This window comes from Thermobia domestica, chromosome 10, assembly GCF_964235325.1.
Source record: "Thermobia domestica chromosome 10, izTheDome1.hap1.1, whole genome shotgun sequence".
Lineage (NCBI taxonomy): Eukaryota > Metazoa > Arthropoda > Insecta > Zygentoma > Lepismatidae > Thermobia > Thermobia domestica.
The window spans coordinates 170,687,084-170,759,172 of record NC_137463.1 but is presented as its reverse complement, the minus strand read 5'-3'; the positions used below and the strand labels follow the sequence as shown (position 1 = coordinate 170,759,172).

Below are 72,089 nucleotides of genomic sequence, written 5' to 3'. Positions count from 1 at the left end.
TTGTTGCAGCTTTCGGATGTTGAGTCGAAATTATCTTCTGCACACCATTCATTCGTCCTGACATAATAGCTGCACCATCATGACACTATTCGCGTATATTTTCTGCATTCAGGTTGTTTTGTTAGAATATCTTTGATCGTGAATTCTGTTTGTGTTATGTGGGGTGATCATTCCCATAAATATTTTGTTGGGTTTGATGAATCAGAGTCAATACAGCGCACACAGAAACAACTGTTCTTTCTTTGAAATATCAGTCGTTTAGTCGGCTATGATTGCAGAAAATGGAGACTCTTTAACTTCTGCTACCAAGTCTCTATATTGCATGTCCCATAATCTTTAAAATTTCATTCTGTAAATCAGCACTAAGCCAGTTATCCCGTTGATTAATCCATTGATTGAGAACAGGCACATCCATTTTTCTTTAAGCCAGGAGCGACATCAAATTATCCGTACTATGCAAATGTTCACTGATTGCTTGACCACTGCGATATTATAAGCAGTGACTGTCTTCCTTATTCTTGTTTATGAACTTGGTCTGAAAGGAGAGCTAAAACAGGTGTTCTGTTTCTACACTCATATCTTAACCCTTTCACTCCACTGGGACATATGTGTCCCACGATACATTCTCAGAGGACCCGTGGTAATTTACCGCATGTTATTGCTATGAATCGATGTTCCACTAGTAAAGAGAAGCCTACTAATGGTTCACAGAATTGTTATGTATCATACATGATCAAATAGACAATAGTGAAAGTGAACGTGAACAATGAAAGTGAGGAACAATGTGCTAGTGATAAAGCAGTGGTTGCATGTACTGTCATTTGGAAAAGGACGCCGAAATGTAAAATATTTGTAATCATAAATACGACCGATTTTTTTTTTTTTTTTTTTTTGACAATATACGTATCATAATTGAAAATACAAGATGATCATTCATGTCTCTACCACTGGGACATATAGGTCCCACGTAAAAATATCAGCGGGATACATAATGTTCCACGTCGAAAAACGAAACGGTGGAAAATGTTTTTATATATATTTATACGTTTGAAAACAACTTAAAATAGCCATATATTAATGTTTCTCACTTCGAAAAAAATGGTAGTAAAAGGGTTAAACGAACGGAACGACAATGGAGTTCGCATTTTTTATGTGCTCTGAATTATTAATCCTACCTTATACATTTTTCCTCCTCACTATAAAACTTACTGCACTCTGCATATTGATTGTAAGAACATTAATTTAACTTTATGAATAATGTATTTAGGCCCTAAATGTCCTGTTATTAATACTCATTTAAACTGTTATATTTTTCAAGCTTCAAAATCTTGCTCGACGATTCGTTTCATATTCTAGACTTACGATTACTTAAACAACATTTTTTAAAAGAATTTACAGTGTTTTGAGAATGTACACCAATGGAAATAAAGAGAATTTTCAATTCTTTTTCCCAACTCTTTCTAACATGGAGGCAGAAAAAGCGCCCGGTCCCTTGTTTCAAAGAGAAAGATGAATCTGTATTAGATAATTTTTTCACATTACCATAAAAAGCAAAATTTAGTTCTTATAATCAGTGTTGTGTGATGTTTTTACAATCTGAAAGTGAGGGGGCAAAACGAGTATCTTGCCCCATATGAAAATTTCAGGAGGGGCAACTACCCCCTTGACCCCCCCACGGTTCCGGCGCCCCTGAGCAACAGGCAGGTAACAATGTGCCTAACAACGGAAAATCTAAGTTCACTTTATACTTGGGGGTGACTTATTGGGGGCGCGGCGGCTCAGTGGTAGAGCGTTCTCCTCCAGTGCTTGGGGTCCCTGGTTCGACCCCAGCTCACGCCGTGTGGACTTTGTGGTGGACAAACACCGTGCTCGTGTGTTTTCTCGGGTTCTCCCGTATCCTCCCACTTTCTTCATTCCACCATTTCACTCATCTCTCATCATCACCGTTTCCTTTAGCCTAATCGGCATAACCGTGGAACGTAAAACTTAAAGATCTCACTTTTTTTTTTATCGAGGCAGCAACAAGTAACCAGAAATACGCATCAGTACTAGAGCCGGGAGTAGCAGAAGTTCAAGCAAGAATGACAACAAACTATACTCGTGGCTATGTGGATAGTGTACGCGCCTTAGGATTGGAAGACCTGGCTTCGATTACCGGCAATAGCTCATTTGATTTAGATCCCACGTGAAGATGTAGTCCATGTCTCGTATAGTCTTACTGCTGAAAGGGATGCTAAACTCAAGCCTAACTAACTAACAAACGGTACTGTTCCTACGACAAAAATTATATTAAAGTATTGGGGATAGTTATATATTATATATATATATATATATATATATATATATATATATATATATATATATATATATATATATATATATATATAGAGAGAGAGAGAGAGAGAGAGAGAGAGAGAGAGAGAGATAGGGTGTTTTAAAACGGATAGGTTCTGATTGCCACGGGTGCTGACTGCCACAGCTAATTATTGGTGCTGATTGCCACGAGTGTCGCTGATTGCAAATATGAAGGTGCTGACTGCCACGAACCTGGGAGAAACTGTATTTGGAAAGAGCGGAATGAATCCCTCATACTAAATTTATGATTATTAATTAATTTAGTAGAGATTAATTAGGGATTAATTTAGTAATTATCACAGCAAATCTAAGTAACATCCTATAAGTTACAAAGTTGCTCACTAAGTGGAACGACATACACTTGGATGTTTATAAAGGGATTGTCTTTTTTGTTATATGTACAATTTGCACATTTCGTTGTTTATATTAATTGCTTTATTGTATTATTTAAGCGATATGATGGTCTGAAGCCAGCTGACAAGGGAAGTTTGGGAGAAGCACTCGCCTGCAGAGAAATAAGCATGTCATTTGAAGGACCAATTCATGCTGAGTACAACAGGTATTAAAACTCCTGTACGTTGAGAACTGTTCGAGATATTCAGCTTGGAAGTTTATATGAGAAAATGAGTGGATGCACGTTTCAATGCGTTAAGTATTCTCTCCCATGACGAAGCCTGATGGTTTGAACTTACTATTGCTTGATCGCTGGAGTCCATTCACATACAAATTGTCCATTACAAGTTGCATGACGGATGGCAAAGACGTAATGGTTGAGAAAATACCAAAGAATTGCACACGATTTGTGCAACCATTTGATGTGTTTTGATTCCGATCAATCAAAGATTATGGCAGGAGATTTGTACATAGTATGAATCTTCATCTGGACGTTATAATGTACCAACGAAAAAGTCAAATAAGGTTCGTGTCCATACGAATCACTTCCGATCACCGCGATACATTGGATTGTTTCAGTTTGCGTTCTACAAGGCAGGTTACGAACAAATTATAGACCTATAACTTTTGAATCACTTGTCGAATTTGCTTTTTGCTTTGGTTCTGCGAACTGTTCCCTTGACGGATGCAACGCAATTGCACATATAAAATGTTCATGGTGCAAGGGAGTCTTTTGCCTGCGTCATTTCCTCAGTGATCAATTTTAATCTCTAACCTATGATTATTATGAACAATGTAATGACTAATTGTATCTAACAAACCCGTTAGTTATTGTGAAACCTTTTTTTTTTTTTTTTTTTTGTTACTTCCGATAGCTTTCAATTCGTATGTCAATGTTCGTTACTAATTATGTTGTACTTAACGCGTATAAATGCGTATATACTCATTTTCTCATATAAACTTCCAAGTTGAATATGTCGAACCGTTCTCAACCGTACAGGAATTTTATTAGCTTGTTGTAATCAACATGAATTGGGACTTTAAATGGCATGCTTAGTTTCTCTGCAGGCGAGTGCTTTCTCCTGAACTTCCTTTGTGAGGGACAACCAGCAGTGCTTTTTTGATGGAACTTTCAAGAGCTGCTCGAAACAATTTACGCAGCTGTACACAGTTCATGCTGACATAGGGAGTTCAAGTGAGAATACATAAATCGTACCAATTTTGTACGCACCGCTCCCTGACAAAACTAAAAGTACACTCATGTCCAAAATTATTGTCGCATATCTATAACTTCTTGTAAGAATATAATTTGATAATTTTGCAGAGTACTTTTAATACTGATATTATGTGTATAATCAGGAAATGTATATTTGTGGTAAATTTCATAGGAAAAGAATTATAAACACGAAAATTATAATGAGTAAAATAAAATGTAACTAAATGGGCAAGAAATTTTATTTTCGTTTTATTGTTCTTATTTACTGCTCTTTCGACATGAAATTTACCACATACTTGTCTTTGCCGATTATAAAAATACTAACATTATAAGAAATACCAGGCGAATTCGTTATCAAATTATATTACTAGAACAACATATTTATAGTCATGCGACAATAATTTTGGACATGAGTGTACATACAGAGACATGTTTATGTTTACCTTTATTAGGTGTTGGTCTGAACAACACGACCCTAAGGTTCATCTAGTTTCATTCATGCTTCTTGGGGTCCGGTAATGTTACGTCTAGCAACTTTCTCTCAGACTCGTGGCAGTCAGCACGCCATCGTGGCAGTCAGCACCTTGATATTGGCAATCAGCGCCAGTCGTGGCAATCAGCACCAATAATTGGCTGTGGCAGTCAGCACCCCACCTTTTAAAACAACGCCGACAACGTTTGGGAGATTATTCCTGACACCAAGATAAGACAAAATGTATAGGCCAACCTGTGTGTACAAGGGCTTCCCTTTGGAAGGCTGCCGAAAACATGAAAAAATCAATTTTAAATTTCCATAGCTCCAACATTATGGGATCTACTGTAGTCGGGCCAAGACGTCACTTAGGAACTAGTATATGTGCCTATATAAATATCCAAGTTTCACAATCCGGCGCTACTTCCCCAACAATTTTTATAGAGGTTCGTTAATACTTCAAATTAGAAAGGCAACCAAGAACGTTCTGTCGCTTTTTGTGGAGGTCTGTGTTCCATTGGCCCTCACACCGTGAGTTGAATGCAAATGGAGATAAGGCGAAGATTAGTTATTGGTGTGGGTATATCCAACATACTGCCTGGTTGCGGCAGTTCAGTTACACCGTGAACTTGCGTAGGGACAGAAGTTGGAAGAGTTTGGTTGGTTACCGATGAGGTAATAGTTTGAACCATTTGGTGAAGTCTAATTGGATGGGGATGATCTCATAGGACGCAGGATAGGCTTGCCTCAATTCCAGTGACTGATAATTTTCCAATGCTCACACCCTCACAAATATAACGCATAGTAAAAATAAAAAATACAGACATGGGTACCAACTACAACCAGTTAATATTGTACATTACATCAGAGAGGATGACGCATAGTCGCTACCAGTGTTCAATTCAAAGCTCAGACTCAACAGCTGTACAAGCGTATTGAGTCAGCGTTAAATATATTCTTATTTAATACTAGGTGTAATACTCTAAAAGAGATTGGTAAAATTGGTATGAGATATGGTGAGTAATAGCGACATATAAGGAATGGAGTAAACCAAGTGTTAAAGTCAGTAGGTTGCACCAACGGTTGTGCATGGCGAGATGATTTATAGTAAAACGGAGAAGTTCTTTTAAAAGAGGAAAATATCATGTCATGGTTGTAAGGGTTGGGAAGAATGTCTGAAACGGAAGGGAGCCAGACACTTCTTAACATCTGTGTTCTTTCTAAGTTTCGAAGAAATAGAGCTATTCCACAGAATTTGTAAAAGGGGGAAAATTAGGAATAAGTCTTGATAGAACTCGTGTAATAACTGATTTGAGTAAATTTTAGAAACGTACGTAGATGAGAACTCGTCGTGGATGTACAGGTTATTTGCAAAACACCTAAACAAGTTGGGTCAAAATTTTACCCGCGACAATATATATATATATATATATATATATATATATATATATATATATATATATATATATATATATATATAGGGTCATCTAGGGAGACATTGATACTCAGGAGATTTTGACACTTCTAAAGTCTGGCAAAGCTAGTAGTCCTGCGCGCACACGAGAAAAAACATTCATACGTGGAAGGTTAGTGTCGATTCTCAGTGACAAGTTTCATATGCAGAGAAGTTAATTTAGCCTGTTACAACAAAAACAGAAGCCTCTAAAATAGGCATATAAAGCTTTATTTAACAAAAATTATCCATGTTGTAAGTTTCAGTGTTTCAGTAAGTCAAAAATAAGGTATAGCGGTAATATATGTTGATGAAAGGAGACAGAGGATTGGTATTATGATAAAGTATACCGTCTGTTTTCATTTGTGTCAGGCTGACATATATTGCTTGTTACAGTGACAACTCGTGCCAGCTTTCGTTGATAAATGCATTAAGGAGATAAGTCAACAGTGATTGTAGGGAGATTTCGACATGTAGTTTCTTTGTTATAAGAAAAGTCAGACAAAAGGACTCAGTCTGATTCATCTTAGTGTATACATCATAGGTTTAGGTTACATAACAAACACACTTTCTAAGCTTCTGGGTCATTTAGGCCGATATAAACCTAATCATGCGCACCGACTACGTGGGTGCTCCAGGGCTCCGGCACCCACAAGATTTTTAATTTGGACCTGTGTTTGAACCCGTTTCTCTTGCGTTTAAGTCAGCCGTATTACCGACTGAGCTAAGGCATCCCCAACTTATCCTTATAGGACTGGTATATTTTACTTTATCATTACGCTGGCCTTTATGACATTGTTCATAAAAGATTTTAACTAAAAATATATCGGTCAAATATCAAGAATTTTCTGAAAACATATCGGCTAACATGGCCCGCCATTGATATGCACCCACATATTTTCGGTAAGTCGACGCTCTTGAACCTAATGGTAAAGTACCTTTGGTTTTAAATGAGCACAGTACATGGGTCAAAGATCATGATGTATTAAAGAAAGCCTCTAATACTCGTATAGAAATGTTCTCTGCCACAACACAGTACTCAAAATTATCAATCTTTAATATATCTTTCTTCCACAGTTTGAAAAACAATTTCAACTTATCTTATGGCAACTGTTCTTAGGAACCGTGCCGAAATGTTGTGAAGGAAGACTATGAGAAAGTCAGTTTCAGTTGGAAGAAATCAGCCTCTGTAGAATTCTTCGCATATGGATTCCGAAAATTATTGTGTTAAATTGTGATTTTCGATTATTGATTATTAGAGTAACTCATATTATGCTTTATTTTTGTTTAATTATGCTTTATCTTTTTCCAAATTATGCTTTATTATGCTTTATTGTTAATTTCAATCATTGTTTTACATTAATCATGTAAAATGTGTAATATTTACTATACATTAAATATTCTAAATATCTTGATCTTTTTATTAAGATTTTTTGCAACTAGTTTCTTTCATATTTAATGAACTTTCTACTTAATACACTATAAAGAGATATGCTTTACTCGAGTCAGTTTTTTAAATCATTTGTATGAGTCTTAGAGGTGCATATATACTAAAAAGGAAAGTAAAAATGCCACCAAAAAGTACAGAAAGTTCAAGAGGTACACATAACAATATAGTGTGGAGTTTTTGTGTGCTATTCATTGTTGGCGGAAAGTTTTCTTCTTCTTTTCCTTTTTTTCTCCACATCAAAGAATTATACCGAAATAAAAATAAGCTTTTCATTGTTGCATTCTTATATTGTGAATAATTTTGCATTGTAAATATTGGTTTTTAAAAATATTAATACAGTATGTTAAACTTGAAGTTAAACAAAATTTTCCAAGAATTCTGCTATATATTTATTTTAAATTATACATTATGCTTTATTTTCTAAAATTATGCTTTATTATGCTCTTAAAATTAGTTTCTTCTAGACCCTTAGATAACCACAACCATGTTCCAGATACCAACCGTATGTGTAAATTGCTGTTATGCTTTTTTTATGGTTTTTATACCTTTGGGTTGCCCTATTGATCACTATGGGTAGCAAATACTGAAAGCAACATGTTGGAAAACAGGTGTAAAACAAAGGTCATTTTTCACGAACTTACATTGTTTCAGTGCTCTTGTATTTCAACTCAGGTTGCATTTGTAAATGAGCCATACGTAGATAGTAGCAACCTTAGATCTAGTATTGCATTGCGTTTTGTTTTTTGTGCTCCAAACATGTGAAGAAATTTATTGTTTATTTCTTTATATACAATTATGCTATTCTAATTTTTTAACGACTGGTTCTCCATTATATACCTAGGAGATATATATATATATATATATATATATATATATATATATATATATATATATATATATATATATATATATATATATATATATATATATATATAACTGTATACCTTTCGGGTCCTCACTTGGAGACGCGGATTGCACTATGTGGCAACGTGTAAACATCCTCTTTACTCCAGACTATGGATGGCCAAAATTTTCCGGAATCGAATTTTCCGGATTTTCCGGCCAAAATTTCACTTTCCGGATTTCGGAAAAAATCCGAAATTAGGGAAAATTCTGGAAATTTTCGTAATTCCGGATTTTTTCTGAAATCGGATCATCTAAATTCTGGACTTTTTCCGAAATCCGGAATTTTTCTGCATTCCGGAATTTTTTGACGTCGGAATGTTTCCGTTTTCCGGTCTTTTCCGAATTCTGGAATTTTTCCGATTTTACTTTCCGGATTCCGGAAAGTAAAAATTCCGGAATTGACCATCCGGACCAGACATGTCTTGTTTGCAGCTTTCTCTTGCTGAAAAATGTGTCCGGAACCGGGCAGCTTTTTAAAATATGGTAATATGTCCTGGCTTTTAAATAAAAATAATCAGAACAAGGTTATTTATTACAAGAAATCTAAATGAGCTTGAGCATATGCCAAACGGAATCAGCTGCGTGTTTAAACGGCTAACGGTCTTGTGTTTTGAGGTTGGTACCGCTAATGACTTCATTGACTTCATTTGTTTCATCTTTCAGTTCCGTATTGAATTCAATGTTTCCTATTGAGGGATGAATCTCATGGCGTAGGATGTTTATTCTTTTCTTTTTGTTTTGTTTTTCTTGGAGAGAGGTTTGTGCCAAATATGGAAACAGCTATTTTGTTCTGTAATTACTTAGAAACTATCCGGAATCATTTGCTACACGAACACTATTCACATCGTCGGACCAAATAAACTGATAGTATGCACCATAACAGTCAGATGTCAAGCGACGAAGTGAAAATCAGTCAGTAATTTTCACACCACACTTGCTCACATGAAATTCTGACGTAATGGTCAGTGCTCGAAACATTCATCATTTTATATATAAACAATCAGTAACATGTGGCAGAGAATACAACTGGTCTCATAAATAGGTGTCCTATTATGTAATCACAGTTACTATAATATATATATATATCATTACTATTATTATTACTCATTTATATTCATTAACATTTTATTAGCTATATTCATTTTTAGACACCCTATTCTACAATTACGCCCAAGACTGTTCAAAGTAGTCTCATTCTATATATATTAAAATCAACAAGTCACTACATAAACTATCGTACACTGATCAATACGTGGGAATCCGTATGAACCAACACTCAATCCACAACATAAACCGAACAAATCACTGACATTATCACTTATTGAATCAGCTCTGAGAACTGAGAAAGGAGGGAAGGGATCAGAACTAAGTGGCCCTTCTATTAAGCTAATCCATGTTTCAATTATAGGATTACTGTTAATGCCCCGGGAGGGACATATTGAAACTATTAAGAAAAAGATTCCTTTCCTGAGGGGAAAAGAACCTTACTGAAATTATTTAACCCATGGTGCGTTGGAAATTGTGGTCAATTTAGGGGTAAATGGCGAGTCCCAATTAGAGTTTACACTGACATAAGGAAAATAACTTAACTTCCAAATAACCTACATACGCCGTCATTTAAAAAAAAATCACATATATTACACACAAAACTATATATGGACAGGTTACCGCACCCTAATTGACTTTGGGAGGGTAAAAAGGGATTTTTAAAGGGAAGCACTAATCAAAACTTAGTTTGGAGAGATCACAAACCACTATGAATCCTGTCCATAATTATCAATGTTCACCAACATGGCGTCTACTGAGCCGAATTCCAAACTATAGCTCTTCTGAATAATTTTACTGGCAGATTCTTAAAGTTTCAGAACTCCACAAGCTTCCGACATGGTTATTTACTATTTAACTTATTGTTACCTGAATATTCAGTCGCATTCCTCTGTGTAAATTTTGGTGGAGCGATGATGCGTGCACTTATATCTACGATGATCACGTCAAAAATAAGGTGAAGACACGCTATAATACTAAGGCGGAAATATAGTTCCCAATCAGAGCAAGGAATTTTCGCGGCGGAAAATACAAAGCGAATAAAAATTGGTAGGAACTGAATTAAACCGGATTTTAGCAGGGTATGGGCATCTCAGAGGGACGAAGGGGGTCTAAATTAAAGAAAGAAATTATTCCTCAAATATAATTTACCCTAGATTACTCTGAGACCCCTACATTAATTTTGGTTTAAATAAAAAAGAAAATGGATTTAATACATAAACCGAAAATTATGTGCTAAAAATTTACAACACGTGGTACGGTCGAAAAATATTGGTCCCCTTCCTCCCCCCCCAAAAAAAAAACAATTATACAATCTTAACTGTAATGGCACATTACAGATTTAGGAATTATATAATGCATCATTATCCCCAAATACTATTGACCTTTCCTTAACAACCTTCGTCAAGAAGCAGTATGGTTTGTCTTCTCCATCCTTATACACCATTGTTAGAATGATTGAGAATAGGAAAACAGACTAAATACCGTATTTACGCGTGTATGCCGCGTCCCCGTGAAAGCCACGCACTCCCAATTTCTGGAACGTTAAAATTAAAAAAAAAAAAAAAAAAAAAAAAAAACTAGTGTAAGCAACGCACATCAATTTTAAAAAAAAAGAAAAAAAAGAAAAGAAAAAACGGTACAATATATTTTTCACCCTACTTTTAATCATTAAAATCGTTATACAAAGAGACAATCCAACAAATACTGTGATTATTAACAGAAATCACTCCCGTGTCTGGCTTTCTTCGTCGCCGTCGTCTCCCGAGGAGCTGGAGCACGTATCACCATCGGACTGATTCAAGTCTTCGCTCCCCTCGCTGGCATTGGAAATGCAGTATTTTTTAAAGCTGCGGACGACAAGATCCTCTGGAATTGAATTCCATGCTTCAATAATCCATTCACACAAAAGGCGAAGTGCAAGTTTCTTAATTCGGCTAGTTAGCGTAGTTTCGTGTACTGCAGTCGCCATCCATTCAGTGTACAGTCGCCGCAAGTGGTTCTTGAAAGGCCGGTTGATGCATACATCCAAAGGTTGCAGTAGAGATGTACCGGGAATAACAACCAAATCTGTGTTCCCTTTCTGAAGATGTTACTTAACCACATAAGTTAAGTGTCCACGAAAGCTATCGAGAACCAACGTAGAAGGCAAACGATGGAGAGCACCACGACGTCTCTCCCAAACACACTGCAACCAGTCTACTACCAACTCGTTATCCATAAAACCTTTCTCTGTTACACTGCGTACCCAAATTGTCTTTTGCTCATTATAAAGTTACGCAACTGCTCTTCTAGTGCGGGGTACTTTGCCTTTTTACCTCGAAAAGCCATACGATCACGCGAACAATTTTTAAGTTTGTCTTTATTTTTTCTCCAATCCCGAATGCACAATTCAAATACGCCATATTTTCTACCAACTAGCTTCAGTTTATTCCCATCAGCTTCAGCTTCTGTTATCAGTTTGTTTTTCTCCCGCTGTAAATGAACTTATCTTCCTCGCGGCACACATGTTTATGTTCTTAACAACAGCACGTGAAACCACACAAATCACAGACTTTCATGTATGGTATATCGGTACTCACCATCGTAACACTGGGTACTTGAATGTTAATAGTACTTGCTTCACAGAATAACAAATCCGACTGGGCTTCAAATACCACTAGTGCCATGAATTTACAAAAGGATGCCCGAGAGCCAAAAGTGGCCATAGTAAGAATTTCCAAGTACGCTGCAAGCTAGTCAATTGTCATCAGCTGCAATAGCCATACATTGATCCTTATTGGAAACTAGTGCATGGTGGAAGACTTGGCCAATAGATGGTGGTACATGTACGGTATTTTTGTGATAGGCCGATCATGTAGATGTAAGTGGAAAGATGAGCTGTAACTTGCTATTTTATATTAAAACTTTTCTACTCTTGTAAAATTACTCACAATATTCCAGTATTAGGTTAATAAAAACTTCCCGTGATTTTAAATGCTTGGTGGCTCAGTCAATTCTACATTTCCTCGTGTATGCCGCGCACCCTGTTTTTTGACTTCGTTTTTGTACAGAAAAGGTGCGTGGCATACACGGATAAATGCAGTATTTCGGAGCTATTGAATAAAACTTGATCATCTGAAAAAAAAAAAAATAATAAACATTGCTTATCAGCAGGAGCAACTGGAGCATCAAAGTACAAGACAAAAGTAATAATTTTATTTTCTACGTATATAAATTTATGCATTGAGCTAATAAATTTGTAGTCTTAATGAGGTGTTAAGATATTTAACATTTATAGGCCTACATATAGATCATTTCCTAGAGACTTTTGTTTCAAAAATCAACACTTGAAATGAAGTGTCGTTTTAAGTTGCATAAAATTTGGTAATAATATTTATAAGACTATACAGTCATTCATAAAGTTCTCTAATTCTGTATATAAAACTTCACAATCATTATCAGGTATGTACCAATAATTATTGACAATTGACTGATTTTTAACTTTTTCTTCCATAAATTGAATTTAATCCCAAAACTATTTTAAAGCATTTTAAAGTAATAGACTACATGTAAAACATGTTTTCTATCAGGAGAGGTAAATTGTCTAATTTAATTGTCCCATGCAAAATCATTATTTACTTGGCATTTAAGGGGCACGACAGGTGACTGACAATACGACATTATATTTTCTAGCCTAGTTTGTCGAGAAGTGGAAGTGCCGTTGAGTATGACGTCATAGCCATGGCAGTTGCAAAAAGGTCATGAGAATAGTGAACAGTTGAAAAGCATACTTTTGGGGGGGGGGGAATCACATATTGTGGGACAAGTGGAGTTTCGATGCCAGCACATTACAAATGAATTAACTATTGAAGTTATGAATCTCCAGAAATTAATGAATTTTATTTTAACTTGGTATACTTCCTCCTAAACTTTTATCCTCATTATCCACTTGGTTTTGTTGTCTCTTGGTTTATAAATAGAATAATAATGGTATTTTTCTAAAGAGGGGAAAAAATCTTCGAAACTTCTGTAAAATAAAAAAAAAAAATATTTTAGTTTATTTATGAAATTAGCAATTACATCAAGAACTCTGTAATGAAACATTATGAAGTACAAAATATATCCAATGAATAACAAATACACTTTTAGTTATTTGTAATATAAACATTTCATGAAATAAACATGTGTTTACGTTCTTTTAGTTGGATGAATAGGATGGTTTAAATGCGACAAATCTGGAGGATTCTTCTCAAATTGTGCAATTAAATCAATAGCTTCTTTCGTAATGGACCACAAATCCGCATTCTCCTTTTTAAAGGTAAGATACCAGGCATTGATAGTAGGGTAAGGGAGTAAGTCAAATCCCACTGCTTCCAAGCACATGACTGCTGTAGCCAGATGAAAATCTGCAATTGTCACTCTATCTGAAGAAACAAACAAAAAAGTACACTAACTTTATTATCCTCTGAAAATGAGAGTGTAAAGATCTTAGATTAATTGAAATACATATGTACGATATTTTAAAAATTGTATTAAACTGTGGGATATAATACAGGAGGATAAACTGTAGGGTGACTAAGGTTCAAAGAGCCTATCCGGTTTGCCATAAGGACCAGATTGTGTCACGTGATCAGGTCAAAAGTCACGTTGCGTGCTAAATCGAAAAAATGAAATGAAATATTTGAGTTTTACGTCCCACGGTTATGCCGGTTAGGCTAAAGGAGACGGTGATAATGAGAGATGAGTGAAATGGTGGAATGAAGAAAGTGGGAGGAAACGGGAGTACCCCGAGAAAACCCACGAGCACGGTGTTTGTCCACCACAAAGTTCACTTGGCGGGGGCTGGGATCGAACCCGGGACCCCAAGCACCAGAGGTGAACGCTCTACCACTGAGCCACCGCGCCCCCCTGCGTGCTAAATCGAGTCTGGAGATTCCAAATCCAGATGTGAGATATTTCAAGCACGTAAACTCCGCGTGGACTTCCCTCGGTAATTCACATATGCACATACTTTATCATTATTATTGATTTACTCAAACAACTTGACTTTTGACAATGTTCTATCCAGGGGCGTCATTTCAGACTTCGCTTCAGGGAGGCAAAAGTACCACCGACATAAGATTTTCACGTTTTGTACTAGTATATTAGTAGACAATCAATTAAAGTATATGTATTCCTTAAACTCTTGGGGGGGGGGTGACTGCCCCCTCCTGCCCCCCCTAAATGACGCCCCTGGTTCTATCCATATTTAATTTACGTGCTGTACATCGTTTTTAAGCTTTTCATTATGTCTTTGCAATAAGCTTTCAATTAGCCATCTGCTGATTATAATTTTTGAGATATTTAACGACTTAATTTTTTCAATGATCTTCCATTGATATTAATGTTAATGTTTTGTGCTTTTCGACTATGTTCCATCTTTTTTAGGACAATTTGCTTTTGAAGATAGAATTTACATAGTCCCCTCTATATTCAAGCTGAATTTCAGCCATCTCCCTCTTTTGTTTTTTAAGATAAATGGAGAAATTATTTTTCATTGATTTTCTATTGACATTAATGTTAATGTTTTGTGTGTGTGTTTTTCTTAATGTTCCATCCATTTTAGTGAAATTTAAAATACAGAATTTACATAGTCTCTTTTGCATTTGAGCTGAATTTCAGCCATCTCCCTTCTTTTTTGGTTCTTGAGATAAGTGCAGTAATTGTTTTTCATTGATTTTTCGTTGGCATTAATATTAATATTTCGTGTTTTTGACTATGTTCCATCCATTTTAGGACAATTTGCTTTTGGAATATTGAATCTACATAGTCTCTTCTACGTTTGAGGTTAATTTCAGTCATTTCTCCCAAAGTCTGTTCACATCATTGGAACCGGATAAACCCTTTGCTCTGGATTGTTCAGATTTTGACTCGATTAATTCTGCGACTCGGTTAAGCCCACCCTGGGATGCCGAATTTGAAATTGTGGGAAAACGGTATTACAAGTTATAATAGTTTTAAAAATGCAAAATTAACTGACATATGCATGTTATGTTGTACCCACGACAGCTCTTTATTATTAATGATAAAATAGATATAGGTCTAACCAGAGTTCCGTATATTTCTGATTTTACTGAAATTATTGAAATCATTAAATTAACGGAAAACTACTTACTACAGTATATCTACATACGTAATACGATTAATATTGAAATTAAAACTCTGCATTCGATAAAATAGTATCCTGAAAGTTAAAACAGCTGGACCAATCTGCTTATGTTATTTAAACACATATAACACTGATATGCTTTTTTCTTTTTATTCTTTTTTTTTGTAAACTTAAATATTATTTATTTTATTACATGTTATATTTTCAAAGGTATAAGGCAGTGAAACATTCATGGGAGCTAAGGGGCCTCAAGTATATGTCTGCGATTTGGTTTGCAAAGCGAGACTTCTTGCCGAGAGATTGAAACAACATACAGGGTGTCCGGGAAGTCCTTCTCTGATTACAGAAATTGATAACTCAGGCTAGAAATACGATAGAAATATAAAACTGGTGTTGAATTGTTTACAAACTATAAAAGTTTTGGTCACATCAGTACACTTCCACATGAGCACCCTTGGTAGCACGTAGCACATCTAGGCGATATTCAATTTCCATCCACACATTAGCCAACATCACTGGAGGGATCGATGCAACGACTGTGGTTATTCGTTGCTGCAGGGTTTCAAGATCTGGTACATGTGTTCGGTAGACCTCATCCTTGACATAACCCCATAAAAAGAAGTCTAATGGGGTTATGTCAGGAGAGCGTGGAGGCCAAGCTGTTGGTCCATCACGACCAATCCATCGCCCAGGAAATGTCCTATCGAGATAGGCACGGACGTCCAAACCCCAATGAGGTGGTGCACCGTCTTGCTGAAAAACGACATCGGGGCGATACTGAAGCAGCTGAGGAACAGCATACAGCTGCAACATATCCAGGTACACTGCAGATGTAATGGTATCCTCAGCGAAGAAGAATGGCCCGATAATTCGATCGTGCAATAACGCGCACCAAACATTCACCTTTGGACTGCCTCTGGTGAACTCCCTGACCTCCCTGGGGGGTTCTGAACCCCAAATGCGTACATTATGGCGATTCACTACTCCACTGACAAAGAATGTCGCTTCGTCGGAAAAGGCAATTCGTCTGAGATAACCATTATCGTCCTCAATACGTGATAGCATTTCGGCTTCTTGGGCTTCTTACTTACGTACAAACAAAATTGAGACTTGGTAAAACAGAACAAACCTAACACAGACAAAAACTTATATAGTTTGTAAACAATTCAACACCAGTTTCATATTTCTATCTTATTTCTAGCCTGAGTTATCAATTTCTGTAATCAGGGAAGGACTTCTCGGACACCCTGTATTTTAAGTTTTACTAACAAGGAAAGCTATCCAACTCCTCGACGAGTATCGCATTGAAACTTGCACAAGAAGAAGGACATATTGAAAGATGGAAGTATGCTTACTCTTACGATTCGCAACGTCGTCGAACCGGAAGTAGAATGATCGTTCCCCCATAACCCCTGAAAGTTATGTACTCTGGTTATACACGCCAGAATGTGATACACTGGAACCTGTTTTCTCACGAAGACAAATATTGCAAACTCAAGATGATAACAGTTGGTGGTGATTGGGATCTCTAGTACCTCATTGATGCGAAGCGATGTCAAATGGAACACGATACGATACACTCATAGTAAGTTCCAAACGAACACGTTTATCCACTGGAGAAAAGGATCAGACTGAAAACACAACACAAAATGACTTTCTGTTATTATTATTATTATTATTATTATTATTATTATTATTATTATTATTATTATTATTATTATTATTATTACTAGTAGTAGTAGTAGTGGTGGTGGTGGTGGTAGTAGCAGCAGCAGTAGTAGTAGTATCATTAGTATTATGAGCAGTATGATGAGTAAAGATAATAATAATGAGAAGAAGAAGAAGACAAATGTATTATTTGGCCCGTTCAGTAACGAAGGACTTCGGCCCTTCTTGAGTGTTCTCTAGCATTGCTACAAAGGTTTTAAAATCCACAAATAATCATAACCCAGCCGTAATTCGAAGTCGGGACCCTTGAACGCTTGCTTGACTCCTCAACCAACACGAACATGAGGTCATCAATAATAATAAGACGACGACAAAGAAATAATAATAATAATAATAATAATAATAATAATCCTATACCAGTGTTCTTAACCTAATTTTGATCACAACCCCCATATTATCACATCCTCTTGCCTGCAACTACCTTATAATTTCTGGTTTGTAATAAGCTTGTGTAGAATTTTTAATATACCTATTGCTGAGATCTCACGATATGCATCTATTTCTAAAATAGTAGAATCTATTTCTTGTATACAGTGGATAAAGTAATTTCCCTAAAAGCGAATGGATTAAAACCAAAATATTTTCCGGTATTAGATTCTAATTACATTTATCTCTTTCGCTTATCTTCGCGACCCCCAGGTTGAGAAATTCTGTCTTATGCTATTTCTTCTTCTTGCAGACCTCGTGTTCGTAGGATTGAGGCACCAAGCCAGCGACTCAAGGGTCCTGACTTCGAATCTCGGCTGGGGTATGGTTGTCTCTGGATTCTGAAACTTTTATAGCAGTGCTAGAGGACACTCAAGACAGGCCGAAGTCTTTCGCTCATTATTATTATCTTTACTCATATTACTAATACTAATCATACAAGTACTACTACTATTTCAAATAATAATAATAATAATAATAATAATAATAATAATCATAGAAAGCTATTTTTGCATTGTGGTTTCAGCCTGTCCTTTTTCTTCAGCGGGTAAACATGTTCGTTTGGAACTTACGATCGGTGTATCGTATCGTCCTCCATTTGACATCGCTTCGCATCAATGAGGCACTAGAGACACCAATCACCACCGACTGTTATCATCTTGAGTTTGCAATATTTTCTTCGTGAGAAAACAGGTTCCAGTGTATCACATTCTGACGTGTATGACCAGAGTACATAACTTTCAGGGGCTATGGGAGAACAATCATTCTACTTCCGGTTCAACGATGTTGCGAATCGTAGGAGTAAGCATATTTCCATCTTTCAATATGTCCTTCCACTTGTGCAAGTTTCAATGTGATACTCGTCGAGAAGTTAGAAAGCTTTCCTTGTAAGCGATCTTTTTTTCTCTTCGTTCACAATTCTCTGCATCGCTTGTAAACTCATCCTACAGGCCGCTGCAGTTCACTCACAGAGACCACAGTCGGTTTCGTGATCTTTAATATATTTTTGAACTGAAAGAGTATAAACTTCAGCTATTTTCCTAAATGATCGTGTAATTGGTGTATTGGTAAGTAAATAGTAACTGATTGATCTATTTTCAGAATTTAAAAAAATGCTACTTTTTTAAGGGCAGGGACACAAGTTTAAAAGTGCAAACTGTCCTACAAAATATGGATGTCTAGCAATCCTAGACATAACTGACAAATGAAAATGGTTTAATTTATATAAAAGTTTATTGATGAGTAATTGAATAGGTATATGCTTCTAGTGTACGAAAACACAAAAGGAAAAAAAAAAAGCTTCTGTTTATTGATACACTTCTCCACTGCACATAGTTAATAATCTGTTTCATTCGCAATGACCTTCAAACGTGAATAACTCAGGCAATGAATTCCAGCAGTTATAAGAGTGTGAGTCAGTATCAGTGATGCCAATTGAAGGGAAATTTCCCTTGGCGCAGGGAAATTTTGAGTAAATTTTGGAGAAAAGGGAAAAAGGGAAATTGCTTGTAATCTCTCAATATTGCAGGGAAATTTGAACCTCTCTTCAATCATTTATAGATGGAATGTATTTACGCATCTGATTAATCTCATTAAAATTCGGTATAAATTTAACATCCTATATGTTCCAAACATAATCGGTTGCACATACCGTATTTCACATAAATTCTCACAAGTTATCTTGCTTTGCATTCGTTAATATTTATCAATATTACACATCGATCAACATATTCAGTTAAATTCGAAACATTACAACAATGCTTATTTAAAATCTTTAATCAAAATTAATCTTCCCATTGTTGAATTAAATGCAATGCAATAAGATGAAATATTTATCAATTAAATTATTACTCCAAGTATTATAACAGTTTGGTTTTCCTAATCAGAAGATGTTTTTCCCAACCAGAAAATTGATTGTGAAGAGGATTAATCGATGTAAGAGAGGAAAATCTGCGTGTCTTGAATGTAAATATGTATATGTGGGCGAATACTGGGTCATTAGTGTATGTGTGTTTGTGTAAGTTTACAAATTTTCTGGTGACTGTACGCACTGAATTATAAATTCTTAAAAATTCCACATCTCTAAACTTTGTATTGTGCTTACGAACATTCCTCGTGTACAGCCAAAGACAGTAGCAGCTAGTTTTCTTTGTAACTGTTCGTATTCGGTTCAGTAAATATGGGAGTGCTGTTCTTATGTAAGTACATACAAAATATATACTTAATATTTTCTTTGTACCTTAGGTTACATTAATATTAAAATATATCATGATATCTAGGATAAAAATTAAATTTACATAATATTTATTTTATATTTTTTAAATGATTTATTTAGGTTGTCCGTCCCGACCGAGGTATTTATAGGATTTTTCCTCAGTCACACCAGGCAAATGCAGAGATTGCACCTTTAACATAGGTCCTGGCCTACACCTTTCCATATCCTTTCCCCTCCTCTATCGCGACGCCTTAGATATCTAAACAATAAATCAAGTTCAAATTCTGCGTAAGCTCAAAGGAAAGCTGTCAGGTATCTGCTTGTGTGTGGTTATAAGATTGGGGTGAGGAGTGGATGCGAAAACGATTAAAAATACATTTACTAAATACAGTACTTGGACGGTTTGGATGAAGGGAAATTTTGTCCGGGAAAGGGAAATTCTGAAGCTTGTGAAGGGAAAACTGTTCTGAAGGAATTGGCATCACTGGTCAGTATCAATATGTTCAAGGTATGCAGCCAGCAGAAATAGTTCGTTCGTTAAATGATTAGGTTAAGGAAAGATCCCCGCAATAACTGCTTCGTAACACATACAGTAGATACATACAGAACGACTAACATTTTTGCCGCCTCAAGTCATTAGCAGATGTCCCCCTCAACTATACGTCTAAGTATTTTCCGCCAAATTTCTGTAATTTCCAGAACTGGAGTATGAAGAAAACTTGTTCAAGAAAATTTGCCACCCCAACCTATGTTGGACCATGCGTAAATATGGCCCTGCACATATATAACGTACATTTAAATAATATACTATATCCGGACTTAATAAGAACTACGAATTATTAATATACTACTAGTTGAACCTGCGCTCTCTACACAGCGTATCATTCACGTATAAGCATGAATCTCCTTGTCATTCCTCACAATATCTGTACATGTCCCTTTACAGACACAAGTGAAAGACGCCTTGATAAAATCGGCAAGGGGTACCATAAAGGGGAGATTTTTTCAATTCCTCGCGTCGCCCCAGGAACAGAAGATAACAGCATTTGTCTTACTAATATCACCGATGTGTTGTGGCGTCATAGCACTGTACTCTCATACCATCCATCACTTCCGCTCTATTGACTGCCGTATATTCAGCTGTTTAAACATTATGCCTTCATAGCTCATCACGCATCCAATTAACCATGTTTGATGTCTCTATTCATTTCAGGCAACGAAGCTCCAGCAAGATCACAAATTGTATGCCAGCCAGCCAGCTAGTTTGGACCAGCACCCACTGCAAAGGAGGTTCGTCCTCACTTAATTGATGACCTTCCCCATGAAAGTGAATAAAGATTCAAATAAATTGATCAATAAAATAGCACCTAGACCCTCTAGTGATTTAACTTGGACCTCCTATGTTATTCTAACTCTTCCCGAAGAAAGGACGCAACCATTTAAAAGGGTAAACGTTAAAAAAAATCGCGTTTTTATTGCTATTGTAGCATTTTAATAGATAGATTGATGATTGATCAGAATAAAGCATGACTATGAGGAAATAATACGTATATTTGTTCCATCGCAGCATTTATGCGGAAAACAGAAAACGAATTTAAGTAATCTGTTTCAATTTTCAAACAGATTTTCTTTTTTTCTTTTTTCATCAAAAGACCCAATATATTTCAACTAAAAATTTTCTTGTAGGCCTTATATCTGGAGAACTATATATAGTGTAGCCAAACCCAAACTATCACTTAACTCACAAGGAATGGACTTGAACATGTCATCCGGATATCCGAATCAAACCTAGTTCATTCGATAAACATAACAAAGATATGTTCATATACAAAAACTTAGGTGCCATGAACAACAGAGTAAGTCCCTGGGGCCCATTAACCCTGTTAGTATAAAGAAAATTGTAGACTCGCAGGAAATAGCTATTGCATCAACACTGTTCATTGGAAAGTCATGGTTTATAGTTCATTTTCTTCAGCATGAAACAAGCTTGTCATAGGTGCTATGTATTGGTGCCAATAGCGTACTTTAACAGGGAAAATTGGGAGAATGTCGGGAAAATTCCCTCCAGAAATCCCTCCTATCAACTTTGGATCCCTCTGGAGTGGCCCCGAGTAAAAGTATACAATCCGAATGTATCTCGGAAAATACTATGTATGAGGGAAAAGGTATGAGGTATGAATAGGTATGAGGGAAAAGCGTGTATTTGTATACAAGCTGTTCCCTTATATATATTCCGTCTATCAACACAAAACTTGGTACACGTTTCTCTTATCCATTTTAGTATTTTCCGAGATATTTGCATTGTATGCTTTTACCCGAAGCCGCTCCAGTGGGGTCCAAAGTTGATAGGAAGGATTTCTGGAGGGAATTTTCCCGACATTCTCCCAATTTCCCCTGTTCAAGTACGGTCCAATGAACAGTGTTGATGCAATAGCTATTTCAATGCGAGTCTATGATTTTCTTTATACTATCAGGGTTAATGGGCCCCAAGGACTTATTCCATTGTCCATGGCACCTAATTTTTTGCATATGAGCATATTTTTGTTATGTTTATCGAATGGACTAGGTTTGATTCGGTTGTCCGGATGACACGTTCATGTCCGTTCCTTGTCAGTATGATGTGCTTATTCCGTAAAAAAAAAAAAAAAAAAAAAATCCAGTATAAAATGGCCTCTGAGCTGTATCTGGTGATTGTTAAATAAATAAACGAAAACTCGATTAAGAGACCATTCAAAAATTTTGTGGCCCCTGATCCACAAAATAATTATTGGCCAAGATCGCAAACTCTTGATGCATATTTTATCATTCCTGAAACTTTTGGTCGAGAACCCAATCTCTTGATCAATTTGTTTTGATTATTCATAAATTTCTTTTTTTTTTTTTAATATCTCAATGTCTAATTTATACATAAATGGTTTCTTACCTTACTATCATTAAAATTTGCCAGGCTAAGATAATATCTCCATAAAGAGAGCTAAAGTTCTTTAGGATGAGGAGAAATTCATCCCCTTCAAATCGTAATCTGAAATAACGCATTCTACAAAATTAAACTATATTTTTCCTATTTCTGGAGAAACATGTGATTCTTACAGAAATTTGAGAGCTGAGTTGAATTTTTTTTTAGTTTTCCTACTTCAGGGATAGTTTAAGAGTTAGCATATTTTTAATTTCTTTTAAAATTTTGATAAAATTGTAGAGAATGTTAATATAGTGACAAACTGATCGAAATGTAAGAAAAAAGCCTATGGAAGGTAATACTTAACACAGTATTCACATATGTTCACTTTTTAGCAGTTATTTTAAATGAATATTTATAAAGAATAAAAAATATATAAACGGAAAGTTGACATTTCCTTTCGTACTAAATGTCCTTCTTGTCTGGAATTATAGTCCAGCAATAATCAGCTAGCATAGTAACCATCCATTTCCCTTCATCAGAGGCGGATAGGCATCATTAGGGGGGCCCGGGCGCTTTTTCTCACAAGGGCCACTAGAATCTCAATGTCATAAATCAAGTTGCGCAGTTTCCTTCTACAGTAAGTCAATAGTGTTAACAATTAACAATCAAAACTTCATATTCTTTTATCAGCATATCATCCTGAATTCTTCAAAGTACCGTATTACACGAAGTTCAAGGAGTACGTATACTATATTACAAAATTAGCAGATGTTTTAGTATACTACTTTTTGATGCTACAAAGTCGATCACCTTTTCATTCGGAACATTCTCTAACAAGTTCTTTTCAATAGATATCAACATAAATGTTGCCAAATGTTCCTGAGATACGGCATGTTTTCAAATGGTCCTTAATCTATTTTTAACATATTTCAGTTTTGAAAAACTTCTTTCACATGTTACAGATAAAGTCAATATAAATGTGTGTACTAGTAGCAAACCTGGATAAGCATTACTGTACAAAATATAATTTTGCAACATTAAAAAGCAGCACCTTGGATAATTTTTGCAACACGTTTTGCACTCGCATTACTTGAAAAGATTTTTTTTCTAGTCCTGAATCACTGGCGCTATCAGCATAATCAGTCTTTCTTCTCGGTTGTACTCATCAACAACACTGGCATTCAAGGATTCCCACTTCCTTGACAAGTCCAATAATTCTTGTCTAGAAGCCTTCAAAACTTTTTTTACTGATTTTTTTCAGAAGGTGCGTAAGTTTATTGAAAGCCGTGTCTGGAAGTTCTGTTAATTGGTTGAAATTTCTGGGGCCCAAACACGACAAATGTGTCCATCTATCTTGCTTCTTGAATCTTAAAGATATACTCGAAATGACTGTATTCAATATTGTGTTGAATGCTTCGATGCAGTGTCTGGTCATTGGATCAAAAGCAGCTTCATCTTCACATTTATAGATAAACATTATTTTCCACCTACGAAGGTGAGTTGCCGGCAGGTCAGTAGAAACAAAGGAATCACGTTCTAATTCTTCAAATCTCTTATTGGCCCCTTCCGCAAACCCTAATGCTGTATTTTTAACGGATTCAAAATCAGCTCTCTTCTCCTTTAGATGGGACAGAGTAGTCTGCACCATTTGATATGACTGCAATACATCAGCACCCCTGTGTTTGAAGATAGTTTGACAGAGGAGTCGTCACTTGAAATATTTTTAGGAACACTTGTGCTGTCAGAATTGTTTTCAACTTGAGAAGACCTTCTATGTATCCTTCCGCTTTGCATCTAACTTCTGGTTTGATATTTTTATAGAAGCAATCTCCTTTATTGTTATGATAAACTCTATGTATAAAGCATTTTCTGGGTTCAAAAAATGACAAACGCTTTCTGCAGCGCAGAGTGTTTGGGACACCATCTTGTTTCCGGAATAACTATAAGACGCCTTTGACATTTGATCTTCCAAATGTCCATTCGCAGATAAGACTCACGTATAAATACCGCACAGCACAGGCATTCAGCAGAATAAACAATGACACAAAATCAATGCAACTTTTTGTCGCACCACATATAACAAGACTGAGTATGTGAGCGTAACACCACATGTGTAAATGATATAGGCACACAATACTTAAGTCTTTTGAAAAACCCGAATATTATCCTTGCATGCTACTTGCGTCATTGGTTGTATTTCCAATACATTTCTTAATATCAAGGTTCAACTTCTGCAGAATTTCCAGCAGTAAATTGCAGAGAAACTGGCCTGTGGTAGACGCATTTTACAATGGCAACAACTCTTTCTTTAACAACAGTTTTAACAACAAACTGTAAAACAATACAACACAGGTCTGAAACTGTTATATCTTGAGTAGTGTCTAATATATATCATCCCAGCCCGAGAGACTTCTTTCGAAATATCTTCTCTGATAAGTGAGCTGATAGCATCCGAAACGTAGTTCATTGTGATTTTTGAAAGGAAAGTTACGTGACTGCTACCCTGCTTACTTCCTCGTGCATGACATTTTATTTTTCTCAATAACTTTATCTAAATGAGTTCTACGCGGAAGATAAAATTTCCTTAACAAAAGAATAATATCCAAAATGTTTCCATGATCTGTAGCTGTGTCTTTCAATCTATAAGCTGCTTTATTTTCTTTTTCTCTGTAACCCTCTTTTACCAATGAGTTTCACCACTTCGACAACTTTTGCATTACTTGTCTGTTCTTTTCAACTCGATTCTGATCTTGTTTTAGTTGTTCATGAAGTAGCATCCACACCTGCCTGATGTATTTTAGAAGAATAGTGTTCTCTTATTCACTGATAAACGTGCTTAGTGTCACGTACAGAACCTTTAACAAATGTGTTGGTTCGATCTGTGGAATAAGCTATGCAACGCTGTAAAAGAACCCATTTTAAGCAGAACAATATGGCAGCAAAGTTCTGTTGATAGCATCTGCTTGTTATCAGCAAACTTAGGCAAATAAAAAAACTTGAGGATATCATTCTCTTGTGGACGTATGGAATAATTTGTTGTTTTGTTCTCTGCTACATCATGCTTTTTAGTGTTTTCACTGACTTTGGAATTGGGATCACTAGAACTGGAGCTTTTCTGTACATTTTTTTCTTTGAAGCCACAATCATAGCTGATGTTGGAAGCGCACTAATTTCAAGACTCGTAAACTTTTTTGTTCTTTTTATACTCTGATAGCAACATTCGTAGTTGATGTGGTGGGAGCACTAATTTCAGCGTTCATGGACCTAGAATTTTCTTTATCATTTTCCACTCTGACACTAACATTCGTAGCAGATAAGATAGGATCACTAACTTCAATGTTGTGTTCAGTCTGTTGTGAGTCAGTAGTTGGCAGTCTTGCATGTTTGGAGGCATTAAATAGGTCTGTGATCCTTTTGCATGCATCAGAATCTGCTTTTAATAGCCTTGCCATCTTTTCAGATCTGTTCTGAGCACCACTTTTCCTTTCATTTATTGTCTCCATCTATCGACAAAGATAACTAATTGTACAAAAATATGGTATAATTAAAGAACTGAAACAATCCTTTGATAAATATGCATCTGTGATATACAATATAGTATAAGTACAAGGTAACCAAAAAAGGTCTTGCGGTTTCTGACATCCCATTAATCATGCGCTTACAGAGAGGAAACGAAATGACGCACGTGCCTGCCAACCGATCGGGACTTCGTCTGACTATCGACCTTCAGTAATAAGGGCACGTTGCGTATACACAGAAGTCATAGTTCGTCCAGTGTCGAAGAGAAATTAGGTATCTGAGCAGCTTGTTCGCATGTGATTGTTGTATGACTTTAAAGTGGACCTGTCAGCTATCACATCAAGTCACCATTTGGGAAGAATGCCGTGAACAAACGTACCGTCAGGCATTGGTTCCAGAAATTTCATTTGGGAGGTATGAGCCTTTCGGATGAAACTCGCAGTGGACGACCGCATGTGTTGGATGATGAGGGCCTGAAAACAGCCATCGAGGAGGACAGTGGTCTAACATGTGACGAACTTGCATAAAGGTTTAATGTTTGCACTAAAACAGGCAGATTTCATCTTCATGGGATAGGAAAGTCATACAAGTTAAGCAAGTGGGTACCCACACATTGTCGGCAGTCAAGAAGGAACAACGAGTGACTTCATGTTTGTCCTTGCTCACTCGGCACCTAAACACACCCATCTTTGATCGTTTGCTCACTAATGACGAAAACCGGGTCCTCTATGACACTCCCAAGCGTACCAGACATTGGTTATCACCACATGATCCTGTTTTTCACACCTGAAGACCACCTCTGCATTCATGAAAGGTTATACTCTCTGTATGGTGGAATTGTCAGCAAATAGTGCATTACGAGCTCATTTGAAGAGTCAGACAATCGCTGCTGACTTCTACTCTCAGCAGTTACAAAGGATGCACAAGGATGCCATGCATTGAGGCACAAGGAGCCGGCATTGGTGAATCACAAAGGTATGCGGTTCCTGCACAACAATGCAAGCCACATGTGGCAAAGAGGACCCGGGAGACCGTGCAACAGCTTGGCTGGGAGATATTGCGACATGCACCATATTCACCGGACCTTAAGGACAACTACCTCCGTGAGAGATCCATCGCAAATAAGGTAGACCTGCGGAACGCACTCAGGAATTTCTTTGCATTCACGACTGCCAAGTTTTATTACAAGGGTATTGTACAGCTGCAGCAACTTGACAAAAGATGTTGGAAGCTGATGGAGATTACTTCGAAACCTAAAGGTTCGTACCGATCACTCTATTGCCCTTTGTTTTTCACTGCTCTAGAACGGCAAATAATTTGGTTACCTTGTTTTGATTACCTTATTTGGTTACTTTGTTTTTGGTTACCTTGCAATATACACATGGTCGGTTGAGTAGTTTTTCAGACAGCACACACCAGGCTTGTAATCAGTTTAAAGCCTCGGAGGGAGGAGGCTATGTTTGTTGAAAGCTAAGCAAGCCTTCCTCAAAATATACGGTATGTCGCAAGAAAGTTGAAGGAAAGTCGGAAGAAATGCCTCACAGAAAGTGGTATCAAATAACATTATGGACGAGAATGCACAACAGCATTCAGAAAAAACTCCATTCATGCGATATATGAATGGGAAGGAACTTACGGGATACCCTTACGGCACGATGAAGGCAATGGTTCATTGTCTGTTCTCTGGTATCAAAAACTTAAAACTCCTGGAGTAATTTTCAAAATAACCTAACCCTAATTTCAAATGCAAAATAAAATATAACAAGTTGTCGAAGTGTTTTCGTTTACGGTCGGAATGGGGGAACCTGATTAAACTTTCAGAACACCGGAAATTTAACCGGTTTTGTACGTATGTGCCTCACTTGAAACAAAACATGTTTCTTAGTTTCCACTGTACCGATTTTCTGGATTTGAAGTTTATTTCATTCAGTTCGAAATTTTTTATGTGCTGCATCTAGGGGGCGCTTGGGAAGGGGGGCGCACCGGGCACCGCCCGGTAGCCCGCTGGCCCTATTAGCCCCTGCCCTTCACACCGTCTCTTTATGGTAGCTATATCTTTATAAAATACGTATTTCTCCATGATCGTTCGATACATCACTGCCACTTATAGGAAAGAAGTCTGGATATGAATCATGAAATGTATTTTGAAGAGTAAGTTACATTCTGAATCTTTTTAAGCTTTGATCATTTGATTCACAAATTCCTTGTATTTCGAATACCTTCTACTTCCTTCTTTAATTCTAATAGACGATAAAAACCCTCTACCTGTTGGATCCATAGCCTTTACAAATAGTTTAATTATGTCTAGTTTGATGTGAAGGTGAAAGAAGTATATTTTCACAAGTAACCAGATTCTCCCATTGTATATTTTTACACTACTGTATTTCCACTTCTTATTTACAAATAGACCTATACATAAACACGGAAAAAGTGAATTTACAGAACTATATGGATATGTATTTGTACACATTTTATATCTCTGAAGAATCCAAATAAATCAAATTTAATTTCGTTGAAGTTGATGATTACTCAATGTAATTTTAAGGTTAACACCCTATACCATCTAAAATGTAAAGCGAACATCTGAAGAAGTCACCAATTCAAAAGTAATGTACCACTTACAAAAATTCACTATATTTGCAGCAAATGATGATGACCCATATTATCCATATGTTCAAAATACTGGAAAACTATCTATGACAGCGAAATTTTGATTTCAGATTTGAATTTATTGCTGAAAATCCCTTTAAAATTACTAATTTTCATCGGAGAAATAGATTCTTACCGAACAGTGTAATCAGATATTTCCAACTTTTTTTTCCCTCTTGTTGATTCACAGTCTCAGCGACTGCATTACTTATAAAGATACCTAAAGCTAATTTCTTTGCAACATAGTTATTCGTATTCAGTTTTTTTCTTTTTTTTTTAACTCTTACAGCGATATATCCCTATATATCCCTATTATAATTAATCTGTACCTATATTATCAACATTGATCAGAGGCGCAATAATTAAGCATATAGCTTATATATAATTAAAAGAAAGAACGCTGTTATTGACAGGACATGTTGTCATGAGTAAGATTATTAGTTTGTTATTGATAGAACATGTTGTTAGTGACAAGATTATTAGTTGCTATGGAAAAGCTCATTACGCAGGAAAACGCACGAAATTGGAAGATATGTACAAAAGCTATGGTTGCTGTTGATATTTAATGTGCGTATAAAACAGAAGAATAAATCGACGATATCTGGATGCAATTTATGGTTAGTGATTAATAGTTGGTATATTTATTATAATGACATAGTGATTTTAAGATACGTAAAACGAGTCAGGGCTAAAGCGAAGTGTTTATATATATATTTCGTTTTATCTGGTGCCGAAGACACGGGACTATACTATACTATTTAGTTCCGAAGAATAGTAAGAACTGAGTTTATGTGCATACGTATATATGCCTTTTTATGAGTTTCACTACTTTGAGAAGTGGGAAGAGAATACAAAGAATTGCTAATATGCAGAATTCCGAGATTGAAGAAGTACCCAGCATTTCAAATGAAACCATACCTGGAAATGCCGTAACTCTGTCTGAACATTCCTATTCTAACCTTATTGATATGTTTAGTCAACTACTTGATACTAAATTTGATCAACAACAAACTAAATTGGATCAACAACAAAAATTGAATGATGAAAAGTTAGAACAGATGCAGAAATTGAACGATCAAAAGCTGAAATCAAACGATGAAAAGCTAGAACAGATACTAGCGCAGCATAAATCTCTTTCAGATAAAGTACAAGGTGTGCAAGAAAATTTTGATCGCTTGCAATACAATTTGAAAGAAAATTTGCAAGTATTAGCTGATGAAGTTACCAACAAAATTACAAATGATATAACGCGAGAAGTTGATACTAGGTTTCAACAATTTAGTAACAAATGGCAAGATAGACAGGATCAACTAGCTCTAGAAACAGAGTCGATAAAGAAAGCCGTTGAAGCCGTGGAATCGACGACAGCCCAACAAAAAAATCAGATAGTGAATATTACTGCCCAGGTCAATTCACATAGCATACTGATATCCAACATACAAGAGGAAATCAGATCGTTACAAGAGAGGGAATGTGACTACAATAATCCTATGTATAAGGAGGCTTTGGGTACTCCCAATCAACAGGAAACATTGCATCATCAACAGGGAACATTGCATCTTCAACAGGAAGCATTGCATCACTGCCCGAGAACTCCATTAATAGAAACTGACGGGATATCTTCTTCTAAGAGTTCTACCGATGATGGTTTAGTTGTGGAAAACCACAGAAGGCGATTCCAAAGTCCAGATCGCAAAAGAAGAAAGGAGATAAATAAGTACAAAAGGGTTCCAGACCATTATCAACGCCAACAAAAACATAACTATAGCAAAATAAACGTTAAGGTCAGTGAAATTAAGGCCATGACTAAATTCAGCGGTAAGTGTGACGAAACCGCAAGCTCGTTCTTAGAAAAATTTGAAGCAGAGTGCGAGATTATGGGTGTAGATCAATCTAAATTTATGAAGTTGTTACCACATCTGTTACTTCCTCCTTGTTCCTTGTGGTTTAAAGCTATTCGCGACCATATAAAATCCTACGAAGAATTTAAACGGGCCCTGTTGGCTAATTACGAAAATGATTTCTTGTTAGCTAACCGTGATGCGATGGTGCGAACTCGACACTATTCACCTCGGGTCGATAAATCTCTTACGGATTTTACAATCAATGCATATAATGAACTTAAACTCGTCAATCCGTTTCAGCCAGAATCCAGAATAATCGCTTCCGTACGCATTTTATTGCCGTATAAATTACAACAGATTCTGTTGTCTGCTCAATGCGTAAACTTCAATCATCTGATAATTTTAGTTCAAAACTTCGAGAATCAATTCCCGAACCCTAGCGGAAGTAATCGTAATCCACCCAATCCAATTCCTGTCAGAAACCTGAATATAACCAATGAAAATACCGAAAATCTTCGCAGCGATGAGAGGTCACGTGACAATACTGGCATTGGAATTAGTGAAAGATCTGTTATACGTACTGGAACTGGAGCTAATGGAAGATTCAATTCTAGCGGTAGAAATGGAACGAATTATAATAATCCGAGGAACAGTTGGACGAACGGAAGAAACTTTCGTGGAAGACGTAATTACAGTAACAATGTCATGCATACCAGTGTGACCCAAAACAGATGCAATTGGAGATCTCGAGATGGCAGGAACTGTCGGAATAGGACCGAAGTAATGAATGAAACAGGAAATGGATCAAGTGAAAATAACCAAGATTGTGGTGTTCAATGTACTTTGATTGACCCATTTGTTAATCATAATTTAAACTAAAACCCGCTGATATGGTTGGGGTTAATCCCATACCAGCCGAAGGTTCCCACGGTTATTCGACGCAAAATTCGTCTATTAATTTATTTGTGAATAATATTGATGATAAATATAATTTAGATATGAAAAGCTGGAGCAGGTAAACGGCTAAAGCTGGTTAAAATTTCAACCCTGATATGTTAACTAAATTAAATTTGGATAACAATTCTTAATTTATTCTCTCAGATGTTACGAGTTGTGTTGTGAATACTTCATTTGGACTTTATATTTCTGCAACATGTTATGATGTGATTAATTTATTTTATCTTTGTATTAACTTTGAGTGTTATGTTTACCTTTATTTTACTTTACATGTTCAAAAGAGATTTGATTATGTTAACTTGAAATCTATGACATTGATTTTAAATTGAAGCCTTTAAATGTAATTATTGCCTTCTGATCTTGTTGTTGTTTTGATAAGATGACGATCTTAATTATAAATAATGTTGTTTGTATATGGATGTTATCGTTCAATGTAAAAGAGGAACAACTAACTAGTAACTCTGCGTAAGTCATCAATTAGTTATAATTTTGAATAGACCCATAAATGATATTTGTAATGAATCGACGTTTTATGATATGTAATTAGTAATAAAAGAAAAATGTTATTATAAATGAATTGATATATATATATATGGAGAAAGAAGAGAAAAGAAAAATATTTATATTGATGTAATAATAATAATTAATACGAGGATTGATGTAATAATAATTAGTACGAGGGCTATTCAAAAAGTGAATGTTTTGAAAATATCCAGGGTTCTTTCCTTCACTGTAATACTGTTACGGAATTCCCGTTCTGGGCGACATTTACAGCGATATATCCCTATATATCCCTATTATAATTAATCTGTACCTATATTATCAACATTGATCAGAGGCGCAATAATTAAGCATATAGCTTATATATAATTAAAAGAAAGAACGCTGTTATTGACAGGACATGTTGTCATGAGTAAGATTATTAGTTTGTTATTGATAGAACATGTTGTTAGTGACAAGATTATTAGTTGCTATGGAAAAGCTCATTACGCAGGAAAACGCACGAAATTGGAAGATATGTACAAAAGCTATGGTTGCTGTTGATATTTAATGTACGTATAAAACAGAAGAATAAATCGACGATATCTGGATGCAATTTATGGTTAGTGATTAATAGTTGGTATATTTATTATAATGACATAGTGATTTTAAGATACGTAAAACGAGTCAGGGCTAAAGCGAAGTGTTTATATATATATTTCGTTTTACTCTATTTATTTTTGTTCAAAGTTCCACATGTACTCTCAATGCAGGATGCCTAGTCATGTCTAAAAGTCATCTCTAAATTAAGAATATAACTATCGTGTTTAAGACTTGACGATGCATCAGTTCATAATACAAATACAAGGTATGATTGAAAAGTACGGTGAATGTAGTTGCACAGTGCCATCTATTGATGTATCCATTTCAACTAGTAAGAATAGTAGTCTAATCCTTTGGTACAGTCAGTGTCGACTTTGAACGAGTTGTGACATGTTAGTTGGCGTCAATAGGAAGAAGAGTGAGGACGTGTTAAAAAGTATCTGTCGCGCGCCAACATTAAGTTTTCAGTTAAGCTGCGAAAAAGTACAAAGAAGCTCATGAAATGTCAAAATCAGTGTATGGCGATGAAGTGGTGGCATTGAAGACTGTTTACAAGTGGTATGAACGATTCAAAAGCAGCAAAGAGTCGGTTGAAAATGAGGAACGATCGGATGTCAAAAACAGATGAAAATATTCGGAAAGTGGCACAAACGATTTGTTCAAACAGGCAAATGACTATTCGAGAGCTTTTCGAAGAACTAAACATCTCGTATTGGTCCGCGAAAAGCATTTTAACTGCCGATTAAATGGGAAATGGCTTCCTTCTTCACCATGAAAGCGCGCTAGGCCACACCTTGCTTTTGATCCGCGAGTTTTTGGCCGATAAAATATTCCTGTCTGTCCACATTGGCTGTAGAAATAATCTCCAGATATAGCACCATGCGACTTCAGGCTCTTCTTAAAAATTAAAACCGTGCTTAAAGGAAAACGTTTTGACACCATTCCTAACATTGAGAGGGCCACGGCAGAGCAGGTGAACGCCCTTCCAAAATAAGCCTTCCAGAAATGCTTAGAGATATGGATTCAACGTTGGGATAAGTGCATTTTGCTAGCCAAGGATAGTACTTTGAAGAAGATTAAATCAAATTTCATGTAAGCTTATTACTTTATTTCTACTAAAATTATTCACCATATTTTTTTAATCACACCTCGTACCTAGAGTTTCTTAATGCTACACCTACCTCCTGCAGAATACTTTGTTCCTTGTCTTGCCAAAATTGTGTTGAAAAGTTGCACACTTAGTTTCAATCTTTTCAGTCCATCTGGTGTCCTCTTATATGCGTAGAATATAGGAGCCATCTAAAATATACATATTAGTAATTATTCAGCTGTAACCACGATGTAAGTGTCTTTTAAAACAAAACATGAATATTTTTCGGCTTCTCTAGTATTAAAATGAATATATATATATATATGTCTTTCTCTGTCAATTCGACAAATATTAATGTGCCCAATGTTTTGAAATTTTGAGTGTTTCAACAAGTTTGTTAAGCATAATAATGGATATTTACGTGTTTTAAGGAGACAAAAATGACCTTTACAGAAAGAAAATCAACTAGGCTGTAAGCTTTGGCGCTCTGTGTCTTTCTCGAGAAAAAAAAAACATACAAGAAGAATAAAAAAATCTTTAAACCCCATATACATTCAGTCAGCCGTGATATTTCCTTAAAAGAAAGGAAGGAAGAAAATAGTATTTCGACAAGACAACATTACGCGAGACTTGCCTTTAAATAATACAGTGATCTGCCACAAACTTAAAATTCGCTCTTTCAAGTGCGTATTTGGTCATTCTGACCTTCTATCGGTGGTGGACAAGGTTATTTATCTTGAAGCATAAACGTCGTAGAAATTAAACAGCCAATGCCAAGATCGTGTTGACCGATGTCAGTATAGTACAGTAAAATTACAATACTAGAATTACGGTGAATTGAAAATTGCAAATGTACACCAAGTGTCAAGCATATACAAGTATACAAATTCCGCAATAAAACAACAGTCAAGGCTACAGCAGATAATAATGTAAAATGTATTTGATCACTAAATATCAAGACATATCAAAAATACCGTACCTTCAGAAATTTCGAGGTGACACTTTGTAATTAAAGGAGTGTTCATGGTCCAAAAGACTATACCATATAAATCAATTGCAGGAAGTAACATGGAAGAAAATCCATAACAGACGTTGGATATAATCGAAGGAATATCAGGTGTTTTAGCAATAGTTTATATATGTATTTCATCCAATAAGAAGCCTAAAGGGCATAATCGCGTGACGTCAAACTGAAAGATTTCATTTTCATGAAATAAGAAAAGCACATAAGGCTAAAGAATGGATTCTGTAAGATGTGACTAAGTCCTTCTGAATGAAACTTAAACTGAAACCGAAAATGGAACTTCTTAACATTTGTATTTTACTTCTATCTAGATACAAAAGGCAACCTTTTTGGATTGGACAATTACGAGTCCAATCCGAAGTGAGTGTTGTACGATAATTCAGCCCCAAACAACAGTGGTTAGCAGCCAATGACTCACCAAAAACAACCCCAAAATCTAACTTCATGGGGAAAATATATTATAGTACATTTCGTATGGATAACAATTTAATTTATTATAAGCTGCTCAAAACTGTGGAAACAATAAATTCGAAAATTTATGGTGCGCAACTAAACAGCTTACACAAGAAACTTGTAATTAGAGTACCTGTACTCTTCAACAAAAATTTTTTTTCTTCATGATAACGTCCGATTGTATGAATCGAAAACCACACAGCAAAAAACAATACATTTAATTGATAGAGCTAACCACATCCATTTTATGGCACAAACATGTACTATTCGGAACCTTTCTTTCTATCCTTGCAACTATTCTTAGTTTCTAAAAGGATCAGACCACTAATTCTTGATTCGGTTTGAGTTTATCGTTCCTTTCAGCTACGAGGCTATATGAGACGTGGACCTATAGCTCAAAGTGAGATGAACTACATGAGCTTCCTCCGGAAATCGAACTCAGGTCTCCTGCAACAAAGATGCGTAGCTACCCATGTAGCCACGAGGGAGCTGTTCAGACTAATTGAAACCGTGAAGCATGGTATTCTGAATGTCTATTAGCAGAGTAATCCCTTTGTTCTTCCTGGCTAAGTACGTGTTCAGTCTGAACATATATTTTCAGTTTCGCTCCTTGATAGGGGCACAAAATTTCAGATAAAACTCGGGCAAAAGCTATAATTTCACTCCCTCCCCTCATATATTACCTTGGTACCCAAAAACACGTTTAACTTCAACCAACTAGAGTGTCTTGTTTTACTTCTGAGCCAGGACCCGAATTAAGAAAATCTCGATATCGTGAAAAGAAAAATAATGAAATTGACATTTCAAGGGATTTACAGGTACCGGTACATGACGGATGCTTATCAAAAAATGGTTTGCGGGGAGTCCATTTGTTCACTTGTCCGTTTTCATACTTAGAGCTCAAGCGATCACATTGTTCAATGTATCAAATCAAAATTTTTGGAATTTATGTAGTTTTATATTTTCTCAATATATCCCGAAATAAAACTAATTTAGTAGAGAATGAAAATAATAATAACAAAAAAGATTTTCTCAAAAATGGTTCGAACGATATCGTTTACATTTCATAAATATGATATTGAACTCATGGAATCCATTATTATAGCACAAATTTGTCTCTCAGAAACCCTCCAGAAATGGTAGTTTACTGCTAGGGAGAGCTTACGTACGAACATTTTTTAGGAACTATAATGTTCTTAAATATTTCATTAACAACCTCATCAAATGCTTAACTCATTGCGTAAAAGTGTGTAAAAATAAGTAATTAGTAAGCAAATTGTAAAAATGAATTTTGTTCCGGTGATTTTTGAACAATTTATGTGTGGTCAAAGTATAAATTGTTTCTCTCTGAAAATTGAACAATGTGGTTTAATGGTGGAGATTAGGTTTTTCTTAATAATGCCTACCACGATTATTTTTTTAAATTAATGTTATAAATAGATAAATGAATTAGCATAATCCGCTTTTCTTAGAAATGCAAATGATAAGAGAAAAAAAGAAGAATATTTCGAAAAGATGAGATAGAAAGATGAGAGAGATTATGAAACATGGAGGAATCTCGTTACTAGCTATACAGAAGGAAAAAATACCTAGAAGATGGCTGCGATTGAAATATACGGACGAAATAATACAAGATATAGAGAAGAAAAGCTAAAATAAATAAAAGTCTGGCCCAAGATAGGGAAGGGTGAAAAACTGCGTCAAACCAATCGAAAGATTGCTGACTGAGATGATAGAAAAATCTAGCAAGAATGGTTACTGATGAAGATGAATTTTGTTTGATTTTTTCTAAATAACGATAGTAATTTTATTTATATTTCATCATAAGTAATTATTTCATTACTCTAGGTCAGGGTTTCTCAACCTGAGGGTCACAACCCCTAGGGGTTTCCGAGAGGGTTTCATTGGGGTCGCGAAGATAAGCAGAAGAGATAAATATAATTAAAATCTAATACCAGAAAATATTTTTAAATATTATTTTGAATTTTGTTTTGATAGGCACATTTTTATTTTTATACATACTGTTAAGAACAACAACAACAAAAATAGGTCTACTAACCATTTTCAACAAGTATAGGGGAGTTATTAAAAAATCAATTTAAATAAACGAGGTACTACGATGTCAAAATAATAAGTGCATAATGAAATACCATAAAAATACAAATACAACAAAACCTGCATAGTGAAGTAAAATTAAAATTGAAAGCTAATGAGATACCTGAGCATGGTCTGATTTCACTAGTGTGGCAATGTCCGGTTTAATCAATGACGCAATTATCAAGTCATTTAAAATACAAATAAATTATTTAACAACCATCCAAGTTTTTTAACCAAAATTAGAAATCACTATTTTTTTTTATCATATGACGCAATATTAAGGGAATTATGAAGTTTTAAAATTTTCAAACGGCCTCCATTTTAAAATCAGTATGACGGATCGGATTCGATATTTATAATATGAATGAACTGGCCAAATTTAGTTTGAATCCATTCGCTTTTAGGGAAGTTACTATATCTACTATATACAAGAAATGGATTCTACTATTATAGAAATAGATGGATATCATGAGATATCAGCAATAGATATATTAAAAATCCCACACGAGCTTACTACAAACCAGAAATTATAAGGGAGTCGTTGGCAAGAGGATATGATAAAATTGGGGCCAGGAATTAGGTTGAGAACCACTGCTCTAGGTATAATACGATATTATTAGAAAAGTTTAATTGTTTCTTCTTACTAGGGTAATTTTCAATCCATAGGCATGAATATAGAACATATTTTATCAGTCTTCTATTTAGGTAAAAAGAAAGAAAACAAAAAGAAAATTACAAGTCGAGACTGGACGAGTAATAAGGCTTTCGTCTTGTCTCGTAAATGTTTGTAGAAGTCTCGTCTTATTTCGATTCTCGAAGAATTCTTTCTCGTCTTGTCTCCTTTCTTAACTTCATGTATAAAATTTGGGTCCTGATTTTTTTTAAAGTTTCACCTAGAAGTTATCACAACTCTTCTGCTTCAGGAGAGGTCCATGAAGGGTGTGATACAAGAACATTTAAACTATATTTATTATTGGAGTATATTATGTAATGACTTATGTATCATTAAACGTTGATAAATGCTCTTCATTGTATTCATACAATAACTTTATCAGCATATAATTTTATATTATGAATTAAATTTAATTAACATTAAAACAGCGTTTGAAATCTAAGACTTGTGTAAACTAATATTGACTACGAGACACGAGAAATTTTTAGTCTCGTAAAGGAGACGAGAATTGTAATGTTTCTCGTCTCGCCTTAAATTTAAACTTTACTCCTCATCTCGTCTGCGAGAAATTTTCGTTCGTAGGCAACACTATTCTTTCACAAATTGTTTTCTAATTTCTACAAATGTGTTTCAGCAGCGACTTTCTACTTTTAGGATTTAGGATGTAGATTTCTAGGCTTTCGGCATCTATGGCCATGTTATCCCGTCACGTTTTCAGGGATGACACCCCTCGGCGAGCACACTATCCGGGAAAAGGGGAGGAAGAAAGGATTGGAGAAGGAAGGAAGAGGCCTGGGACCTACATGCTAAGTACCACCCCAGCATTTGTCAATGAGGAAAACCTCATTCAGGATGGCTTGTCTGAAAATGGTTTTGGTGACTGAGCCCCCACCGGGAAAACACTTGTCTGACTGAGCGTCCCCACCGGGAATCGAACCCGGGACCGCTTGCACCGGGAAAGGCGAGAGTTTAGCAATTACACCATGCGAGGCCACTTCCTACATTTATTAGATATACTTGCACGAGTGAATTTCTCTCGTCATCCAGCGGGAAGTAATGCAGCAAGAGAAGCAGAGGCAGGCGAATAACACGTAGGGTTAGAACATCAAAGGCGCATGATCGGGCGCTATATTACCTTGGGGTGCAATACTTCCCAAGTGAAGGATAACATGGGCTACATAATTACTATAATTAGACTTATGTCGACTGAACAATTCGGATTCTTAATTATTAGACAATTTCTTTCTAGTTAACAGATTTCACTCTAAGATTTCCAAACTTGACATTCAGATTGTTCAACTCTATTTTTCATTCAATATGAACAAAATTAATATTTTTGATTACCTGTACTATATGTTGTGATTTGAATTCACTAAAAACATAATAAGCTTATTTTCTATTCAATCGTACGATTAAAATGAGAATTCGTCTGGCTTCTTGAGTATAATTGTTGATCAGCTCCCACAAAATGCAAGCTCGAAGTTAGGAGATAAGTCTAAAGTTCATTCAACGAACCTTCTGATCCTGATGTAAACATTGCAGAATTGTATTACTCCACCAGTCATCGAATGATTGGCTATCGGTCAGCGCTTCTTTCGAGAAGCACGTGCTTGTACCCTGTCGATGTTTTACTTATTCCCCTCATGTGGCCATATTGTTAACTGTGATTCGCGCTAAAGTTGGGTCAAAACCACTTTCAATGCATGCGTATTATCTTTTATTGTATTAATTCAATTCAGTTCTTAGACAAAGTGTTGTTTCTGTTCTAAGGAACTCTGGTAATGAACCTTATAAGCAAGGACTATTTTCTTCTGCCGCATGGGTGTTCTAAGGCTCTCTCACCAATAAAATCAAACAATCACCACGTGTATTTTTTTACATGAGGTACTGAACGTTCCTTGAATAAACTTTTTTTTTTTAGTGCGATTGTTCTCGCCATTTTCATTAATAGTACGCACTAATTCTAGTACCGACAGTAGGACAATCCTTTAGTACGAGTAATTATTCCAATATTATTGTGGACAATTGTATTTTAATGTTACTCAAATGATTATATTGATATGAAAGTTAAGAAACAGAATATAACCGTAATAGAATTGCATAGATATGTTTTATTAAATGCAAATGTCAACGATTTTTGGATCACGAAGGATAAGCATTGTCATAAGAGAAGGGCTCCGAAGAAACTACTGTAACAGCGTTTTCTGTTAATATTAATATGAATTATATCTTACGAAGGCTTTACTACTTACCCAGCATTGTGAAGCCATTCTAATTGGAAAACCTGCTTAGTTAAAAAGTAGAGATTACTGGTATAGAAAACCAGAAATAATGGCGTTTTAACTGATATACTGGTAATTATCATTCAGTTGAAAATATACAGTCGAACACTTCATAAATTCTAGCACTAGGGAGTTTAATGTGCTGTATTTATCTTTCTGTTGAGTGCTTGTAGAAACTTTGTACAAATGCGGAAGACGGAATGACACTATTGTACTTTTAGATATTTTAATAATATTTAGGAAAATTGTTTCCCTATATTATCATTGAAAAATGGCCCATTACAAGGATGACTAAAATTTTGCCCCGAAGTCGCTGTTCCAAACCTGCTATTATGTTAAAATCATGCTTTTGAGAACAATGAAATTATGATAGGTTTGTCATTCAATCGTAGTAGCTGTATGTATATTCCTGTATAACATTAAATACCAGTCAAAAATATCGATATTCAGTGTCACATCATTAAAATATGGGTCAGCCGTTAAGATAGCGACCACAATTGGTTTCAGTAAGTCCACTGTATCTGTGATTAGTACATGTCTATCTAGTTCTTATGACTACTCACCACATATTGCGATATATTTTGATAGAGTGTAGTTGTGTTGAACATAAGTCTATGATTAACAAGAGCTCTCTTTTGAGGATCCTTTGGATACAATGAGTCACCTTTTCCATATCTATCAGCTAAGTATTGGATAATAGCCACACTGAAAAAGGAAAAGGAAAAATTAAAATATTATAACTTTGCATTTTATATCTAAATACTATAATAGTATTTTATCACTAAAAGTGAACTTTTAATCCTCCAGAATATATTTGTTCTAAATAATCACATAAACCTTAGTTATTTTTATACATATATTCATCCACTAAATCATGTCTTGTTTGTTCCTTCAATTTTTATACTGTATAACATTTATACAGTATTTTTAAACTGACAATAAAGACTTGAGAGAAAGTAGAATGCTACTAAAAGTATAATAGACTTTATAGAACAATAACGTTACTATACGCAATATGAGCTGGATGGCAAAGAAAGAAATGGTTGCCTTCGAATAACGTTTGAAAAAACAGGTTTCCATTGCAAATTATGGAACCCACTACCTCTAACTCCTATATCATACATATATGACACCAAACTAGAAAATAACATGCACAAAAAATACACAAAGAACTTTTACACTAACCCATGAAATCTAATAGAGAAATAGAGAAATGCACATTCGCTTCCATTTCAAAGTAGAGGAACAAAACTGTTTACCCCACACAATCAATAATCACAAAGACTGTGGAACTTAATCACTCTATAATAAAGGCAGTAGCTAACCAGTGGCGGATCTAGCCCGGGGCTGGGAACCTAGGCCCCAGTTTTTTGATCAACAAAAATAATATATTTTAAAAGTTTATAGTAACCGTTGTCTTTTATTCTGTATTGGAAAAATTTTGCAATATTAAGACATATTTTCAGTTGCAATTTGGCATGCAATGTGTAAAACAAAACTTGTGGTCCACAATGTCAACATCGAACCTCGCTATAATATCCATCGGCAGAGAGTAAGTTGGAGACTTCTGTAGAACCCATGAAAAATTGTAACTTATGATTAGACTTCGGATCGATACGCACTAAAAAAAACGGCAAAATATGCATGCAAATATGCGCTAAAAATCAGGAAAATATGCAAATATGCACTAAAAATTGTAAATATGCACCAATCAAAAGCTGAAGTTAAATGAGGAATTTTATTATCTTTAGAGAAAAAAAAGTTGTATTACTTAAACTACATATACTTGATGTATAAGTATGATGCATTCGTGCTACAATGCACAACTATGTAGTATTCAGTGTTTTCTGGCAAAAACCTCATTTATCAGTCAAAACATTACTGTACATCGAAAATGTTCCTTCCTTGTTACTGGTCGTACGTAATGGTTTCAAGGTGCAATGTTACTTGCTGATAAATCTGAAATTCTTGAGTCGTTGTTCCCAGGAACACTTTATTTACAATAGGCAAGAATTTTATGCCAGGATTTTTCGCGTCTATTGACTGTGTGTTTCGAAGAAATGCTTGTCCGATTGGTCTTGGTGGTGTCTGTTTCGTTATTGAATCTAAGACTATGCACCACAAAGTCCTAATTATATATATTATTTTACAAAGAAAAAGAATGCGCCATGTATCTGTCAATAAAGAATAAATGTACTTAGAGAAGTAAATTAATATTTTCGGCATAAGTATATAATGAAACCTGCCTAGAGAAATTGAAGGAAACTCGCAAAAATTGCCGTTAAAGTTTTTTCCGGTTAACGAAGATAGATCTATGAAAAAATAATAGTAATAAAATACATACATATAATGGACATAGTAAGATAAAATAAAATGTACATAGGCCTACCATATTCAATTATAGTATTTATTTATACTACGAATTAATAAACATAAAATTTACAGTGAACAAAAAAAAAAAAAAAAAAAAGCCTAAATGCAGTTTCAAAGGCCAAGACAAAAAGTAGATGGTATGCTCTTTTCAGCGCACCTCCTACTTTTCGCTCCCTTTTAATTTATTGTGTATATTATACTCCTTGTTCCATGTCTATAGACCAGCTAGAGAACGACTTTTTGGTATTTGGAAATTACTGTATAAATTGCACTTCGTTCTAAAAGTCGCACGACATCTAGGTCCTTATATGGCGGTGGTCTCCAGATTAAATGTGTAGGATAACAAGTAAACGAAGACCTTTACAGGCAACGTAGTTCATATACCTAACCTCTCACAAAATGTCTAAAAAATTTCTAAACGCTGCATTCCGGAACTTGAAAATTTCCGTTAAAAAGTATATTTTAACATCCGTTGTTCACAACACAGGTTCCGCTTAATCAAGATAATTTAACCATTTTTTAAAACCTTTAAATTCATGGGACTATGAAATATATCCGTTTAATAAGGGGCCTGTTGAAGGCAGTTTTTACTGTATTAAAAACCTATTTTCAAAAACCTTAGGTTCTTGTTTAAAAGAAAATAAATCCACTTGAAATTACTTTTTGTATTCAAATATGTGTAAATGCTAGAATATTTTCTTCTAGCGTAACATTGTCTTTCAAATAGCAATAATTTACAATGTATACATGCCAAAATTTTTGTACCATTCAAATAAACAAAAAGGGCCATTTCAAAATTTCGGCTACTTCGATCATCTGTAGTGCGACGTCTTCAAATTTGAAATTTAACTAGCTTAGAATTTTGTCCACTTTTGTCCACCCAAGAAAATATTTTGTACCATTCAAATATACGAGGGAAGGCCATTTCAAAATTTGTCCACATCCATCACCTGTACTGCGACATCTTCAAACTTGAATTTTGACTGGCTCAGAATTTTGTCCAATTTTTTGTCCATTTTTGTCCACCCAAGAAAAAAATGTCCATTTAAATAAACGAGGAGGACCATTTCAAAATTTCTGCTACTTCGACCACCTGTAGTGCGACATCTTCAAATTCGAATTTTAATTAGCTCAGAATTGTGTCAAATTTTTGAACATTTTTGTACTACCAATAATAAATTCTTTGCCATTGAAATAAACCAGGAACGGTTTTAAAAAATTGGCCACTTTAACGACTTGTAATGTGACATTTTCAAATTCGAATTTCAACTAATTTGGTGGTACAAAAATCTACAAAAAATGGGGAAATTGTAAGCTAGTTAGAATTCGAATTTAAAGATGTCACACTACTGATGATCGAAGTGGCCAAAATTTTGAAATGGCCCGCCTTTGTTAATTTGAATGGTACAATTTTTTTATGCTACAAAAATGTACGGAAATTGGACAAATTCTGAGCTAATTAAAATTCAAATTAGAAGATGTCGCACTACAACTAAATTGACCCAGATTTTTCTTTTGGTATTCTTATACTGCCACAGGACCACACAATTTCAAATCCACATACACACAACAGTAGCAACTTTAATTTTCGAGATAGGTGACGTGGAAATGTTGTTGTAGGTGATTTGACATCGTTATTTGTATCTTCTTCCAGAAAGGTGACAGTCATGCATCATTGCCGGAAGGATGAATCACTCACCCTTTTCTTATTCTCCCTTCACATGACCTTCGAAGATTTTCTAAACCGACAACAATGAACCATTTAAAGATCTCGAGTCTATTGATATTAAAAATTTGAAATTTCATTTATGAGGAAAGTTGTTGGACGTTAAAAATTATCAAATTTGGTCGTTCCTTTAAATATGCATTTATATGCTGTAACGACATAAACATGCACTAATCTCTGAAATATGTAAATATATGCACTATAAAACTCTGCTGTTTTACCCCAAAACATCTGAAACGAATTTCTGTTTAAAGAGCATATCAATGTCACATCAGGAAAAAAGATCCAAATATGCAAAATTCCGAAGTGTACTTATGGTATACCTGTCATGGTTTAAGTTCTGGCTGGTTTTTAACTTCTAGGTAGAGTCCACCACTGTAGCTAACTCTTAAATTACTTAATGTGAAACTTAACATATTAATAGCAACAGTAAACGAAATTATCATATATCATATAAGACTCAAATTCAACAACGATCAGCAGCATAAAAGCAGTTTCAGTCTCACAAGATTTAAAAATAAATTTACGCAGTCCTGGCTTCAGCCGCTATCCTCTTATTACACATCAAGTTTAATCAGCATAGAACGAAAAGAAAATAGGAGATAAAGGAGAGAGATAAAGACTGTTCACTGAAACACAAACTAACTCAGACTGACAATAATAGAAATAAGTCATACGGAAATATAAATTGAAAATTTTTTATCAAGTCTGGGTCCCTGAATGCAATAATATTCAGAGCTTTTTGTAAAGATACAAGTAACAAGTTCTCTCCTTTACTGTTGTATATACAGGGTGGCTTGTTTGGACTGAAATTTAATTTGCATTTTTACACTTACAATCAGTATTATTTGAGCGTTTTTCCAACCGATCCTTTAATGACTTTCATGGTTCAAAGCAAAGATGTAACAGAATGGTAAAAAGACGTCATTATGTTTGGGATGCACATGGACCGGTAAATTAAGTTGCCCAATATTGGGATATCAAAGTGAACTGTCTACTAAGTTTACAAAGAATTAGTGGCTCCTCAGGAACCGAGAAAATCTTCATATGGTATAAAAGTTTCCTCCGTCAATCCAGCTTGAGTCTACAGATGTCTATAAAATTTAATGTATATACAAGCTACTCATATAGGTTTAACAAAGGTAAACTACACTCAGATGAAATGGAAAATAAATATATATATATATATATATATATATATATATATATATATATATATATATATATATATAGTCGTGATGCCACATACAACGATGTCCTAACACTGGGCTTTTAAAAACATCTGAAAGACTCAAAGTTTAACGTGGACAAAGTAAAATTGATCAAAAAATTATCATTATTCGTAGAAAGACAGGCATATGAGGCTTTTTATATTCGAACGAGGATACTAAAATTAAATTTGGACATGGGCAATCTGGACAGAAGTTAGAATAACATCAGTGACACCTTCACTGTCGCCACCAACCACTGAACATGAAGAAAAAATATTTAAGATTTGTTAGTCGAGTCAAAATACGGTTTGACCTGGGCAAAATTGCAACCTTTAGTTTTACACCTGTATTTTGTTTAGGTACCTCACCTCATGAAAATATCCAAAATCCGACAAAATCGGACCACGGGAACCCCCAAAAACGGTTTCAAAATGGCGGACCATAGTTTTTCGAAAAAATCGTAGACCTTTACGTTGGAGGCTCTAGTAGCCCTCTTAATTGACACAGAGACATGAATGATACCTCGTTGGAACGCTCATAGACCACAAATTGCAACGAAGTGACTTTTGTACCCATCATGCCCAACCCGTAGAAAAAGAAGAAGAAGAAAGTCGATTTTTGTTTTTTTAATTAATATTTCTTGGACCCTGGCAACACTGTACGTCCTCATACTCCGGCAGAAAAATTCCTACGCGTAGATCAGACATTGGTAACAATAATATTAAAAAATGAAGGACGTAGGTTCAACAGTAAGGGAGATAAAAATTCGGAACCGCGGACAAAGGAGGGTCACTGTATATTTTTTACTGTGGTCTAACTTCTGTTTCTTAGATCTAGTATCCTCCCTAATTGTCACAGAGACATGAAGCATACCGCGTTGGAAAGCTTATGGAACCCCCTTGCCAACGACGTATCGTTTGTGCCCCCTGTGCACAAAATTTAGAAAAAGATGAAGAAGAAACCTTGAAAAAATTGGCAAAATCTACACTTTTACCTTTCTTGGGATCTGGCAACCCTGATAATCGTTCTATGCATGAAAAAATCTTGTTTCTTTCTTTAAATCAAAGGTCGCTTTAATATAAGTACTATACATAAAACAAAAATATTCTTAAGCAAAAGAATGGGAATAACGAAAGACTTTGGGAGGCAAATTACACATCTACATCGTCATTGCCTACGCACGCTAACACTGTCCTCATCATATTCATTTAAACAGTTAAAACATTCAGTTTTTTGGCATACACCACAAGCAATAGAAAATAGGTCATACCATAATACAGTGTACAAGACAATTCGTTTTATAGAAACATAACACCTATATATAAACCAAAAATATTCTAAAGCAAAAGAATGGGAAGACGAAATATTTTGGGAGGCAAATTACACATCTACATCGTCATCGCGTACGCTAACACTGTTCTCACCATATTCATTTAAGGAGTTAAAACATTCAGTTTCTTGGCACACACCACAAGCAATAGTATATGGAAGGGCATGCTTTCTGCAAGTAGGGCTATAATACGTTCTTGCACACCCGATAGCACAGTTGCAATGAACAATGGTGAGCAAACACGATGGTTGATGGATGCCATATTTACGAACCGCATACTCAGCAAATGATGCAGCGATATTGTCGTACGAACTGCCTTTACACCATGGAAGTCTATGTAAGAGAGATCTTCCGTCTAAGACATACAGAATATTGTCTGGCTCCGTTTCCTCAAACTGTGCGGTCTGCTGCTTGCTGAATTCTAGTATCGCATGGGCCAATGGGGCTTTGTCTGCCTTACGCATCATGCTGGGTGACTCAAATAAAGCTGATGGGTAGGCACATAATTCATGCGCTAAGGTCTCCTCTAAAGATGTGCTACCAGCATTAGCGACAACTAACAGTCTTTGAAACAAAAGATTCGAATCGACGGAGATATCGCTGCTGATTTTAACACTACTCGGGGATGCTAGAGTTTTGACTTTATCTGCACGTTTCCACTTCACAGTGAACAGGTCTTTGCCAAATAGTTTCTTCGCAAGCTCTTCTCCAACTGAAAATAAATTATGGACGTTGACCGAGGAATCCGCTGTGACGCCAGTGGCAATGTTTCTCAACGATTTGTCTCCGTCAAATGGTGAAATGGGCTGCAGTCCTGCAAGAATGCGACTGTGTGTCACTGATATCACGTGACAGTCTTGACGTTTCGGCTTCTTTATGTGGTTCGCTAGTGACATATGCTGTGTGGGTAAGAGTTTGCATCGCCAGATTGTACTCGGATCATGCTGGCATTGAGAGCACCCACAAAGATCGTTGCATCTCCGACATTCCACTCCCATGGGTTAGACCTCCAGTGGATTTTAGCGATCTCATCAGAACCTGCTCTATGACTAGATCAGAGGACAACCCAGCCCAATAACGGTTGCTTCTTCTAATAACAACGAACCCATTTTGAAAGCTTTCGTGAACTGTTGGATTAACCGATGGCAGCGTTAACATTGTTTGCAGGTACAAGCACGTCGACTTCAAATAATTGAAGTGTCCTGCTGCAGCGAATATGGGAATGCACTCTGCTATAGCATCAAGGTGATCCTCCCAGCTTCCTGTTCGGTCTGCTGCCACAAGTTTTCTTGCTGTAGTCAACATGCGCTGGTATGCAAGCCACAACTGACTTGTTTTTGATAAGTTCTGCCTTTCGTGCTTCTATTTTTTCTCGGGCTTCTTGAAGAAGAGGTGAAGAACTAGCTCCAGTTACAGTAATCTCACCCGACATCAGACTCTGGTAGAGAGAGTAAGCATCGTTAATAGTTCTGTGTGTTCCGTTATCGGTCTACAGAAAACATTTTCCACAAGCAATGCACTTAATGCGAGGTCACCCATCATGTGCGCACGTAAAGCTCTTGCTACGGACTTGCCACTTAACATATGTACAACCGAATTTTCTCCATAAAGCTCATGCAAGATTTCACGTAAGCCTGAACCATCCATCAGGGAACCAATTGCTCCTAGAAGGTTCATCAGAGTATGAAATGAGCCCAACAGGAGAACCGTGTCCTTAATACTGGTGTTATGTGCTCTGTCATGCGGGATACGTGAAGCTTTCCAAAACAGTGGTCGTCTAAGGTGATTATTGGTGTGACTTTATATTTTCTTGCAAGATTATTCGATACACTGAAGTGGAATAGATGCATGACATATCAGATGGATGGAGGTAAATAATCGGTAAGCAGAGAACAGTTGATTTCCCTGAATGATGAAGAGATGGATCTGCGTGAATGGCCTCCATCATTCCTGACCAGTTTGGTGTGCGTGACGGAAAGTGCCAGGAAAGTTTCCACAAAATATCCAGGGAGCTTTTGTTCGGTGATGGTGCTGTTACCAGTTCACAGTTGACCTTTTCAAGAATAGCCCTGGCTTCAGTGTATGCGTGAATGGGAACACTGGCAAGGGACTTCACATCAGCATCAGAGACGGGCTTCCGAAGAATGGTTAGACTGGTAGTAGTGGATGGAGTAATGGCCACCAACATTTCCATACTATGGAATGTGCCTAAACCACTCAGCGTTTGGAGATTATGGTCTACATTATCCGCTGCAAAGAGGAGAGTCTGGTCTGCTGGCATTTCGATCACACGATTACCAAATGTACTTGCAGCACAGCGTTCAAGCCGCTGCACTTCCGTGTATGAAGAGCAAAATCCCAGGTGATGCAGCGTGTCAATCAGGTGGTGGTGGTGCAGCTGCACAGCAACACCTAACTGCAGAGGAGCTCACATATCTCTTGGTCTGGCTGCTTGCATCAAACCGTGGCCAATCGATGCTATTTTGGTTTCATTGTCCTTTCTGGCAAAAAGTATGGCATAGAATAGTTTAAGGCTAGGTGGAATGTACTGAAGGAATTACTGAATGGTCAAGTCGCTGGGTGAAGGATATGTATCACTTCGTTTGTAGTTTGGATTTTATGTCGCCTTTGATCAGTCGAGCTACGGTTTCTATTATTCTATTTTTTCCTTTTCTTCATCACACTCTCGTGGTAAATCACGATATGCCCGTAGAATGTGATTGGTAGTTTCTCAAAGTGTAATGAAGTCATTTTTTACACTGTCACAAGAAATTATAATTTTTTCACCGAAGTACTCCATTAGTTGACGCTTCATGTGCCGTCTGTCATAAGCAATGTGATCAGTCCCTACAAGAAATGTGCCCATTTTTGTAACAAGTTCTCCCACAGTTAGTTGCTCACCATCGTGCTCTTCCAAATAACTACAGATGCGCTGAAATGCTCGGATTCTCTCATCATTTGTAGGTCGGCCACCCCGGAATTTTTTGACGCTGACTGATTGTCTGTGCAGTATTGTTGAGGAATTACTTTACCTGTTCGAAAGTTGATACTACATGATCTGTGATAGACACAATCTCCTGCATGAAGATCAGATGAGAAGTACTCAATTCGACCTCGGACAGTATGTGACCCGGTATCGTTCCGTTCATTGCAACACTTTAAAATGCTGTGGGGCAATGCTTGTGTTTTCACTCGCACATTTTCTGATTTCAACACGTGACGGTCATCAAATAAGACAGGCGTTCCGCAAAACAGGCAGTCGCTGTTGCTGTTGAAGGACCCATCCGACGAGCGAGTAACTCGTTTTTGAATCGGCGATGACGTTTTTTCTTTCTATGGCAATCCAATGTTTTTTTTATCAATGTAACGTTTGCGTCAAGAGACATGAACCACCATACTTGTAGCGGCGAGAATGTTACTACCGCGAGCCTTACTGGCATTGTTCACTCCTTCAGCTCCCTTTTCTTGAAGTGTGATGAGGTTATCGTCAGGATCTAGGCTTCTGCAGATGATACACAAACGTGTAAGGGAATCAGCCATGGTTCTTCAGTGCCTAGGTTCGTGCAAGACTATGATATGTAGGAAAGCTTATGAAACTCCCTTGCCAACGACGTATCGTTTGTGCTCCCTATACCCAACGATTATCAGGGTTGCCAGAGCCCAAGAAAGGTAAAAGTACAGATTTTCCCAATTTGTTCAAGGTTTCTTTTTCTTCTTCTTTTTCTACAGGTTGGGCACAGGGGGAACAAACGATAAGTCGTTGGCAAGGGGGTTCCATAAGCTTTCCAACGCGGTATGCTTCATGTCTCTGTGACAATTAGGGAGGATACTAGATCTAAGAAACAGAAGTTAGACCACAGTAAAAAATATACAGTGACCCTCCTTTGTCCGCGGTTCCGAATTTTTATCTCCCTTACTGTTGAACCTACGTCCTTCATTTTTTAATATTATTGTTACCAATGTCTGATCTACTCGTAGGAATTTTTCTGCCGGAGTATGAGGACGTACAGTGTTGCCAGGGTCCAAGAAATATTAATTAAAAAAACAAAAATCGACTTTCTTCTTCTTTTTTTTCTACGGGTTGGGCATGATGGGTACAAAAGTCACTTCGTTGCAATTTGTGGTCTATGAGCGTTCCAACGAGATATTATTCATGTCTCTGTGTCAATTAAGAGGGCTACTAGAGCCTCCAACGTAAAGGTCTACGATTTTTTCGAAAAACTATGGTCCGCCATTTTGAAACCGTTTTTGGGGGTGTTCCCGTGGTCCGATTTTGTCGGATTTTGGATATTTTCATGAGGTGAGGTACCTAAACAAAATACAGGTGTAAAACTAAAGGTTGCAATTTTGCCCAGGTTGAGGGTAAAATTGCTCTAGATTTCCTGGACTATTGTATTGTGTGGAGTATCGAGATATTTTTATTTTTGAGTACAAACATTTAATTCTCAAACTTCTATCCAAACCCAAATACTGATCCTTATCCTTATCCTTGGTCTCGATAATGCTGAAAGTTGTTAGCGAAAATTCGACGCAGGCTCACAATACTTTTTCAACATTTTTCTTTAAATTAAAGGAGCAAAAGTAAATACTTTCGCGTTTACTTACAAATAATGGTTTAATATGCATGTGAAGGCAAAACTGTAAGAACTGTCTTAAAAATATTCTAACCCAGAAGAACCGCTGACATGTTCATGTCAGTCAATGAAAATAATTTTCAAACGAGATAGGAAGTGCTTCAGTCTGTAATAGCATGCTTATCCCAACCAATTCCTGAAAGAACATTGCAAAGGGTGCTTTATGTAGTAGACCTTTGGAGTGGAGTACCACGGAAGAGGACTCTCCTCACTGCGACGCATAAACCTGCACGTCTTCCGACGAAGACCAATGAGACATTTCACCTTCAGCATGTGAAGAGAGTACTTCAAGCTGGAGGAGATTCTATAATGTAGTGGGAATTCCTTTCATACCATGACATGGGTTCACTTACACAACTAAATATGTATAAGAACAAGCATGATTATTTGAACATTTTCAGTGACTAGATGTTGCCATTTCTCCAACATCTTCATGATGAATATGTAGGACACTCTCATCTTTAAGATGATCACTGTATTCTGGCGCAGTTCAAAGTGTTCGTTCATGATTTAAGAACCGCTTAAACGACCGACTGGCCTGTCCTGAAGTCATCAGATTTATATCCAACTAAAATTTTATGGATTATTTGGAACAATGAGTGGAATTCATAAATATATATCCCATACTTTGCTGGAACAACGGGATTTAATAATAAGCGAGCAGTGTGGTATACTTGCAATATCTCGTAGAGTCATGTGTAAAACAGAATTTTGATGGTTGTCCAGACCAGAGATGGTACTTGATAAAAATGTAGGGAAGGAAACTGAGAAAATTTTTGTCCTGTATGCTAATTGCATTGCACAACGAGGAAAACACTTTTAAAAAGTGTATTCCTCGAGTTATAAACGAATATAAGAGCAGAATATACGACACTTCTAATCCAGCTGCAAAATATAATAATAGTAGTAATAGTTCTCGTTTGCTGCGACATAAATATGCCAAGTAGGCTTCTCAAGTAATCTCTAATGTAACTGCTTTGAAATAGACTTGATGCAAAACCTGATGTGAAGCTACAACCTTCTCACACTATCAGATCAGGCCTCAAACACTGACGCAGACAGAGTACAAATAGAAAAAAATACTCTAAATTTTAGAACATATATGGGGTGCGTGGGGTGAACATATATAAGAATATATTTAATTCTCAAAATCCGACTCTCCTTCAAAAATTCAACTCCTCTCAAAAAAACACGTTTCCGAACTAGATGTGAATTAAGTGAAATCAAAATTGTATATAAAACATAATTCCGTTACATTGTGCATGAACTCCATTATCCTCAACTTAAGGAACTAAGTGCAATTAAGTTTGTTATAAACTTAAACTTTTTATTTATCTCCCGCATGGTTCAATTTGTAATTATTTTATAAATATTTACATAAGACATTCACAGTGCTTTAGTTTCAAAACCACTTTGATTTCTAATAAATAATCGTACTATTAAATAATGATTTTTTGTTAATGGTGTACAATCACAATTAATGGGTTTTATGCACAATGCCATAGGATTGATTATAGTTGCTTTGAAACATTTCAATTCTCAAATAGATATTTTTTACATAAAGCTTTAGAGATGTTACCTAACAATTAATTATTTTACTTAAAGTAAATGTAACACATTGAATCAAATTGCAGTAGAACTCAAGAGTGCAAAACTTTGTGTAGGTTTTCATCAGTTACTCTTTTGTGGATGAGGGCCCGTGATGCAAAGAAATTGAAAGCAACTGTCCTCACCTAAACATTTACTGTTTCATAATTCAAATTGTTTCAAATCCAGTGATCTTGCTTTCTGCATGTATATTCAACAGTAGAATTAAAAATAGTAATTATACCTTTCACTCAATAAGAATCCATTATCGTCAAGAAGAGGAACTTCTCGTTGTGGATTTTTCTACAAGAAACACAAGAAGCAGGAATTATAAAATATTCACTTGCTCACAAAATTTTAGTGTTAATCTATTGATAAAGAAAGAAATTCAATAAAAATAAATAAATTTTCAGTTTCATATACTTGGGTAGCAATTCTGCTTAATCACTAACATACACCATTAGTGATACATGTCTGAATATTTAACTCGCGAAAGTTTGCGAATAAAATTGGCAACATTGTCACTAAAGTCACTTACCAGAATTCTAAGGCCTATTTCTCAAAACTTGTAGAAAATTTTGAAAAGGACTTAATGTTTGATTTGAGAGAAAGTTTACATTAGTACTAAAAGACTAATGTAAACCTTTTCAAAATCAAACATTCTACAGGTGCATACACCATAAAATCATTACAAATTAGAGATACCAGCATTGGCATTTAGAAGTGACTTGTGCTATTTTTCTAGCATATTTACCTTACGACATTTTGCAACTTATAAAAAAAATTACAAGATAGTACTAGGTAGTTTTGAAAAATAGACCCCTGATTCTACTTCCAGACGCACCTTAGTGGAACATCCGGTTTTACTCTCCGAAAAATTTTGTAAGTGAAATTTATCGTAAAATGAACGCACAATATCGAGACAATGATTTATTACTAAACACTACATATATATACTGTAAACTCCTCATGGGTGGTTAAACAAATAATATGCGAGTTGGATATTAGCCTGGAAAGCCAAGCAAAACATTAACACCTGGAACAATTCAAAGCGTATATGTTTTTCAGGAGAATCGACACATCATATTGGATACAATTTATGTTTACTTTCGCTGTTTGCTTCACTGAAACTTACACTAAGGAACCAAAATTCGGAGGCAATATTAACGAGACAATGGACTTTGCTCTTTACCAATATTTTTCGTGTGGTGCTGCTGAAAATCTTGTCTGCCATTGAAATACATATATCAAAGTTATTGGCGATTAGATTGAAGATGTTTCTGGAATAAGTTTTTTTTAAGCCATACTTAAATGTATTTGTTTTAATCGACTGAACATTATATTTGAACTACATATAAATGTTACTTCGTTTACGTATGCAAATGATATAACATCTACCGGAAACGAATAATTTCTTTTCGAATTTACTCAAACAGATTCATTTTAGTAAGAAATTTCCTGTTACACTTCTATTAGACACGTACAGGAAGGATAATTGAAATTTCCAAATTATTATTATTATTATTATTATTATTATTATTATTATTATTATTATTATTATTATTATTATTATTATTATTATTATTATTTTGTAATGCTTCTCTGTAAAAGTGGTGGCTAAAAGTCGTAATTCCTTGAACTAAGCCTGTCTGTATACGTAGGTAGTTAACTGTATAGTCACAAATTAAATTTATTTATTTATTAAAATTGATCTGTGAGTATATAGCTAAGTTCTGACACTGCCTCAGGTTGTTTCTAACCTTTCGCTTGATTTTAAAATGCCACGAGTTCCAACCAGAGAGTCGTATCTACACGAAATGATTTCGCGAAAACGTTCCATAAACTTTCAAATTTTGACAACGATGCACAACTGTTTCCAACTGTGTGTCATTGATGTCCAAACATTCTTGCAACCGCTTTTCGAATCGCTAAATTACATGTTGACATCTTCATTTCCAATTTCTCGAATAATCATGCGATTCTTCTCTTTCAACTCATGCAACCAATGCCACAAATTGTCAAAATTAGAGATCTTCCCTGCCAGGAACTGGATCCACTGAGTTCAATCCATCTTTCACCAAATTGTTTGTCCAAGTAATGTATCTTTTGAAGAGTGAAGTGAGGCAATTGTTCTGCCTCGTTAAAAGAAAACATCATTGTGTATGCCTTACTTGCTTAATTCTACAATTGTAACTATGGATTTCAAATGGCAGTCTCCTGCTCGAGGAAGAGTAGGCCCATTAAATTGCTAATGTTGTTGAAGATTAGTTTGCATTTTGAGCGTTGAGGGTATGTAAGACCTCAATCTACAGTTTAAAATGGAATCTGAATCACTATAATGAGTTCAATAGTCGTCACCCGGAATAGAACCCGGGACCACGTGCACCAAAGCGACTTATTAAATGCTCCATGAAATGACGAACTATATGTCAATTTTGTGACTGTCCCGGTTTTGCTTCAAACTCAGGAGAACGTTCTTATCCCCAAAGAACTAACCATCATCCACTAGTAAAAACTGCCTACACTTGAATATGTTTCTAATTGTTTTTTTTTTTAATACTAATTTGAGGATGCCGAATTCAATGGAAATATTTTTAAACATGTGCGTCCATTGAATTCCTACAAAAGTGATTTCAGATGTGGGATATAAATATCCCAACTTTGAGATTATTTTTCTCAAGATTTCTGTATCTTTCTATTAAGAGCGGAAGTGATAGAAATGTACTACCAAACAAGTTTTGATCTCTCATTATCCCTTTATTGCATCTGGGAGATATAGATCTGTTTCAGTACTGAATTCGCATAGTTTGGAAGTCTATCGTTTCGCAACAGTGAAAAGGAACTCACTTGTTCAGCTTTCCTTTCTAACCTCCAGAGTGAAGGTAGTTTACTGAAAGATGCATATTAACATTTGTTATTTTCTCGAAAAATAGCTTTAACAATTTTCTTCATATTTGATAAATCAATATTTCATTAATAATGATATTATAGTATATCAAATTTTAAACTCCAAAAATTATTGTAAATATTTAAACTTTTGTAAAAACAATTCAAGGCTGGCAGTACAATTGTCTGAATTGAATGAATTAGGTCAGGGTTGTTTCCAGGATCTAGTCCACTTTATTGAAATAAACCCAAAGCTTATTTTATTTTATTCTATCAGACATACACGTTGGACTTCCAGATAAGAAAACATGAAAGGCACGCGGACTGCATTCCGCAGTTTTATATAAAAGGACCACCTACGTTTAATCAACACACACTTCAACTTCAACTCTATACTTCAACTCTAGCCTTGCTATTCGCCTGGAAGTTACATAAGTTACGTAAATCAAGAAGAGGTAAAGCCATCAAGGTTTACTTCAATTATCACAAGGATCACAATATAGGTGCCTTTTCATATTAACGTTTTCTGGTAGTTTCAGATTCTTTGCTTCGTATCTCAAGCACAACCTTTATATATATTATAAGAGCAAGTAATAAAATTAAAACCTCTTTATCACTCAATTATCAGTTTCCTATTCTCTGCAATTCATGTTTGTTTCTATCTCTCGCAATATTCTGTAAGAAATCAACCTAAGATTTAGATAGACTTAGAATCCAGGGTTCGATTCTCAGTTTACACTCCAGTATTTAGTATTCTTCACAGGATAACACTATGATATTGTATAGGTTGATTATCTAGAAGAAAGAAAAAAACAGAAAGCGCAGTTTCCTCTTCATATTTCATAATATAGGGGTCTAATAAATACTTCATTAACAATCCTATAGTGCGGCATAAGTCATTTCTTATGAAAAGTTCAACAAGAAGTACTTAGTCCTGGAAGTGAATTTTTCGGGCAATGGGAAAGAAAACGTTGAAGTATTTTTTTAAATTATTTATTTCATTAACCACTTTATAATATGGCGTAAGTAATTTTCACTTGAGAAAGTCCACAAGGGATAGTTTATTCTTGAGGTGTTATTTTTGAACGATTTTGTCAAACACTGCTCAGCTAATTTTGTTTTTATTTCATACATAAATACTGTTCAGAGTGTATCAAAAAGGACTTTACAACTTTGAAAACTCATATTGATTTATTCATTTATCTTACAGACATGGTTTTGGTGTCACTTTGTAGCAAAAAAACATTAAGTTTTGACTCAAATAGTACACTAGTTCAGAAACAAACCACCAGAAGCGCTAGTGGCAGTTGCAGCAAAGATGCCTACCTTTACTGGTCCTGAGCGTGTTTTGATTTGAAGAATCCAAGTCTGTGACAACTGTGTAACGTAATTTTCGTACAAAACATGGCAAAGATCCTCCCAGTAGGCCTATTATTTATTAGTGGTATAAGTGTTTTATTGAAACTGGATGTTCGGTAAAACACAACAAATCTTCAGGTCGTTCCCGTACGTCTGAAGACGTTGTAGAACAAGTGAGACTTCAGATGAGACACGTGCCGCATCACAAATGGGAACCACATTGATTCAAATTGATTAATTTGCTTCAAAATGACACCAAAACTATGTCTGTAAGCAGTGGCGGCGGTTGGACGTTAAAAGTGAGGGGGCAAGACATGATCTGAATATTTGTATATAAATGTTAGTTTTCCTGGTTGTTTCTAACATTTTGTTTGACGAAAGGTTGTATAACTAATAGGATACTATATTTTCAGTTAAAATACCGTATATCGTATATAATAGTTTATTAAGTAAATTGAGAAGAACAACGCAAGTAGATACTAGCCCTTTTTACTCTTAAACAACGAAAGTGTAAGAAGAGATTTGATTCCTTGCTCATGAACATCTTAAAATTCTGTCTGGAAAATTGTGTGATCAGATTATTTAATAAATTTGCAAAACAAATAAATAGAAAGGATAATATTAATCATAGTAATGAATAATGATGCTTGTTTTGCAAAAGTTATATTGAAACTGAGGATTAATGAAAAACTTAATATTTAATTCCACACATGCTATTAAATGTATGTTATTACTCTTAGAAAATGAAAGTAAATACTACAAGCATATGCTACGACATTTAAAGAAATATTTGCTTTTGCAACTTCTTGAAATATGTTCGTTGCCATTAGGTGCAGATTTCACTTTCTTGGAACACATCAAAACACAACACTTAGAATCAATCCACACTTCAGTTATACAAAATAAACTTAAAACCTAGAATTATGTTCAATTTACTAAATTTTATTGTATATACACTCGTACATCCTTAAACACAATTCTTCACTCGTATATTACACTACAAAACAATGGAAAAGGTAGAAGTTGTTTCTTATCACGCTCTTTTTAATCGATATTCCTTACTTTAGAAAGAAGAAAAGACATTTTAGGAACTGTCAATTTTTGTGCAATTAAAGAATAACTTGTGAGATAGGCCCTACTTTTTTGCATAATGTTCTTTCGATTAGCTTCAAAGCGGCTCACTAACATATCGAGCCCTTGTAAGAAGAAATGAAAGTATGCTGAAGTTGTGCTCCCATAGGTTATTTTTTGGGGTTATTTTCTGTGGCGATTAAAACGCAATTACTGTAGCTTTCTTTACTCCACGGGAAGACAACCAATACGTATTCACGCAACAGCAAATATTATATGGCAGCATTTTTTCCTATTAATCAGTAACACATACAAAATCGTTACATTTCCAAATGAAACTTTATACATTAATTGGTTACTTAAAAAAAAGTGCGGGGGCAAATGCCCCCCTTTGCCCCCCCTAATCGCCGCCCATGTCTGTAAGAAAAATGAATCAATCAATATGATTTTTCAAAGTTGTAAAGTTCTTTTTGATACACACTGTATTTCCACAACAATCCACGTTATCAGTTACTTCCCTTGAAAAAAGTCCACAAGGGTTAGTTTACTTTTGGGAGTGAATTTTCTTCGAAGTTTTTCGAAAACGTCTATTATAATTTTCTTCATATTTGATAAATAAATATTTCAGTAATCTGCACCATGATTTAATTTAAGATATTGGAGCGAGTAAATTTTGTGCAGTAGCCCGTACCATTAATTTGTTTAACTATTATGAAGAGTATGAAGCTTACGTACCTTTGCAAATTCATCACTCAGTTGTTCACCATTTAAGAAGTCAACGTCCACTAAGCTATGTTCAAGTCCAAGCGCCTTCAGTGTTAGCCTCACGGCCAATGTAGGTGGACTATCAGCTACAGAGTATAATTTTATAGACATCTTTTTTAAAAATCTTCCAAGGTCCTGTAATTTTAAGAAAATTAAAAATGTCACAAAAATTGATATTGTAAGTTATATTTTAAAAAATAAATAAACTAATACATATTGTAATTCAACTAGTGGAATGTCTATTATTATTCTTCAGTTAAGGTTGTTTACTACCTCTCCAATATTTTCGTTATTATCTGAAACTAGGGTGATCAGCTATTCCAGGTAACCAGACAAAATAGGGTAAACAAACGTCCCGTTCTTAACGAAAATTGTTGTTTCTCCCCGTTCTTAACGGAATTGATCTTTTTATTCCTCGTTCTTAACAGAATTGTTCTTTTTGTTTTCCGTTCTTAACGGAATCGTTCATTTTCTCCTCCGTTTTTGAAGGAATTGTTCTTTTTATTTCAGATGGTCGTCCTGTGGAAAATGCACACCGGACGGAAAACATCCTTTCGAAAAAAAAAAAAAAAAAAAATCTCATTTTGAGCCCGTAGTTAAGTAGTGTAGTATTCAAAAGACAATCAGTGACCCTAGTCCTGGTTCCTGTTAAATGTTAAAAGGTAACTTATAATTAGGTATAATGTTAAGTATGCTAGTTTACGACTGCCCTGTCTTTTATTTTCTAAATCTGGTCACTCGACACTATAAGTACTATTAAATGAAACTGGGGTTGTTTTCAGTGTGCGAATTGAATATTTTCCTAGCGGGGGATGAATTTCACCCATGTACGTACCCAGACATCGCACACATATATCTATGCAAGAAAGGCCATTTATCTTGATATGTTCTTAAAAAATTTAAAGCTAATGATAGACAAAAATCGCTCAACTTTTGTATCATATAAATATTGGCAGGGAGATGTTGTTTGACATACTCTGTGATACCACAACGTTAACAATGTTACCAATCCGATTATGTTGGGTTGTAATTTTTTCAAATAGCATTATGTCAGGTTATTATATATTTCAAATTTACACATTAAATAAGAACTTATTATTGAGTGTTTCAAACTAGGGATACGCACGAAACAAGATTTGTGGCTGTCTCGTCTCGAAAATGTGCTGTAAAAGTGATGTCTCGACTCGAAAAATATATTTTACTATTGGAAGAGCCGTGTCTCGACTCGAATTTTGTCAGGAAAATCCTGTCTCGACTCGTCTCATGCGCATCCTATTTCAAACTAACAACACTACAGTAGTACCACAACCATACACAATTTGGTGGCATCTACAGCAGTAATAACTTAAATAAGACATACAGGGCAATGCACATCCAAAGTGCATAGGCCTAAGTGTCTAATATTATGGTCATGATATGATGGAATTCGAATGAATACGAGCAAAATTACAATGGATCGAAAAATCGACATTTTACAAAAGCCTTTATTTCTAAAAACTGCTGAGATAATACCTCATCTAATTACATATATGGTTTTCAATAGATATAAAGATCACAATGCTGTTTACAATAATTTGATATATCTAATTCTTCTAGAGATATGATAAAAAAGTGTAACAGTTTGCAATGCTGCCTAAAATTATGTAATTCCGAGAGTATATTGTAATTACACATACCAAAACGTATTGTTGTAATGTTATAGAAGCAAAATAAAAATTGTTTTAGAAAGTTCCCAGTAATACGCCATTTTAAGCAATATAACAAATTTTACAATTTTTTTCATATCTCCCGAACTGTTGTAAATGGTATTATGGTCTTTATGTCTATTGAAAACTATGTACGTAAGTGGATGTTATATTTATTTAAACACTTTTTCAAAATTAAGTCCTTTGAAGAAAGTCAAATTTTCAATTCCTTGTATTTTTTCCTGCATGTTCGAAACATGTTATATGGAGACGATAGTAATAGACATTAAGATAGCTTGGATGTGCATTGCTCATCTATCTCACTTGCGTTATTATTCTTGTAAAACCATCCAAACTTTGGTTGTTTTTCAGTGATACTGTAGTGTCCTTAATTTGCAACACTGAATGGCTAGTGTGGTATTGTTGGTTTTCGTTTTACATGATTTTTTTAAAAATATGTAATAACTTGACGTAGTATGTTTAAAAAATATTTATGTTTGATTGGCAACACTGTTAACGTTGTGATATCGCAGAGTACGCGAAAACAATGTCTCTCTGACATAATTTACACGACTGTTTCCCAAGTATTCGATATTGTTGTAAATTCATGTACAGGTCCCACAAAATAGACTTTTCTTCCTGCTAAAGGTTTCTTTCGCCATTCCTATCCTTGCTTTTATTTCACGGTTGTTCTTCATATCATTACAAATAATATTACCCAGATATTGAAAACTAGTCACCTGCCCTATTTTCTCCCCTCCTACATCTAGGAAGATCATGTTTTCCAATTGCGCTATTTCTTACTTTGTATAGACAATTGCCAAGTGAACTTTGTGGTGGACAAACACCGTGTGCGTGGGTTTCCTCCCACTTCATTCCACCATTTCATTCATTTCTCATCATCACCGTCTCCTTTAGCCTAGCCGGCATAAACGTGGGACGTAAAACGCAAAGATTTCATTTCATTTTGTATAGGCAAGTAGTCTGTGTCTTATTCTGTTTCTAGTTTTCAGTATCTAAGTAACAGTATTAGTAAATACGTACACTGAGAAAACTCCGTTATCCGGACAGCGGTATATTGTAGGAGTATACGGAATCCTTATGTTTACTACGGAAATCAGTACGGGACATACGTTATCCGTATGCTACATACTTTTTCCGCTGAGATGTTACATCATGCCGTTGCAGGATGTATGACATCTAACAGTCTTCCATATATATGTTATACGTCAGCTATATGCTGCAACGTCCATCTATATATGAGATCCTGATTGCCCATATAAAGTTCTTTCGTTTGTACGGAAAGTACGTTTATTCGGAACACTTAAACGGAAAGTATGTATAAAATGAGGCGTACAGTTTCTAAATCCGCCATCTCCTTCATAAACGGTTTCGAGAAAAACAGGAAAAACTGATAACTCAGAGATTATGTGAGACAAAATTTTCTTTTTATACATACTTTACTGCTTTCTGGACATTCATTATAACTACCAAATGACAAAAATCTCTCTCATTCCATTTCTCGGTTATTGCAGAAAGCAGTTTGGAGATGGCGGATTTTGAAAACAACTTTTGGAGATGGAGGACTTTGAAACAAACGTACTTAAGTTTTTTGGGGTTTATTTGCTTCCAAGTCATTATTATTATAATTTCTGATAACTATTTCAAAACAGAACAGTAGATGGAGATAAACTGAATCTAAACAACGATATTAACTTGTTGGGTGACATTATAATGTGCACAAACAAGGAAAAAAAAATGAAGATATAATCATAGTACGTTAGCTATATTTACGGGTCAAGTTCCGAAGTTCTCAGCCCGTTTAGAAATATCCTCTCCTAACATAACATAAACTAACTTAACCTCACCTCACTAACCTAATCTAACCCATTGGGACCTAACCTAACGTAACAGCCTGACATAACAGGATGGGAACTTCGGAATAAATGCCACCTTTACCAACAAGAAAAGGATTGAAAGTGATCTTTACACTGTTTTCAGATATAGTTCTCATCAGAATCATGTTCGAAACACTGGCATTCGGCCTAAGCCTCATCTACACTTTCTTCTGTTGACGCAGTCAGTCTTTCTTCAGCATCAATATAAATGGCTAAGTTTGAATTAGCATGCCAATTCTCCCCGAAGTGTTTCGTTAGGAGTTGAACAACATCTTGCAACTTTTTTTTATTAACGTCGGTCTTCAATTCATAGCATAGAATAGAATAGAATCGAGATGATGGGGTTTACGAACACACTGCTGAGTGGAGATGGCGGCTTTTGAAGAATACCCTGAACTTTAAAGCAGTAATTGAGGGTGGAGGTGGCGACATTTCAAACAACTCTTTTCACCATCATGTAGGGCATGGAAAGGAATACCAGTAAATCTACTTAGCTTTTTTTTTTTTTTTTTTTTAAATTGGAGATGGCGGATTTAGAAACTATACGCCTCAAATATACTTTTTGAGTTATACATTTCCTGTACGTTAAGTCCAAAAACTACAGAATTTACACATGTAACATACGTTTTAACGCACGCCACATACGTTTTTCCCCTCAGTGTAATATGAAATGTGAATGGAAAATAAAAGCAGTAACTGGACTGGTGAAAGAAGTAGGCTAATTAGGAAGAATAAAAGTATCTTTGTCTCTGAATAAGGAGCTTATAAAAGGACTCATTGAATGTTTCGTGTGGAATATTGTACTGCACGACATGGAGTTAAGAAAACTATAATAAAGCGGTAAGCACATGGAGAAAACTTTCGAAATGTGAATATGGAGAAGAAAGGGAAACATTAGCTGAGGTAGAACGGAAAATCAGCTAGAAATATCATGACTAGTCACTGGGTCGTATTTAAGATATTTCTCTTTTCCGGACATTAAATATATGCTGCCCTCTTAATATCAATATACTATATCTAGTGAAGGAAACTTGAGACAGTGAAAGGAAGCCACCGTAGCTCAGTGGTAGAGTGCTTACTTCTGGTGTGTGGCATCCTTGGTTTAATCTCCCGCCAGGTAAGTTTGCGGTGGACAATATCGTGTCCGTGGAGTCGGAGTACTACCGTTTCCTCCCACTTTCTCATTCCACCATTTTCCCATCATCATTCACTTGATTTACTCTTCGTCTCCCTTAGCCTATAAAGGGTACAATCGTCGGACGTTAAACTGAAAGCTGAAAGATTTCATTTCATTTTGAGACAGTCACATGAATAATCAATATTTAAATGCAAGTGAAAAGAAAAAATAAAATATGGGCCTACAAAATAAATAAAATAGTATATAACTTACAGTTTCCGTGATTGACTTTTTATACTCATAAATATGAGACCACTACTAAAGAGATTTTCTTTGCGTTCTTCAATATCAATCACACCCTCTTACTCTGTGTTTTTTGAAATATCACTTTCGATAGTTCCGATACAAAGAAGGTAATAATGCTGTAAACGTTCCTCAGAGAGAGAATAAAAACAAAAATATACCTTGATTCGTCGTAATGACGGATATGAACGGTCTGATGAACTGTTGGATGCAGGGGTGCACATAAAAGCAAATTTATATCTACATACAATATATGAATTATTGTAGCTTGTATATTTACAACCGTAAAAATTTCCGGTCATGTTCACACATGTGTACATGATTAATACTGAAATTTCCAGAACTGTATTATGAAAACAAAAAGACTAGTTCTAGAAAATTTGCTCCCTCGAGCCAGTTGGAGCCAATCGAGTAAATGAGACCCTGACTAGTAACAATGAAAAAAAGAGAGAGAGAGAACTGAAAATAGTTCGAAAGAGAAAGAAAAACTGACAGCAATTGGCGTGCGTAGTCCTGGCCCCCCCCCCCCCACCATCACGCAGTTCTTTGAAAACAATTTCAATCGTTTGTACTTCGTTTGCTCCCATTTGCTCCGCAGTAGCTCCGTTTGCTCCCTTACCGTTCCCGAGGAAATGGAATCTTAAAGTGGGGGGGCCAGAACAACGTTGTTCCAGCCCTCCCACCCAACTAAAAATAATAGTTGAGGGGAACGGATGGTGGCATTCGTTTATACTTCGTTTGCTCCCATTTGCTCCACAGTTTCTGCGTTTGATCCCCTACCGTTCCCGAAAAAATAGAAATATAAAGTGGGGGGCAGAACAACATGGTCCCAGCCCCCCCACCCAATAGCAGAGAGAAACGGATGGTGGCATTCGTTTGTACTTCGTTTGCTCCCATTTGCTCCGCAGTAGCTCCGTTTGCTCCCTTACCGTTCCCGAGAAAATAGATATTTAAACTGAGGGGCCAGAAAAAGGTGGTCCCAGACCCTCGAATTAAAAACAGTCACAGAGAGGAACAGATGGTGGCATTCGTTTGTACTTCGTTTGCTCCCATTTGCTCCGCAGTAGCTCCGTTTTCTCCCTTACCGTTAACGAGAAAATAGAACCTTAAAGTGGTGGGGCCAGAACAACGTCGTCCCAGCCCTCCCACCCAACTAAAAACAATCGCTGAGCGGAACGGATGGTGGCATTTGTTTGTACTTCGTTTGCTCCCATTTCCTCCGCACTAGCTCCTTTTGCTCCTTTACCGTTCCCGAGAAAATAGATATTTAAACTGAGGGGCCAGTAAAAGGTGGTCCTAGACCCTCGAATTAAAAACAGTCACAGAGAGGAACAGATGGTCGCATTCGTTTGTACTTCGTTTGCTCCCATTTGCTCCGCAGTAGCTCCGTTTGCTCCCTTACCGTTAACGAGAAAATAGAAATTTAAACTGAGGGTCCAGAAAAATTTGGTCCCAGACTCTCGAATTAAAAAGTCACAGAGAGGAACAGATGGTCGCATTCGTTTGTACTTCGTTTGCTCCCATTTGCTCCGCAGTTTCTACGTTTGCTCCCCTATCATTCCCGATAAAATAGAAATTTAAAGTACGGGGCCAAAATAACATGGTCCCCCCAATCAATAACAGATAGGAACGGATTGTGGCATTCGCTTGTACTTCATTTGCTCCCATTTGCTCCGCAGTTCCTAAGTTTGCATCCTTACCGTTCCCAAGAAAATGGAACTTTAAACTGTGAGGGGGCAGAAGAAAGAAGCCCGCGAACTTCGAGGGGCCAGAAAATAACTGATCCTAACCCCTCGAATTAAAAAAAAAAAATCACGGAGAGGAGCAGATGGTCGCAATCGTTTATACTTCCTGTGCTCTAAATTGCTCCGCAATTTGTCCGGTTGCTCCCCTGGCGTTCGCGAAAAAATAGAATTTTAGACTGGGAGAGTCAGGACAACATGACTACTACTCACTCAATGGTAGAGAGGAACGGATGGTGGCATTCGCTTCTACTTCATTTGCTTCAATTTTCTCCGCAGTTTCTCAATTTGCTAAAAATCGGGGAACAGTAGGGAAGAAAGTGAAACAATTCCAGAACAATTCGCGGCAAATCACGCAAAAAATTATTTTTTACTACATTTTTTTAGGAGGTTGAGGACTGGGATCACATTTCCACACCAGCCGCTTCACAATTCCTGTTACTTAACATCAATCGGAGTAGACGAGTACTCAGAGCAATTGTGGAGCAAATATGAATAAACGAGATATAGCCAACATCCACTCCTCTCTGCGATTATATACGTCGGGACGGTGGCTGAGATCACGTGTTTAAGTTCTGCTCACTCGAGAACGTTAGAGAAGCAACCCAAGTAACTGTGAAGCAAATCGAAGCTAAAGAAGTACAAAATAATGCCACGATCCGCTCCCCTATGTTATTATGTTTATTTGAGTGGGGTACTGGGAGGATTTTGTTCTAGTCTCCACTTTAAAGTTCCATTTCCTCGGGAATGGTGAGTAAACATAGCTACCGCGAATCAAACCAAGTACAAACGAATGCCGCCATCCGTTCCTCATTGAAATTATTTCAATTCGAGGTGCTAGGATACGCTTTCCTGGACCACTAGTTTAATGTTCCATTTTCTCGGGAACGGCAAGGGAGAAAATTGAGAAACTGCGGAGCAAACGGGAGCAAATGAAGTAGAAGCGAATGCCACCATCAGTTCCTCTCTACCATTGAGTGGGGGGCAAAAACCATGTTGTTCTGGAACCCACAGTTTAAAATTCTACTTTCTCGAGAACGGTAGGGGAGCAAACGGAGTTACTGCGGACCAAATGGGAGCAAACGAAGTACAAACGAATGCCACCATCTGTTCCTCTCTGTGATTTTTTTTTAATTCGAGGGTCTGGGACCACCTTTTTCTGGCCCCTCAGTTTAAATTTCTATTTTCTCGGGAACGGTAAGGGAGCAAACGGAGCTACTGCGGAGCAAATGGGAGCAAACGAAGTACAAACGAATGCCACCATCTGTTCCTCTCTGCTATTGGGTGGGGGGGCTGGAACCATGTTGTTCTGGCCCCCCCACTTTATATTTCTATTTTTTCGGGAACGGTAGGGGATCAAACGCAGAAACTGTGGAGCAAATGGGAGCAAACGAAGTGCAAACGAATGCCACCATCCGTTCCCCTCAACTATTATTTTTAGTTGGGTGGGGGGGCTGGAACGACGTTGTTCTGGCCCCCCCCACTTTAAGATTCCATTTTCTCGGGAACGGTAAGGGAGCAAACGGAGCTACTGCGGAGCAAATGGGAGGAAACGAAGTACAAACGATTGAAATTGTTTTCGAAGAACTGCGTGATGGTGGGGGTGCCAGGACTACGGACGCCAAAAATTGTGTTCTACAGGGGTGGTATACGTAAGTATGTAGAAGGTTAAAAAAAAAGAAAAGAAAAATAAAAAATAATTGTTTGTTCAAATTTAGTCTTCCTTTTCAGCACCGTGTGGACTTTGTGGTGGACAAACACCGTGCTCGTGGGTTTTCTCGGGGTTCTCCCGTTTCCTCCTACTTTCTTCATTCCATCCTTTCATTCATTTCTCATCATCACCGTCTCCATTAGCCTAACTGGCATAAGCGTGGGACGTAAAACTTAAAGATTGCATTTTTTCCTTTTCAGCACCGATGCAACATGAGACGAGAACCTTCAGTTTAAGATAGATTTCGAACGTGGTAATGCGTTCCAAATGAAATCAAATCTTTGAGTTTTACGTCCCACGATTATGCCGTCTAGGCTAAAGGAGACAGTGACAATGAAAAAAAAAGAATGAAATGGTGGAATGAAGAAAGTAGGAGGAAACGAGAGAACCCCGAGGAAACCCACGCACACGGTGTTTGTCCACCACGAGGTTCACTTGGCGTGGGCTGGGATCGAACCCAGGACCCCAAGCACCAGAGGTGAATGCTCTACCACTGAGCCACCGCGGCCCCCGGTTAATGCGGTCAAATTTTAATGCCCTACCACTGGGAATTGAACTCAAAACCATGTGCTAGCCATTAGATCAGAGAGGAAGGTCGAAAAAAGATTAGGAAAATAAAGACCGGGACCGGCTCTACCATACGTTCAACACGTGCATTTGTACGGGGTGACAATTTCGACGGGCGACAAAATCTGTCATAACTATATTATTTAAAATAAATATTTCTTGTTGGAAACAGACTTCATGATGATGCCACTACATTTACTAAGTTGACCTTCTATTTGAATACTACATTCATAAATCATATTTAAGCCGCACTATTTTAATACCACCTGGACAGTACTAAAGCAAATGGTCAAACAAATCCCAGCATGAATTGCTTGGTTGTTGTCAAATAAAAGAACTCAATTCTCGAACAGAAGTGAACACCTGTTCCATTTAGTTAGTTATCACAGTTTCGATATAAAAACAAGTCTTGCCTTTGTCACAAATAAGTTCCTTATCACTGAAGGTGGAAACATTTTTTATTTTATTTTTTTTTAAACAGATGTCGAAGGAAAATTCAGAAATAAAGATAAAAGAGAATTGCAAAATGATATATTGAGATCGAAGCTCGATATTGGACTCTATAAAAAGAATTGTCATCTTTCCTCTGTAAGTGTGTTTGTTTTATTTTTCATTTACATAATAGACTATTATTTAAAGAAAAAAATAGACACAACGAGATTGTATTCGTAGTGTTTAGGCCTTTCTGAGTACGAGTGTTGTTTCCCTCCCCTTTGTTGTTCATGATGGAGTAGCGCACTTAAAATCATGGCTTTTAAGATTTGTTCTTTCTGGAGAAATGGTTTCAGCAAATGATGCCATTTCACGGAACGGTAAGTTGCCTATGTCCGGCCCTGATAAGGACTAAAATTGATAACTACTTTGTGTAGTGAGGACACCTTAATACACAGCGACTGATTCAGGTATACTTCTGGGGAAAGGAGACGTAGCCTCAGCCAACCATTTTCCTTTCTCGAAACTAAGGTAAATTAAATTGCTGTTACATGCCACTCACCTGCAGTGCCTGGCATGTAACGCATAGATGGAGCTGATATGTTTCATCGCAGCACCATCATATTTTGATTGCTCGTTCCCTTTCTCTCAGATAACTTTTTTCCTGGAAGAAACTTGTTAAGAGATATAAACTTCTCAATATATGCCAATAATCTACTAGGGATGGCAGAATATTTGAGATGATATTGATTATTTCACGGAGACGAAAGATCTTTGAGTTTAACGTCTCACGTTATGACCGTTAGGCTAAGGGAGACAATGATAAAAGCACGTGAATAATGATGGAAGAATTGATGGAATGAAAAGTGGAAGGAAACGGGAGTACCAAGAGAAAACCCACGGACACGATGTTGTCCACCACAAGCTTGCTTGGCCGGGGATTGAACCAGGGACTCTACGCTTAGAGGTAAGCACTCTACAATTGAGCCACCGTGTCCCCCTCCCCTCCCAAGAAGGCGAGACAGAACTTTTGGTGTTGTTTACTTTTACGTACTATGATTATGCCCTGTATGCTAAAGAAGACGGAAGGTCAATAAAAATGAGTGATAAAAATTGGTAGAATGACAATATAGGACAGTGGCGTACGCACTAAAATATCAAAAAGATATTAGGCATTCAACTAACATTATTTCAGAACACGCATAATTTTGTATGCATATCTTAATATAGAAAGTGTATGTTTTCCCATAATATTTTACTCAAGGAAGGGTCGAAACCCCGATATTCTCTCTAGTGTACAGCACCACTGTAGGAAGAAAATGGCGAGTTCCGAGAAGACAGATTGACACCATGTTGTACCTGGAATTGAACTAAGGATCTCTTCGCGTAAGAGGTGAGCACTGTCTGTACTGTACCACTGGTCCCCAATGCCCTCTTTTCATTTGTTCAAAATCTCTCTACAGCATCTCTAACCACAAGCAACTTATTCCTATCGGCAATCAAAACTTGTCTCTCCGTTAAAAGAAAAAAAGTGCTGTTTTTCTATCTAACAGGGGATACGGACAAAATCTCGCGGCCGAAACATCGCCGCCCAAAATCTCGCCGGCCAAAACCTCGCGGGACAAAATCTCGCCGGGCCAAAACCTCGCGTGGCCAAAACCTCGCCGCCCAAAACCTCGCGGGACAAAATCTCGCCGGGCCAAAACCTCGCGTGGCCAAAACCTCGCCGCCCAAAACCTCGCGGGACAAAATCTCGCCGGGCCAAAACCTCGCGTTGCCAAAACCTCGCCGCCCAAAATCTCGCCGGGCCAAAACCTCGCCACCCAAAACCTCGCGTGGCCAAAACCTCGCCGCGAATGAAACTTTTCTTTAAAATTTACCCAATGAGTTTCTTAATATGCAATTCCACATTACAAATAATAATAATAATAAGAAGAAGAAGAAGAAGAAGAAGAAGATACAAAAAACATCGTGTGCATGGGCTTTCCCGGGTTATTCCCGTTTCCTCCCACTTTCTTTATTCGATCATTTCCTTCATCCTGGTCATCTACGTCTCCTTTAACCTACAGGACATAATCAAGGGACGTCGTAAAAACTCATATATTATTTCATACTTTCATAAATATTATTAGATTTTTGTTGAAATTTTAAGTTTTCTGATGCTCCAAAGTTCACGAAACTAACCCTGTTAGTTGTCATTGCTTTCCTTATGCAGACTTTCTTTCCCTATAACCAGTTTAAAAACATCCTGTCGCCCTATCTTCACATTGAAATCCTCTAATACAGAAATAGAATTATCATATGGTATCGCGGGACTTGGTCAAATACTCGTGATACTTTTTCTGAAACAGCGTCTTTTATACCGTCATCCTTATCATCTGTTGGAACATTTACATTTTGGTCAGGCGAGATTTTGGGTATGGCGATATTTTGGGGCGCGAGGTTTTGGCAAGGCGAGGTTTTGGCCCGGCGAGATTTTGGCCCGCGAGGTTTTGGCCAGGCGAGGTTTTGGCAAGGCGAGGTTTTGGCCCGCGAGGTTTTGGGCGGCGAGGTTTTGGCCAGGCGGGGTTTTGGCCCGGCGAGATTTTGTCCCGCGAGGTTTTGGGCGGCGAGGTTTTGGCCAGGCGAGGTTTCGGCCCGGCGAGATTTTGGGCCGCGAGGTTTTGGGAGGCGAGGTTTTGGCCAGGCGAGGTTTTGGTCCGCGAGGTTGTCGCCGCGAGGTTCTGGCCGCGAGGTTTTGTACCCAAACCATCTAACAGTTTAAATCATCATCTGCAATAGACTTTGTTTTCTATATGCCTTCTTAGCGAGATCAAAAATAAATAAGTAAATAAATAAATAAATAAAAGTGTGCATATGAACAATACCGCTGTTAAAGCCATAAAAATAAAATTAATAAGTAAGTAAACTTACCGCTTCGATACAGCTGTTTAATTGCTTTGTGTTTAAATGCACTAAAACGCGTACCTGTTCCAACTGCAACACCTACTACTGTTTTAACGCTGTGTGCAGTCTACATCAATGAAGAGAAGAGAACAACGACCCGCCTCAAGGCTGAAAAAACAACTGAACATTCCAGTTTGGTTTCAGTGTATCCAGCCACACTTTAGAGATATGGCTAAGACCTCCTCTGGGTAACACATAATTTCTGCTGTAAAATACATAACAGTACGTAATCAAATAAGTAATTAGTGTAGCCTAAATGAAGATGAAATGAAATTTCAATTTTACATTCAAACGATTATGCCCTTAAAAGGGACAAATGATTGAAATGAATGTGAATAATAAAGAATGAAAAAGTGAAATGAGAATGTAAAAGGAAACAAAAACCCAC

General features: G+C 36.3%; 1 protein-coding gene across 1 annotated transcript; it reads right to left on the bottom strand.

Moving 5' to 3' along the window:
- Positions 1–13,296: 13,296 nt before the first annotated feature.
- Positions 13,297–71,817, bottom strand: gfzf (GST-containing FLYWCH zinc-finger protein). Its single transcript, XM_081728758.1, has 6 exons — positions 71,669–71,817; positions 59,271–59,435; positions 53,464–53,522; positions 40,922–41,063; positions 33,921–34,038; positions 13,297–13,695 (listed from the first exon to the last, which is right to left on the bottom strand). Exons 2-6 carry the CDS (start codon positions 59,409–59,411, stop codon positions 13,460–13,462), a joined length of 696 nt encoding a protein of 231 aa, XP_081584884.1. The 5' UTR covers positions 59,412–59,435; positions 71,669–71,817; the 3' UTR covers positions 13,297–13,459.
- Positions 71,818–72,089: the final 272 nt, after the last annotated feature.

Bases quoted from the DNA above. Each gene is read 5' to 3' on its own strand.
- gfzf (XM_081728758.1), bottom strand. From the start codon at position 59,411: ATGTCTATAAAATTATACTCTGTAGCTGATAGTCCACCTACATTGGCC. The intron at 41,064-53,463 runs GTATAATTACTA...TTCCTTTTTCAG, and splicing joins GGATTCTTATTGAGTGAAAG to TGTGGCTATTATCCAATACT. The intron at 34,039-40,921 runs GTGAGTAGTCAT...TGTATATTTTAG, and splicing joins AAAATATATCGCAATATGTG to ATGGCTCCTATATTCTACGC.